Consider the following 72089-nt stretch of genomic DNA (forward strand, 5'->3'; position numbering starts at 1 on the left):
GATGTGAATAATTTTGCCAATGCCATTTCTTTTATTTTTCCTGATTTAAAAGGATATATTAAGTTCTGAATCAAAAACAAAGGTTCTGTAATATCCACTTTATGGCCACTCTGCCATAAAGCTCAGATCGATGGAGTGTTGCAGTGATGGTTGTCCTCCTGGAAGTTTCTCCCATCTCCACACAGGATCTCTGGAGCTCAGCCAGGGTGACCATCGTGGTCTTGGTCACCTCTCTTACTAAGGCCTTTCTCCCCCGATTGCTCAGTTTGGCCAGGCGGCCAGCTCTAGGAAGAGTCCTGGTTGTTCCAAACTTCTTCCATTTAAGAATTATGGAGGCCACTGTGCTCTTGGGAACCTTCAATGCAGCAGAATTTCTTTTGTAGGTTCCCCAGATCTGTGCCTCGACACAATCCTGTCTCTGAGCTCTGCATGCAGTTCCTTCGACCTCACCGCTTGGTTTTTGCTCTGATATGCATTGTCAGCTGTGAGACCTTATATAGACAGGTGTGTGCCTTTCCAAATCATGTCCAATTAATTGAATTTACCACAGGTGGACTCCAATCAAGGTGTAGAAACATCTCAAAGATGATCAAGAGAAATGGGAGGCACCTGAGCTAAATTTCAAGTGTCATAGCAAAGGGTATGAATACTTATGTAAATGTGATATTTCAGTTTTTATTTTTCATAAATTTGCAAAACTTTCTAAAATCCTGTTTTATCTTTGTCATTATGGGGTATTGAGTGTAGATTGATGAGGGAAAAAATGAATTTAAACGATTTCAGCATAAGGCTGCAACATAACAAAATGTGAAAAAAGTGAAGGGGGCTGAATACTTTCTGAATGCACTGTAGATAGATGCTGGCTGGAAAAAGGTAATGGTAAACCACTCTGTACATGCAAAGAAAACAATCATGATCAGAAAGAAATCCAAGAGACAAAGCTATGGTGCTGGATGATGAGCCCCACAGGTTTGAAAATACCCAAATGGTTACTGGGGAAGAGCGAAGTGTTTTGACGAGTGGACTGCTAATTATGATGAAAGAGGATTAAAGCCACAAGGAAATCCTCTTGCTGAGGTTGAAATACAAATATTTTTTTATCATTATATTAACCAGGAAAACAATTCTGTTTTTCATAGATAACTGAATCGCTGAATTAACGCCAGGGGGGTTGACTCAGCCTGTCATCCTTCCGAGGTCAGCTAATTGAGTACCAGTTCACTGGTAATTCCCTGTTTGTCGTTAAAGGCGGCAAAAAGGGTTGGCGTCAGGAAGGGCATTCGGCCGTAAAACATTGCTTCAAAAAGGGGACCAAAAAACAACAACAACCACGGTTCCCGAAAAAGGCCAACCCCCGCTTGCGGGGAAAAATGGCCTCTAAAGGTGGTTATGTTTTATTATAGATAACGTCACTTTCCATAGACATCAATAAACAAAGCGATAAATACTGTTAGCATTTGTCAAAGCGAAGATTGTTGATTTGTTAATGAAAGAAACTTTCCATTCTCTTGCCTGAAACTATATATACTGTGTTTAAAACTTCCCTGAAATCAAAAGTCAAAATAGCTTTTATAGCCCTCCATGATACCCTTTTGCAGCGTATCATTCTTTTCTTATTATCAGTTTTTTACAGTGCGTAAAAGTAGCTTTTTCTGCGGAACCATGTAAATCGTAATCTCTGACCACACTCATGCCAGCTGCGCTGCTTTGGATTTCTTCAGTTTCCTCTTTGGCAACATGGGCCTGTGCAAGCAGGAGGGCAACAACCAAAAAGACTTTCAAACTGAGTACGAAACGGGAGCTTCTCCCACTTCATGGAATGAAGTCAGGGTTCATCTTTCTCTATGCTGACAAATAATTGAGAAAAACAAGATAGAACCCAAGGACTAGTCATTCATAAATAATCCATTAATTAAATGTATTTTCTCAAAGAACAGCTGCTTAAAGAAAAGTTCATTGTAACTGAAAAATAATAAGTTGACAGGAAAAGTGACAACATTCAATCAAAACTACCAAAAGGTAATCCAAAATTACTGCTAATAACATTATTCACTGTTTAGTTATGGGGGAGGGAGGTAACATTTAAAAGGTGCTCTGAATGAGATCCTTTTGAGAGACCATTATATGCTGAAAAGAAAAGGCAGAACCACCAGCTTGTTAGCAGAACTCTTAGGGATGTACTAAATCCACGCTGATGAAGTGCAGTGAGCAAGAAACGTGTCTGTGGATTGATTCTCTTCCCAAGTGGTGGGCTAGCTGTCATTGTCACAAAAAAAGGCTTTGAAACCTCGTATAAGCTGACAAATACTGTTGGTACCGGTACAAAAAGTGACTGCTTTTAGGAGTGGGTGGCTTACACAGACTGCAACTACAGCTAGAAGCTCAATTTTTATGGTAATAACTCATTTACTGGCTACATTCCAAAATCCTTGTAAATTGTTTCATGGATACCAATGTAGGATAGATGCATAGCAGGCATCGCTGTTGGGTTGGGGGGGTGGGGGAGGGTGTATTAAAGTAGCATTTCTGCATCCACGTGCGGCACTGTAGGTTCATGGACACCAATTCAGTGAGGAAGTAATCTTCTACTATATAAGAGAGCTGTTGGTTTGTCTGTCTGTCTGTGTGTCGCTATTTTCTCAGAGATGGCTGAACGGATCTTCGTCAAACTTTCAGAAGTTCATCAGTGAGTGCTTGGGAGAGTTTTAAGCAAAACAATTTTTTTGAAAAAAAAAAGTAGGTTTTTTAAATTATTTTTTTTAAATCACTGGGAGGCTGGGGGAGCAGCGTACATTATATATGTAAATGTATACCGTGTAGCGCCACCTGGTGATGGTGGCAGAGGGTATTACAATTTCCTTTTTTAACCTGGGCAACACTGAGGTTAAAGCGCTCTTTGCATGGGAAAATTTTTCCTCCTTCCCTTCCTCTCCTGACCCACAAAAGATGTATATGCAGTATATCTTTGCCATCCCTCTCCCACCCCCCATGCCCACCCCCCCCCCCCCCCTCCCGGCCAAGCCGGGTACTCCTGCTAGTATTATATATAAATATATAGTTATATTACATGGATGTGTTCATTTTGGGTTCCCGATGGAGAATCGTGGCATAAGGTTATGGGAGTGGCTGTTTATGTGGAAGTGAGAGCTGGGTTGGGTGGGTGGGGGCGGGGTGGGGGGGGGGGGGTATCTTTTTGGGTATAGTCCGGTTCGCTACTTTGAAGCTTGGCTGTCGATTGATCAAAGATGGCCGCCTGGTAGACTCGCGGCTGCTTTAGTTGTAAAAAAAAACAGATATTGACCACATCCTCAACCATTTCTCAGACATGCATTTACCGATCTTGTTCAAATTTGACACACAGATAATGAATGATGGGCTACATATGCATGTAATTTTTTTTGAGATCAGATCCAAGATGGCCGACTAGTGGCCATTTTGTTACTTAAACGTGTCCCCATCCATTTCTCAGACATGCATGGACCGATTTTATTCAAACTTGGCACAAAGACAATATATGAGAGAATACATATGCAGATTTTGTTTTGTCATCTAACCAAAGAATGCCGACTGACGGCCTTTAACTCCGTACAGCAAAATTAATAAAACCACAGCGGGGGCTGACATTTTATGTATTTTTCTTCTTGTTGATTTATTGATTAATCAATCAATCGATTAATTATTTAATTTTTAGATTTATTAATTATTTTTCAAAAAGTTACAGATTCAGATGAAACGGTGGTGATTTAGGAATGCCATTAGCCAATTGATCAAAATATTAATTATTTTACGATTATTATTTAATTATTTTAATTATTGATTATTAATTTATTTTCTTTCTCGTGTGGGAAATATCTCAAGCACTTTTTGAGCTCGGAAGCTGATATTTGGAAACGACAGTGACCAAGTGATTTGGCTACAAAGGATATTTTTGATTTATTAATGAATTGATTAGTATTATTTTTTTTTCGATTAATTACCTCATTAAGCAATTTTGAAAAAGTTACAGATTCGAATGGAGCAGTGGTGGTTTGGGTATGCTACTAGCCAATTGATTAAGAAATTAATTATATTGAGATAATTATATATTTATTTAAATTATGCAATTAATCAATTATTGTACACCGCTCCCTCCCAATTCCGTCTCCATGTGCTGCACTGCCAGGTGTGAGGTGTTATATATATATATATCTGTGTAGCGTCTGTCCTGTGTTGTGTTGTGTTGTGTTGTGTTGTGTTGTCCTGTGTTGTCACTGAACCACTTTCTCAAACTTTTGTGAAATCGAACCAAACTTCTGGAATGCACATATCTCTCCCGTCGGTATGCCCTAAGGCAATTTTATTGAAACATTTCCCTATTTTTAATATTTTTTTTTGAATTCTTTTGGGGCAAAAAAAATTTTTTCAACTTCAATTGTTTATAGAATATGATATCACGTATATTACAAATACATTTGTGCAAAATAATTGTTTGAATTATGATTGGTTTAAACCACGACAAAACGGCAACTCGGGTACAGTCATTTATCTATATATCTACACATCTGGGCAGTGTCTGTGTTCTCACTTAACGACTCCCTCAAACTTTTGTTTCCGTGGTTGTGAAGTGTTTTTAATAACGTTGTGGTGGTTTTGAATCACGTGGTGGTGAGGTATTTTGAATTATGTGGTGGTGATGTGTTTTTAAATGACATGGTGGTGAGGTGTTTTTAAATCACATGGTGGTGAGGTGTTTTTAAATCACATGGTGGTGAGGGGTTTTTAATTAATTGGTGGTGAGGTATTTATAATTACATGGTGGTGAGGTGTTTTGAATTATGTGGTGGTGAGGTGTTTTGAATTACTTGGTGGTGAGATGTTTTTAAATGACGTGGTGGTGAGGTGTTTTTAATTTCCTGGCTGTGAGGTGTTTTTATTACGTGTTTTATGGCTGTGAGGTGTTTTTATTACGTGTTTTATGGCTGTGAGGTGTTTTTACTTTCGTGGTGGTGAGGTGTTTTTATTACGTGTTTTATGGCTGTGAGGTGTTTTTACTTTCGTGGCTGTGAGGTGTTTTTATTACGCGTTTTATGGCTGTGAGGTGTTTTTACTTTCGTGGTGGCGAGGTGTTTTTATTACGTGTTTTATGGCTGAGGTGTTTTTATTACGTGTTTTAAGGCTGTGAGGTGTTTTTAATTTCGTGGCGGTGAGGTGTTTTTATTACGTGTTTTATGGCTGAGGTGTTTTTATTATGTGTTTTATGGCTGTGAGGTGTTTTTACTACGTGTTTTATGGCTGTGAGGTGTTTTTATTTTTGTGGTGGTGAGGTGTTTTTATTACGTGTTTTATGGCTGTGGGGTGTTTTTAATTTTGTGGTGGTGAGGTGTTTTTATTACGTGTTTTATGGCTGTGAGGTGTTTTTACTACATGTTTTATAGCTGTGAGATAGGTCAGAATAGGTACACCGTATCCCTGCGTGTCGTAAGAGACGACTAAGAGGGTTGGCGTCAGGAAGGGCATCCGGCCATAAAAAAACATTGCCTCAAAAAGAGAACCATGACAATTACAAGTACATATGGGCAGGGTGCAGCCCGAAGTGGAGATCGGTTTCTGAGGTTTGGGACATGGAATGTAGGGACAATGACAGGGAGATCAGGAGTAGTGGTGGAAGTATTGGTCAGAAGAAGAGTGGACATATGTTGTGTGCAAGAGACGAGATGGAAGGGAAGTGGTGTGAGAATGGTGAAGGGTAGGCAGGGACAGAAATACAAGTTTGTGTGGCAAGGGTGCCTAGAGGGCATGAATGGTGTTGGTGTCCTGTTTTCTGAGGAGTTTGTAGACAGTGTGGTGAGTGTGACTAGAGTGAGTGATAGGTTGATGATGGTGAAAATGATGATTGGAAAGCTCTAGGTGAACGTCATCTCGGGATATGCTCCGCAGGTTGGTCGAAGCGATGAAGAGAAGGACAAGTTCTGGTGTGCGATAGAGAAGCTGATGGAAAACATGAAAGATGAGGAAGTTGTTGTGGTGGGAGGAGACCTGAATGGACATGTGGGAAGGAGTATGGATGGTTTTGAGGGAGTTCATGGGGGTTACGGATATGGTGTGAGAAATGGAGAAGGTGAAAGGATTTTGGAGTTTGCTGATGGAGCTGATTTGTTGATTTGTAATACTCAGTTCCAGAAAGAGGATAATAAGCTTGTTACATACACGTCAGGTGGGTCGACGACAACCGTTGACTACCTGATGGTGCGTAGGCGAGATAGGGGGCACCTCCGGGACACAAAGGTGATCCCGGGGGAGGAGGCTGTTTCACAGCACCACTTGGTTGTCTGCGACATAAGGGTGAAAGGTGCGAGGAGAGCTCAGTGGGTGAAGTACCAACCAAGAATGAAGGTGTGGAGGTTGAAAGAGGTGACAGTAAGGGAGGCATTAAAAGAGAGGCTGAGTAGGGTAGAGGATGATGTGATTGAGCTTGAAAGTGGTTGGATGTCAATGAGGCTAGTCTGTTGGGAGCCGTTGGTGAGGTATGTGGCTGGACAAAAGGACCACCGAGGCACTCGGAAACATGGTGGTGGGATGATGAAGTTGGAAAGAGGATTGACGAGAAGAGGAAGAAGTTCAAGGAGTGGCAGAAGGCGAAGGGTACGGGAGCAGAAACAGCAGAGCATGAAAGTTATAAGGCAGCCAGGAAGGCTGCAAAGAAAGAGGTAGCAAAGGCGCAGGAGGCATGTAGGTAAATGTTCGGAGAACGCTTGGATTCGGAAGAGGGTCAGAAAGCAGTATTCAGGATTGCAAAGCACATAGCGAAAGAGAGGTGTGATGTGATGGGGGTGAGTTGCTTGAAGGATGAAGTGGGACAAATCGTTGTCGACCCAGATGGAATTAAAGGAAGTTGGAAAAGATATATGGAAATGCTGTTGAATACAGAGAATGAATGGAATGGCAACATAGAGAGTAACCCAGTTTTAGGACCGGCAGATAAGATAACTGAGAAGGAAGTTGAGGAAGCGATAAAAGCAATGAAGAGTGAAAAGCGGGAGGGCCGACGGGAGTTGTGGGAGATATGTTGAAGGCAGCAGGAAGTTGGGGTGTGAAGAGAATGACAGAGATCTGTAATCTGGTGGTGAAAGAAGGCCGCATTCCAGTGGATTGGGAACTGAGTACCCTCGTCCCTCTATACAAGGGGAAAGGTGACCCTCTGGAGTGTGGCTCGTACCGAGCGATAAAGTTATTGGAGCATGGAATGAAGGTATTGGAAAGGGTGTTGGAGAGGAGGATAAGGAAGAAAGTGAAGATCGACGAAATGGTTTGGATTTATGCCAGGAAGAGGAACGACAGACGCGCTTTTCATTGTGAGGCAGTTGCAGGAGAAGTACATGGAGAAGAGGAAGACGTTGTTTTTTGGGTTTGTTGATCTGGAGAAAGCATTCGATAGGGTTCCACGCAAAGTATTGACATGGGCATTGAGGAAGTTAGGAGTGGAGGAATGGTTGATCAGAGTAGTGATGGCAATGTACAAAAGAGCGCGCACAGCTGTAAGGACGAAGGATGGGAACAGTGGTGAGTTTGAGGTGAAGGTGGGAGTGCATCAGGGGTCGGTACTAAGTCCACTACTATTTGTGGCTGTGATGGAGGTGCTGGCTCAGAACGTAAAGGAGGGTTTACCGTGGGAGTTGTTGTATGCAGATGATCTGGTGTTGATTGCGGAAAGTATGGATGGACTGAAGGAAAAGATGAACAAGTGGAAGGAATGTATGGAGACAAAAGGTCTGAAGGTGAATATCGGAAAGACGAAGGTGATGGCAAGTGGTAAAGCATGTGGTGAGGTGGAAAGAACTGGGAAGTGGCCGTGTGCTGTGTGCAGGAAGGGTGTCGGAGTGAACTCCATTCAATGTACTATGTGCGCTGAGTGGGTTCATCAAAAATGTAGTGGTCTGAGAGGGTCATTTACCAGTGTGGCAGCTACATTCAAATGTAAGGTGTGCACAGAGGGAGCTGCAGATGGAGGAAATGTTGAGTTGGATCTTGGAGACGGCGTGAAGCTGGAAGGTGTGAAAACATTTTGCGACCTCGGAGACATGCTGAATGGAGAAGGTGGATCAGACTCGGCAACGGTTGCTCGAGTGAGATGTGCATGGAAGAAGTTTCGGGAACTGAGTGGCGTGCTGATGAGGAGGAGAGTGTCGCTGAAGCTGAAGGGAAAGGTGTATGCTGCATGTGTGAGAAGTGTTATGATTTATGGGAGCGAGACATGGGTAATGAACGTAGAGCAGCAACGAAGGCTGGAAAGGGTGGAAATGCGAATGGTTCGATGGATGTGCAGAGTATCGTTGAGAGAGAGGAAGACATATGATGATTTGCGAAAGATGATGGGAATATTGCCTGTGATTGATGCTGTGAAGAGGGACAGGTTGAGATGGTTTGGTCATGTGTTGAGGAAGGATGAAAGTGACTGGTTGAGAAGAGTGATGGAAATTAATGTAGAAGGAAGTAGAGGACGGGGAAGACCGAGAAAGACTTGGCTAAAGATGGTGGAAGAAGAAATGTGGGCAAGGGGGTTAACAAGGAGAGATGCAGAAAATAGGGTAAAATGGAGAAGATTGTCATGGGGACCGCAAGGCTAACCCCCGCTCTAGCAGGGAAAATGGCCTTAAAATGCATGTTGTTTTTGTTGTTGTTGTTTTATAGCTGTGAGGTGTTTTTATTTTTGTGGTGGTGAGGTGTTTTTATTACGTGTTTTATGGCTGTGAGGTGTTTTTATTATGTGTTTTATGGCTGTGAGGTGTTTTTATTACGTGTTTTATGGCTGTGAGGTGTTTTTAATTTAGTGGTGGTGAGGTGTTTTTATTACGTGTTTTATGGCTGTGAGGTGTTTTAAATTACTTGGTGGTGAGGTGTTTTGAATTACTTGGTGGTGAGGTATTTTGAATTACGTGGTGGTGAGGTGTTTTGAATTACGTGGTGGTGAGGTGTTTTGAATTACTTGGTGGTGAGGTGTTTTGAATTACGTGGTGGTGAGGTGTAATCGTCCCAAATTTCCAGTCTGCACCTAACCCTCCCCGATGTATGTGCTGAGGGGTTCTTTCTTGAAAAAAAAAACATTCAACCTAAATCTTCAACCTAAATTGCCTATAAAAATGTAATATCACAAACACAACAAATACATTTGTGCAAAGTAATTGTTTGTATTATGATTGGTGAAAATCATGACAACACATCAACTCAGGTACAGTCATTAGCCTCAGTTAAAATAAGCCCGTGCCTCAGTATCGACGCTTGGTGAGGCGAGCGCAGCAAGCCGAGCCAAGCTAGTATATATATATATATATATACTAGCGGGGTCACCCGTGGGAATCCCACGGGCATGGATGTGTGTGACATTTCGACATATTGAGTTAGATGCTGCACCTGCACATTCAGTTATATAAAATGGTTACTGGCAATTGATCACATCCACAAATGATGTAATCCACACAATTTATGTACTTTACATAACGTTAATAGGAATACATGCCCGTGTAGATGGGAAATACAGTTTGTTTGAAATAAATCACAAATATCAGAAGAAAGTTTTTAAAATTTAGAACTATTCTCACTCAGAGTTAAACATCACCGTAATATTATGCGGTTGCTTCAACGTTTTCGGTGAATTATATGTCATTCCCATCTACACGGGCATGTATTCCTATTAACGTTATGTAAAGTACATAAATTGTGTGGATTACATCATTTGTGGATGTGATCAATTGCCAGTAACCATTTTATATAACTGAATGTGCAGGCGCAGCATCTAACTCAATATGTCGAAATGTCACACACATCCATGCCCGTGGGATTCCCACCCGTGGGCACATCGGATTCCCACCCGATGAGGAGGGAATCCCACGGGCATGGATGTGTGTGACGAATTTTAAATATATGTCGACTGTTATTTTAGGCGGTGTATTTTCGTTTATCATCATGGCGCGATTTTAAAATATATATCTCTGCATTTTCCTCTCCAATACCTCCTCACACTTTACACACATACCGGCCCATGTTTACATATGCACACACACACACACACACACACACACACACACACACACACACACACACACACACACATATATACACCCACACACACATACACACACACGTACATCGACACACATGCACACACACACACACACGTACAGACACATATACACATATGTATCCACATATACACATATATGCACATTATACACATATATACATCTCCACACACACACACACACACACACACACACACACACACACAAAAACAGACACACACACACGTACAGACACATATACACACACACACAGACATATATATACACATACAACAACAACATGCATTTTAAGGCCATTTTCCCTGCTAGAGCGGGGGTTAGCCTACATACACATACACACACATATATACACACACACACACACACACATATGCACGCGCACACACGCACACACACACACGTACACACACACACGTACACATGTCCCACATGTATATATCCCACATCCCACATGTATATACATGTTTAAAGTGTACGTGCCCTTCCCCCCTCCCCCGCCCAGCAACGCTGGGTACTTCTGCTGGTAACGAATAAAATAAAAACGAAGAAATATCTCTCGGTAATTTCATGAAACTCGGTGGAATTGGATGAAATTTGCTCGGTGAATTCACTCGGTGTATTCGGTTCGGCTCGGTTCACTCGGTTTAAAGAAAAAGCGATAATGTCGACATGTTGCTGTCTGTGTCATGTTGGGCGGTGTATGATACTTGTTGGCTGTTGGGCGGTGATATGGTGTATTTTTAAAAATATATCTCTGCATTTTCCCGCGTTGCTGACACCGAGTCGTTCTTCATCGACTGTGTCATTCATTTTGGAAATGGAAGTTTCCACGCAACACATGAATTGTCACGAGTCAAGAGGAAGTGTCTCGTCATCATCAAATGACAAATATATTACATTGTGAAAATTAAAGATTTCAAATAAACCTATTTAAAGTATATGCGCAAATAACTAATAAATAAAGAAACGAAGAAATATCTCTCGGTAATTTCCTGAACCATATTTTACTTCCGGCTAATAATGTTGAATGAAATAAAAACGAAGAAATATATGTCGTTTTGTGACTGTCATCAAAAGTAAACGGTGAATTTATTCGGTTCGGCTCGGTTCACTCGGTTTAAAGAAAAAGCGATAATGTCGACATGTTGCCGTCTGTCATGTTGGGCGGTGTATGATACATGTTGGGCGGTGTATGATACATATTGGGCGGTTGTTGGCGGTTGGGCGGTGGGCGGTGATATGGTGTATTTTTAAAAATATATCTCTGCATTTTCCCGCATTGCTGACACCGAGTCCAAAACCATCGATAAAAATGAAATCAGATGGTGAGTTAGATTGAAGATAAAGGCGTGAGAGAGACTCAATGGCCTTGAAGTTACAGGCCTTTGAGAATTCATTTCGTTCTATAAACGGCAACTTCCATCGGATTTTCTTCCCGTTATTTTTCAACCGAGTCTAAAACTATGTTAGCGACTGTGAAAAATGAAATGATATATCGAATTTGATTTGAAATAAAACTGGGAGAGAGAGCAAGACACCACGGGCCTACAAAACAGGCCTCAAAGCTATGCGAGTTAATAAAATGGTGGATATTTGTTTATATGAAGCGAAGCCACTCCCAGAATGGGTGGAGCTATGGGTGGAGCTACTCTGCAAACCGAGTAAGCCACACCCCGGACAGACGCCCAACAGACAGACAGACAGAATCATCTACGGCTATTATAATATATATATATATATATATATATATATATATATATATATATATTATATTAGGGTGGTCCAAAAATTTGAAGATTGGATTTTCATTTCTCCACAAGCCTGCCCCTATTCATATTGAAGAAAGTAGTTTGTGGTGAAAGTTTGAGCTTGATTGGACAACATTTAGAGGTTGCCCAAAATGTTGACAAATTTGAATGAATAATAAGATAAAGAATTTTTAGCATCATACATCAATTCATAGATAATTATCTATTTTCAATTACTCAAATTATTTATTATTGTTGGCTTGCACTTGTCTTCAATGGTATGACCAAGAGATTGTGCAAAAGCACTGGCCACAAACATAGCACGCCGATCTGAGAGATTTACTCTGCCCAGAGTTGCCACTATTGCTGGAGTGATCACCTTGGAGCCTTTTTCGCCTGTTTGGCAGAAGATGGACTTTGGAGTTTGAATTCATTGTCCCCTGAATCGGAGCTTTCAATCTCAGACTCATCATCATAATCAACCACAGCCCAGAGTTGCCACTATTGCTGGAGTGATCACCTTGGAGCCTTTTTGCCTGTTTGGCAGAAGATGGACTTTGGAGTTTGAATTCATTGTCCCCTGAATCGGAGCTTTCAATCTCAGACTCATCATCATAATCAACCACAACCGATGTTGATGGAACAGATTGCATTGCTGTTAGAGTCTCAGCAGCATGTTTCTTCTTTCTTTTATCTTCATTCTCAAGCCTGATACGCTTTCTGTTCTCCTTCACTGCCAGAGTGTTGTCCACAGATCCCATACGTGAACTTGAGGGATCCCGACGCTGCATGATGAGGAATTGTCTTCTTCATTCATCATTTTCTCAAGCGCATCATTTGGTGAGATATCAAAGAGGGATTGAAGATCATCTTTGAACATCTGCTCCTTCACTCTATAGTTTTCGAATGTCTTGGTTCTATTTTTCTTTACCAGTTTGTAGGCATCATACAACTTCAAAAGTTGGCGCTCACAGGAATCTACTCTCTGCACTGGAATTCGTGCTTTCTCCCAGTATGCACACACAGCTTGTACACTAAGTTTGGCACTTTCACAAACTGTATGGTGTTCTTGTATGTGATGCTACACCATTTTCTGCAATGTGTGTCCTTTGGTTTGTAGTCCCCCACATATTATTTCCTTTTCAGACTTGCCCAGCAACCAAACTGTGGAAGAGCTGCGAGTTTCTGCCATCTGAAAAAAACAGGACAAATTAAAAATGTTATTTTTTGAGCAACCTCTACATAAGTTCCAATTGACCTCATATTTGGTTCACATGATCTTTATAAACATAGGAACAAGGGCAGCCTTGTGGAGCATGGATTTTTAATACTATTAAATATTACATATATCTGTGAACCACCTGAGGCTAACCCCCGCTCCAGCAGGGAAAATGGCCTTAAAATGCATGTTGTTGTGTTGTTGTGTGGACCACCCTAAAAAAAAAAAATATATATATATATATATATATATACAAATATACATAGTCACGTGAAAAAGTAAGTACACACCATGTAAAGTTTTGACTATTTCAACATATTTCAACATACTTCTATTTGATCTTCATTTCAACAATACTGTATTGATAGATAAAGGTGATATAATATAACAAATATCATGAAACATTTACATTTTGTAGTCCATTGTATAATTTAAATAAACATAAATGCAAATTTTGCATGTGGAAAAAGTAAGTACACCCTTGGCTCTAATAGGTGGTATTGCCCCCTTTGGCAGAAACAACCTCAAGTCGGCGTTTCTTATAACTGTCTACCAGTCTCTGACATCGACTGGGAGTAATTTTTTCCCACTCCTCCATGCAGAATTCTTTCAGCTGTGTGATGTTTGAGGGGTTTCTTGCATGCACAGCTCGTTTCAAATCCCCCCACAACATCTCGATGGGATTTAGATCTGGGCTTTGACTTGGCCATTCCAGAACCCTCCATTTCTTTCTTTTCAGCCATTCCTTGGTGGATTTACTGGTATGTTCAAGGTCATTGTCATGTTGCAAGGTCCACCTTCGGTTGAGCTTCAACTTTCCGACAGATGGCCTCACATTATCCTCAAGCCACCTCTGGTACAATGAAGAATTCATCGTGGATTCTATGATGGTGAGCTGCCCAGGCCCTGATGCAGCAAAGCTGTCGCAAACCATAATATTTCCACCACCATGCTTTACAGTTGGTATCAGGTTCCTGTGGTCAAATGCTGTCTTTGGTTTTCGCCAAACATGTCTTCTGGTACTGTGGCCAAATAGCTCTACCTTTGACTCATCTGTCCAGAGCGCATTGTTCCAGAAGTGCTGGTCTTTGCCTAGGTGTTCAATGGCAAACTTTAGTCTTGCCCTGATGTTCTTTGTGGACAGCAAAGGTTTCCTCCTGGCACACCTCCCATGTAGATCAAATTTGTGCAGCCTCTTTCTAATGGTAGACTCGTGCACTTTGACATCAACAGTGGCAAGAGCTACCTGTAGGTCCCGTGATGACATTCTGGGTTTCTTAGAGACTTCTTTCAGCATCTTGCGGTCTGCTCTTGGGCTGAACTTACTGGGGTGGCCTGGCCTGAACAAGTTGGCAGTTGATTGGAATCTTCTCCACTTGTAGATGATCTTCCAGACAGTCGAATGATTGATTTCAAATTGTTTGGAGATCTTTTTAAATCCCTTCCCAGACTCGTAGGCATCTATAACGTTGTTTCTGAAGGCCTCAGAGAGCTCTTTTGATCTGGGCATGGTGACGCCACACACTTCAACAACAAAGAGCAAACCAAACTAAATGTCTGAGGTTTAAATAAGACAGGTTCCTCCAAGATCCTCTTTAACGATGTTCTAATCATTTGCACCTGAGCTGGTGCACCTGATTCTAATTTTAGGTATTTGAAGTAGTGATAAATGTCGGGGTGTACTTACTTTTTCCACATGCGAACTTTGCATTTATGTTTATTTAAATTATACAATGGACTACAAAATGTAAATGTTTCATGATATTTGTTATATTATATCACCTTTATCTATCAATATTGTTGAAATGAAGATCAAATAGCTGTATGTTGAAATATGTTGAAAAAGTCAAAACTTTATATGGGGTGTACTTACTTTTTCACGTGACTGTATATAAACACACACGTACAGTGCCTATAGATTGTCTACACCCCCTTTCAAATTTTTCACCATTTGTTGCCTTATCGTCTGGAATTAAATTGCATCAAATCAGACTTTTTCCACCTTTATTTACACCGTCAGCCACAACTTTCACGTGAAAAACACATTCGACAAATTTCAGAAAGTTAATTAAAAATACAACACTATAATATCTTGGTTGGATAAGTGTCCACACCCCTGAGTTAATACTGGGTGGAAGCACCTTTCACAGCAATTACAGCTGCGAGTCTGTTCGGATAGGTCTCTACCAACTTTGCACACCTTGATTGGGCAATATTTACCCATTCTTCTGTACAAAACTAACTGTTCAAGCTCAATCAGGTTGCGTGGGTGGCGTTGATGGACAGCAATCTTCAAGTCATGCCACAGATTTTCGATTGGATTTATGTCGGGGCTCTGACTGGACCACTCAAGGGCCACTCTTCCAGTGGCTGACTACGAAAATAAATGGGTTAATTGGAGGTTCCTTCAAGAGCCACAGAGTGAAATTGTAATTTTCCAGGATTGAAAGACATGTTCCATATGTCAGACCAGCACCTAATCAATTCCACATCAGCAGAGACTGACGCAACTTCAGACTGCCTGTCAAAGAACATCATACACTTTGCATTTATTGTTAACCCACAAGGAAGGTTTTGAGTTTTTATTACAAAATGGAGCAGGGATAAAACTATTTAATGAACATCCAAATTCACCTCCAAGTTGTCTTGTCTCCATTTATATTATTGGCGGAACATTGTACAGAAAGCCTGCAGCACAGTCAGCAATACCAATTTACAATTATTATTTCAACACAAACATGCAAAGATCATATCCAAACTAAGAGGCAAAAGAGGTGGGTGATGAATGAAGTTGCTCCTCCCTGGAAGAACAGTGCTGCTTTTTGGTGCTCTCTGAGGCAAGGCGTGCAAGCAGAGTGCCAGCAGCTACTCGTGCTCTCAGTTCCAACTCCTCAACCTCATGCGCTGCCTCAACACGGCCCCATTGAGCAATCTGCTTCCGGACATAAGACAATAATTCTACAAACACAAACCATCATCTGTCAACTGTAGAAGCCAGAATATAAATAGAGGTAGAATGAAGAGCTAGCTAGTCTTGCTGGTGAAGGCTCATGGCGATCTGCATTGGCAGACAGGAAGAACAATGGATGACATCAACAGTATGCTGCCAGTTCAGGCATTAACCCTTCATCGGAGCCTATTTACACCGAAGAAGGGTTAATGCCCGAAACGTCAGCTTCTCCTTCCTTCTTTCCCAGGGTGCTTGGCAGACCTTAATCAACGTTGTGATTCCATCCATTGTAAATATAGGTGGTTGGATCATCTGGAGCTGCATGCACGATGCTCCATACAATGTCAGTTCTGCCAAAGCAGTTCTTTAATCTCCACTTACAATCCTGGATTTGTCCCCACTAGTGCCCACTCTTGCTTAACACCAAGATGATAGTTATAGATGGGTCGAGATTTGAACCCAGGCTAGGAAGTTCAGAGGTGAGGATCAATACCTGTATGTTATGCTGCCTGCTTCGATTTGGGTCACCCAAATGCAAAAATGTTTGCAAACCATGTGCATATCATGCCAGTATCTTACTAGCAGTAGTTTGTTTAAAATATAAATAGTTTGTTTAGAAGCAGCAGTTGTTTGTTTAAAAATTGAAGTCTCATTCACATCTTTAAGGAAGCACATGCATATTGTTCAGCTGCTTGAACATCCTCCATTAGAAGAACAGCTCCCAGGCAATCACAACTTCAAAAAATATTTCCAAAACCCATAAGTAAAATTGCCATTGTAATAGCGTGAACTATAAAAAAAATAATTATATATACTCGTATAGCGTTATGGTCGCAGGTCTTCAAAGCCGAAGTATTAGGATGGCAATTTGCCATCCTAATATGCTGCCGGTGATTAAGGGTGGAAAAGGTCCTCTCATCCACTGGTTTAATTTGGCGCGAGCTGGCGTTTAAATACATATGACCGCAGCAAGTCTGCCTAACAAGATTGGCTGAGCAAGCCCACCAAGTGATTCACTTTACAAGCGCTGCAGCGCAAACTCTAAACTGCCCGTCTAATGGATTAATTAACCAATTCCTTATGTGCTTATAGAGCCCTCTCCTGATGACCACATAAGAGTTCAAGAGTTCACCAATCAGGGATTTATTCCAACAAAATGAGGATAGTGGAGGAGAAGACGAAAATGCGGCTGTGAAGTGGCGATCTCAACTGTAACAAATGACTTTATAACAAATAACCCAGCACCCCCTCGAAAGCTCAATGGACTCAAACAAATAGCTTGGCGCATTCACTCGGAGGCACACAGGACAGAGAAAGAGCTGATGAGACAGAGAGAGAAGGAAACTTGCTCCGCACATGATGCTCACACATGTGGTATGAATCCTGGTCCATCCAGGGTCCCTCCTCGCAGTGCCATGTGTGTTGCCCCAGCTGGGCACCAACACTTTTGCCACAAAGCAAATTACTGTGCACCACCAAACCATGCCAGCCCAGGCAGGAACCACGTTGCATCAGGCAGGAAACGCAAGGAAGAAGTGCATGCAACGAAGCACACAAATCAACCCGGAAGCCAGGGCAGTCAGCACCGCCAAGACGACAAGAGCCAGCTAGCAGGCAAACAGGCAGGAACCACAAATAGGAAGAGAGAGAGAGAGAGAGCCATTGCAGTGTGCGGACTTTTATTACGTCCCGCAGTATGTGCCGGACCACCCGCAGCACGGGCCAATTAGCCGACACATCCTGTCAGGCGAATATCGATGGCCTACGCTGCTTGGTGGGCAAACCAGGGAATTTTCACACTACGGTTCAAGTGGCCTTGACGTGCCAGATTTCCATATATGGCCATGTCTGTGGCCGATCTCGTGGACCGCACAATCATGCTTGGGGTCCATGCCGTTTGGCTGCAAACTTGAGAGAAAATAACATACAAGGGCAGATAATAATGGGGTAAGGTAGATAGTGGGTAGATACACTCAGGTGGCACAACTAGATCTTTCCAAACACGTGCCTTCCACTTTTTATTCATTGCAGGCATTACATTACACTTATGCTAACATGCAATGTGAAAGAACTATTCTAATCTATGTCCCATTTAGCCCCTAGGCCAGATTTATAACACTGCCCCCTCCTGTCCAGAACACTCATCTTTGAGTTTGTGGTAAGGACAACTCCAAGCTGGCCATTTAACGACCCACAACTCCCCTTGGATAGTTTCCGGTGAACCAAAGACAATCCCTAACATGTATACAGTATACAATATACAGTATTGCAGAAGTAAGAAATGAAGATAACATTAGAAACAAGTTCTCCACTATTCACCTGGAACTCTTCCTCAAGGCGAGACAAAAAAATGGCACGCTCCACGGATATTTGGAGATCCAACGTTGCTAGACACAGCAGCAAAGACTTCAGCTGTAGAGTTACATACTCTAGTCCTGCAGCAAAGAGGTATTGAAGAGCAATCAAATGGGTGGAAGAGAAATGGATGAGGTATTAACATTCCCAATATTGAAATTGTCATTTTTAGTTTTCAAAGCCATATTTAAAAAATAATAAATAAATAACTCTACACAAGCAATATTTTAGTACCAAAATATAAAATGGCTTAACGAAGAAAATGCATCTTATCACATGACGTACTGAAATGTACTGCACAGTTTCACTCTAATCTCATTGTACATCTGATAAATCACAAAGTGAAACCTCTGGTTAATATGATTGCATTTAAAACTAGAACAGCACTCGGTGGAGCACATAACACAGTCAGGCTGAACAGTTAAATGTTTCAATTTAGGTCGGATCTGCATCAAGACGTTAACCAAAATCGAATCGGCTTGTCACAAAAAATAAAATATTCTCCCATCCGGATCTGGATTCAAATCTTCTCCAAATCAAAATCGAATGCCCATGAAAAAGCCGAATGCCTCAACCCTGTTTGCTTCAAAATATTGTGTCCCAAACCCATCTCTCTCTGTTCCCACCTTACTCATTCGAACACAACTGCTCCTGGACTCTGTGTCCTTCTCTCCTGACAAGGTGGAGAAGTTTTTGTCAAACCTCGACTCTGATTCTGCAACTGGACCAGACGGCATCAGCCCATGGGTCCTAAAATCCTGCTCTGCCACTCTATCTCACCCTCTCTCTGTTCTCTTCACCCTCTCTTTTGCTGAAGGTCATCTGCCATCTGCTTGGAAATCAGCCAATATCACTGCTTTGCACAAAAAAGGTGCAAAAACAGATCCTAGCAAAGTACTACAGACCAATCAGCCTTCTCCCAATTATCAGCAAAGTCATGGAATCCATCATTGCTTCTGACATCAAATCCTTCCTCTTCTTCAATGGCTTGACCTTAGATCATCAATTTAGATTCAGACCAAGTCATTCTACCCTGGACATGCCACTTCCACATTCTCAACAATGGATGGAGGCCTCAATGCTAGACAGGAAATCAGAGCTGTCGCTCTTGACATATCTCGTGCCTTCAAATACAGTCTGGCACCCCACCGTGCCCACCAAACTCTCCTCTTATCGTATCCATGGAAATCTCCACGCATGGCTCGCAGACTTCCTCTCCTCTCGTAGTCAACGTGTGGCTCTCAATGGAATTCTCCAATCCCCTCTTCCTATTCAGGCTGGAGTTATTCAAGGCAGTGTTCTGGGCCCTGTGCTTTTTCTAATCTTCATCAATGATCTCTCAGACTCTGCAAAATCCCCTTTATCTTTTTGCTGACGACGCCACCTTCTGCCGTACCATCTCTCATCCCTCAGATTGGCAGGCAGAAGCCTCTTCACTCTCTGCAGACCTGGATAAAATCACAAACTGGCCAAATCACAAGCTGAAAACATAACCTATGTAAACTGATAATAATGGCATGGGAAAGGAATATACAGGACGTAATCACAATAATCAATAGAACAGCACATGGTAAAGTACACACCTCCTTCCAGGCTGAACAGTTTACATTTTGTATCCCACCGAGAGGCCGGATCTAGATCCGGACGTCCAAAATCTAATCAGATTGTTCTTGTCACCTATTCATCTCATCCACCTAGTTTCGTCTGAATCTGTCTACAACCTTTTGAGATATCATGCAACCCCCACAATGCCGCCAGTCTCTACCCATACGAGTCTAGCTATTCTCTGGCTACAGGGGTCTCTCTATCCAGGGCGTACACAGCAGACCAATCACCGACCTGGAATTTCAACCAATCATGGACCAGGCACCTGCTCCCACATGCTGAAATACAGCTGGGTGGGGCCATCTCCCTCTCCCCGGAGGTAGCATGGAAATGTGTTACTGCGCTCTACATTGCCCGGTATTGCCCAATTTGCCATACTGGAACAAAAGCGATGACGTTGTTACGGGTGACGGGGTTCAAACCAGAGTCCCGAACATCACTCCCAACTACAAGGTTTACACAGGTGGTGACATCAGCGACCTTAGGTCCTACTCCCAACCCACCGGGCTGAGGCCTGCAATCTAGTCGAACAGCTTTTGGAGGCTTGAACTTGAGGTTGAGCGCAAGGAGTACAGTTCTAGACTGCCATGCTTGCAACTCAGTGGGCTTGCAACTTGAACACTATTGTCTCTAAAACACGTGTGCTATTCTAAATGTAGTTTTTACAACACAGCCCCATGGGACAAAGTCACAAAGTCAAACACAATGAAATGAAATCAACTTACTTACTACATCAAAGGACAGGATACATTGAAGGTGAAACGATACAATAAGCATGTCATATAGGTAAGTAATGAAGGACTTAATTAGGTACAACACAGGCCACACAGGCGATAAGAAAGGCCAACAGAGCATCTCAAACATACATGGACCTAACCCAAGGTAAGGAAAGGGAAGCAGAGCAAGAAAGCAACATTTGCAGGGAATTCAAATAAAATGGGAGATAAGGAAAGGAATAGGGTTCCGGCCTGTTTGAAGGGGGAAGCCGGCGGTTTCATCCATGCTTGTGTGAGCAGCACTTGGTAGGAAAAACGCGAAAGGGCCCAATCATCTCGTTCTGCATCATCCGGACAGCTTGTCTTGAGTGCTCTCCTAAGCTCTTCCCTTCATATGAAGCAAGCCGCCACTCACTGAGCAACACAGCTCCGGTCACTGCCCTCACTCCATCTTCAGAATACCACAGCTCGCTTCTTCTTCCTCTCACCCTTTGCCTTGATTTGGCTTTATGGTTTGGTCGGGTCTTTCATACAACATAGCATTTTCTTCATAGAGTTCATAGAGCTCGAGTCCTTCATACAACAGCATGCTGAGGCCGTTCACACCATGAAGCATGGGTAGTTTCCACAGTGAAAAAGAATGGCTGCCTTCTTCTTCCTCTCTTCCCTCTCTCTTTCCTTCAGCCAGAAAGAAAAGGGTTGAATCCTTTCCACAGCTGTGGTTATGCACACCAGTATCAGTGAAAATTCCACGAGGAGTCAAGGGAATAAATACGGGGGAAACTTTAAGCAAAAGGAAATAAAAAGAAAAATAAATACAAAAAAATGTCCTATTTCTCATCCCACAGCTGACGCAGCAGTTCTTACATAATACACCTTAAATGTCACGAATCGTCATCCATGTTTTGTAAACTATGGACACCTCCTCACATTCCCACAAACATAACCTTACCTCTAATCATCAAATTGGACAACACCGTCCCCTTGCAGCAGTTCGTAGACGCCATATCCTAAGCACATGGACCTAATATAGTTCAGAACGATATAAGAATGTGCGCAAACACAAACGGTGTCTGGGGCCTTAAAATGACTACAGCCCCTTCCCCACAAAGTAACAGTCCTTCACATCTCCAACATAGAAACCCTAATGATCTTTCAACTTTAAAATGTAGACTATAACATTATAACAAACACCCAACTTTTGCAGCAAAACATCTGCAGAAAACCTAGAACAACCAATAAAAAATAATTCCTGCATCCGATATTAATCATATAAAACAGGTGACTGTCTGAACTGGTGAAAGCATAAAACAGGTTTCTACTGTACCAATGCTATCAAAAATAATATTTCCAATTTATTGTTTTGCAATTCGTCAAGAACCAACCTGTGAGAGCCCAGGAGTTGTAGGATGCTAGGTGCTGAGACAAGATGCGTCGTGTGTCCTGTGCCACTGGCGGTGCAGACAGGTTGCGTGTGATAGCGACCGACATTTCAAAACTGGGGTCCGAGCAAGACATGCAAATTGTGTTATGGACAATCCACCCAATGCCACATTAGTCGGACAGAGGTAATACACAAAATGAACAACAAAATCCATGTGGTGCACACTACATTTGAGCTCATGATTTTCGCAGCATAATCTTATTCAAACAAAATCCACACTGAACATCATAGTATCTGTTGTGAAGAACCACTTAATGCTCGTCGAGTCACACACTCTTAAAGGGTGCCTCTGTTTAAATGTCAATGCAATCTGGTGTTTTCAATAAAAGTAACTTCAGATGATCAAACAAAATGAATAGCTTTAAAATAAAATAGAGAATTGATAGAAACTAACAGATTTAAAATAAAATGAGGAGAAAAAGACAAAAATGTCATAGCCCCCGTGGTTTTAGTAATTTTGCTGTATTGAGTTAAAGGCAGCCAGTCGGCCATCTTTGACTGAATTCGAAAACAAAATCTTCTGCATATGCATCCTCTCATGTATTGTCTTTGTGCCACGTTTGAACAAAATTGGTCCATGCATGTCCGAGAAAAGGTTGGGGGCATGTTTAAGTAACAAAATGGCCACCAATCGGTCATCTTGGATCTGATCTTGAAACAAAATGACATGCATATGAAAGCCACCATTTATTATCTGTTTGCCAAGGTTGAACAAGATCGGTAAATGCGTGTCCGAGAAATGGTTGAGGATGTGTTCAACATCGGGTTTTTTTACAACTAAAATAGCCGCCAGCCTAAAAGTCAGCCATCTTTGATCAGAACGCAAAATAAAGTGAGGTGCAGGTGTATGCCATCACATACTGTGTGTGCTGTGCCAAGTTTGAACAAAATCGGACCATGGATGTCCGAGAAATGGTTGGAGACTCGTTTAACTAACGAAATGGCTGCCAGTCAGCCATATTTGATATCATCTTGGAAAAAAAAATGATGTGCATATGCAAGTCAACATTCATTATATGTGTGCTAAGTTTGAACAAGATCAGTAAATGCATGACCGAGATATGGTTGCGGACGCACGCACGCACTGACAGACGGATGAGACCCAATCCACAAGCCCTCGCTTCAGACGAAATCCAATGGGAGCGAATAAAATTAAAACACTTGTACCAGGAATTTTGGTCTGTACGTTTGTACCAAGAAATAGCGTTACTTCGTGGTGACTACTGGGAAAAATCTTATTCTTTAACGGTGCCAATTATTCCCACTTTCTGGTAAAGTAGGCAGGGGAAGGTTTTGTTTCTTTTTAACCCAAATTATTCACAATCTGGCTGGACAGAGGGTGCTAGACCAGAAAGGAGGTGGTAGAAGACAGAGAGACCACCGACCTATCTCAGATGGTGAAGTGATAGGCACACAGACTTCGCTTCATCGCGGGAGATTCCAATGATCTTGGTTTCCACAGTGTCAAGCTGAGCATGATGGGAGGCAGGGGAGCCAGACCAGAGGGGAGAGCAGTACTCCCTCAAGCTGTGGATGAATGCCTTGTAGGTGGCTAAGAGTTCAGGTGTGCCAAGGAAGGACTTTGTATGGAGGAGGATGCCCAGTCAGCGGCTGGCTTTGGAGGCCAACTTTGAAATGTGGTTTGCCCAAGAAAGATCATGGCTGATAGTGCAATCCAGGAGTTTGAATGACTGAACTTCCTCAAGAGGATTGTTTAGTAGATGGGAGGGTTTTCTAGATGGTTCATTCGGAGAGATGGAGTGAGTGTGAGATTTGTCAGTATTGAAAGACATATTCCAAGTGTTTGAAGTGCTTGTGATTTTTTTCAAGGTCTGAAGAGAAGGAAGAGGCTGCAGCCTGCCTGTCTCAAGGATGAGGGATGTCATGACATAGAGTGGAGTCATCAACAAATCGATGATTTTCCAGCTCTAAAGAAGATTTTCCAGTTTGTTTGATATATGTAGCTTTTTGATGCCTAAGGTCTGTAATAAACATTTGGATTGGCGTCAAAGCCAGTGACCAATTGCAAATTAATAGTACGATTAACGTGCCTGCAAAACACCATGATTACAGTGGATAACTGGCCCAAAATACAAAACCAGGCTTGACAGCTCATTGGCGAGTTTGTATACCTCTGGGCTACCTTGCCAGCCCTTGTCAATCTGAAATACAAGAATATATGTTAGCTTGTCTGGACACAGCAGAGTCCTTCAAAATTGACTGGAATAATACTGTAACGAATGTGGAAACGTTACAATGTGAACGTTACAAAAGTACGGTAACACCCTGTTAATGTAAATAATGGTCGCAGTCGGCCTCCTAGTTAATTCCATGAAACTTACACGCAGGTCACGATATATCTTTTAAATAGTGTATTTCCTTATTCCATGTAGGCTAAATATGTGTTTCCCACTAGATTGACTTTGCATTGTATCAAACAAAATAAGCGTAGGCCCTTCCAATTTCCCCAAAACCTCCTTTCCAATTGCCTTCCGCATTTTGGGCGGTTTTCTTCAACCGCCATTGCCCATGTGCTTTGAGTCGGAGAAGAAAGGCGTGTCTCCACCTCGTCATAAGAGGGAAGGAGTGAACCGGCCCTAACAGCCAATCAGCACCGCGGTGAGCGACCCGGTAGGCGTGCCCTCGGAGCCGGCGGCTTAATTCCGCCCGAGGTGATAAAAGCGACTGTAAGGGACTGCTTTATGAGAGGCCTTGGGAGATGACCCTGGGAGATGAGCAAAGAGGCTGCACCAAGAGGAGCGGTGAGATGCGAAACGCTCCAAGCCAAAGAGGAGAGGTACTCGGCAAGGAAACCAGCTTTGGAGAGACGCGCTGAAAGGAGGGAGACGGCTCCACCCCAAGAAGAGGAGCAGGTGTGCCGAACCAGCGCGTGACGTCTACCGCAGCGGATACACGACGGAGGGTTTCCCGCCAAAACCGCGAGGAATTGCGGGCTGCGGCCTCCCGACTTTGCCTCCCTCTCAAGCAATCCACCTCAAGCCCTACCTGCCTGCAATATCCCCTGTGTAAGTGTGAACGTCCTGTCCTGCTCATTGTCTTGGGGTTAAGTAAAAAATGAATAGTGTAAGTTAACGATTCGCTGTGTTACTGCTTCTTCCATCCATTGCTGTGTGTGTATAATAAATCTGTTCTTCCTCCGTATTCTTCTTCTTCTTCTTTTTCATTCTCTTTCGGTCGCTTTAGAGGTTTCCCGATTGAATATCTGTGGGGCGATCGGGTCAACGTCGGGTGGAATCGGGTTCTAATCGGGGAGTAACTGTTCGGACGCGGTTAAATACACCACCGCTCGGTCAATATAACATCTAAAGCCGCGTCTGTAACATTTGGTGTCGAGGAGTTGGATTCGGACCTGGGACTAAATTTGTTAGGCCCAAATTTTGGAACACCAATTGTACTATTAGAGTAACAATTGGTGTCGAGGAGGGAGATCGGACCCGAAATCGGACCCGAAGCGCGCTTAACGCGCTCAAAATTACAAGCTGCCGAAATTTATTTTGTTTTATAAAGCAAAACCCGAATTTTGAGATCGCGCCATGGACAATCAAGGCGATCGGATGTCGGTGGGAGAAATAGACGGGTTAGGGGTAACCCAGGACTTCGGGGAAGAAAGGGAGGAGGAGAAAAATGGCAATGTGGTTGCGGAGGTTTCAGACGCACAAAATGGCGCTCTTGCGCACGAGGTTGGGGCAGCTGCGGCCGCACCCTTGGTACTACCAACGGTGGCCCAAATGCAAGCCTTCATGGACCAATTGATGGCAAAAATGGATGCTCATAGTGAGCAAATGAGGGACGAAAGGAGGGCTAACTGTGAGCGATTGTTAAACCAAATGGAAGCAATAACGAACAGAATGGGTGACCACATGCAAAAATGTGGGGAGACCATGGATCGCATGGTGGGCGAAAGGGTCCCAGGGGTGCACGACGAGGTAACGCGGGTCGAAAAGCGCTGGTTGAGCGAAGCGGAGGAAAGCACGGGTACAATGACGGGGGTAGAAATCGCGACACGGGGTTTGGAAAAGCCGGCGACCGCTGAGGTAGAGGAGGGTGTTTTATTAAAGCCAGCGGTTGCCGAGGTTAATAAAGAAAAAGCAGTGCTGGGAATTAAAATTGAAGAGATGACGGAGGTAGCCCGGGAATTGCAGGGAGAAATGGATTATGCACAAAGTCCCTGCTCACATCACGATGCTGTGCTTAACCCGAATGGAAGTTTGCAGGTTCGCGTGGAGAAAAGGATCCCCCAGGTGAGTCGTGCTGTTGTGTATTGTGCGGGGAGATTTTGTAAGAGGATGTTTGGCGACAAAAGAATTGTCGCGCGATTGGGATCGATATGGCACCCGGGCGTTGGTGAAGGGTCCCGTGTGAGTGGAAATGGCACGCGTGGGAGAAAAAAGTGTGCGTCGGCGAGTGGGTGTGCTATAAAGTGTGGGAGTGAAACCGAGTGCGAGCGAGAATGCACGTCGGGGTGTACGGAGTGTGACACGAATAGTGAGTTGGTGATGGCGCAGGTGCGAGAGGGCACATCGGAGCGCGAGTGTGAAACCGAGTGCGAGCGAGAATGCACGTCGGGGTGTACGGAGTGTGACACGAATAGTGAGTTGGTGATGGCGCAGGTGCGAGAGGGCACATCGGAGCGCGAGTGTGAAACCGAGTGCGAGCGAGAATGCACATCGGGGTGTACGGAGTGTGACACGAATAGTGAGTTGGTGATGGCGCAGGTGCGAGAGGGCACATCGGAGCGCGAGTGTGAAACCGAGTGCGAGCGAGAATGCACGTCGGGGTGTACGGAGTGTGACACGAATAGTGAGTTGGTGATGGCGCAAGTGCGAGAGGGCACATCGGAGCGCGAGTGTGAAACCGAGTGCGAGCGAGAATGCACATCGGGGTGTACGGAGTGTGACACGAATAGTGAGTTGGTGATGGCGCAGGTGCGAGAGGGCACATCGGAGCGCGAGTGTGAAACCGAGTGCGAGCGAGAATGCACGTCGGGGTGTACGGAGTGTGACACGAATAGTGAGTTGGTGATGGCGCAGGTGCGAGAGGGCACATCGGAGCGCGAGTGTGAAACCGAGTGCGAGCGAGAATGCACGTCGGGGTGTACGGAGTGTGACACGAATAGTGAGTTGGTGATGGCGCAGGTGCGAGAGGGCACATCGGAGCGCGAGTGTGAAACCGAGTGCGAGCGAGAATGCACGTCGGGGTGTACGAAGTGTGACACGGAGAGTAAGGTGGTGGTGGAACGTGTGCGAGAAAGCACACCTGGATTGGTCATGGCGCGGGTGTGGGAGAGCCCATGTGAGCGCGTTAGTGGGTGGATGCAAGAGTGCACGCCCATGGTGAGTGTTACGGAGGACGTAACGGAGGAGAGGTGTGGACCAAAGTGTGCGCGAGAGGTGTGGTGTGTAACAGGGAGAGCGTTGGTGGAATGTACGGACGGCGTTGGAACGCCAGGTTTTGTGAGGGTGAAAGGGGTAGCGTATGCTTGTAAGCATGCAAGTAAAGCATCGATGGTAACCGGGTTAGTGGTTAGAGCGACGGATAGCCGATGCGAGCACTCGGTGCGAGGGGTGCTTTGTTGGGTGCGAGGCCCGGCGCGGGTCGATGCTGCGTCGCTTCTCTTCGAAGCGTCGTTGCCGATTCGGGCTTGGCCCCGCCCCGCACGGTCGAGTCCGGGCTTTGTCGGGCGAGGCGACCGGTCCGGTTCAAGGGCGAGTGGGAGGAGGCGGAACGGTGCCCCCTTGTGGGGACGGGGTTCCGACCGGGGGAGATTGAGCCATCGGGCCCGGGACCGCAAGGTGCCGCGCCGAGATGGTGCGTGGAGCCTCGGTCCAACCAAACCACCTCCCTTGAACCGAAAGCCGGACGGATTCAACCTGCAGGCAACCAAACCACCCGAATTCATTGCTCGGCTTTACGAAGCCGAGTTTAATGATGTCATGACGCACCGAGGCTAGGATATAGCGGACTGTGATGATGGTGATGGTGATAGTGATAGTGATTTAAAACGAAATTTAGAAAAGTGAGTAGAATTGGCAGTAAATGGAAAATTTTTGAATTGGTTGGAATCTGGACGAACAAAATTGATAGTGAGAGACCCCCGATGTGGTGGGATGGCAAATCCACCATCCCTCACAGACGTGGGGCAAATGCGCAATAGTTTATGGGGTGGCTATGACAACCGAGCCAGGGAGGGCTTGGATAATTGTAGGGATCTAGCGAAGATGACATTAGGTAACGTTAAAATTAGTTAGTGACTGATACCTGTAGTGGGGACGCAGGTAGATTAGTGTGGATGATAATGACGTGGGAGCGCAATAGTTTAAAGGGACGACTGGGAAGCGCAAGTTTCAGAAGGGAGTAGTTAGCTGAGATGATGCCGTGTGTGTGAAGATTGAACAGGTGAGAATGGAACAGGTGTGATTGCACAGGTGTGCAACTGAACAGGTGTGTGGAGCAGTGTATGAGGGAGTAGTGGTGATTGCGTGTTGTGTTGACCAAATGGTCCAGGAAGAAAGGAGGGTGCAGGTGGCACCAGGTGTGAGGGCACAGGTGTGCAACAACAGGTGTATGTGGCTGTGTGGAATAAATGGTAGTGTGGAATATCTGGAGTAGTGGAATGGATGGTCGTGGAGTGAGAATGGTGGAAATTGTGGAGTGGAGTGGATGGTGCGAAGGTGTGAATGGGGGAAGAGTGGACCCCCATCACGGATACCCGGGGCGGGTAGTGTAAGTGTTAGGTAGAGGGTACAGGTAAATTGTGGTTGGATATTGGCATCTGTGGTGCGGGTGGCAGAATGGTATGTGGATGGGTGCATTAGTGTTGTGGAAATGGCTGGGCGTGTAGCCTGTTAGTGTGTGTAGTTGTTTGGGCGCTCCACCACTGTAAGGATGTCGGCCAGGTGAGGCCGCAGGTGGGCTCTGGGAGCCGGTAGTAGTTGTTGTGGATGGGGCCCGAGGATCCGGAGGACGGACCCGGGTAGCCCAGTGCCAGAGGGCACCGAGTGGGGTGCCAAAGCCAGGAGGGGCCTGCCCCAGTTAGATAGGTTAGGGTGAGGAGCTAGGTAAGCTCGGGTGGCAACTACAGTGGTGGAGGTGTGCAGGTGGGTAGACCTGTTGGGAGAGCTAGACGTCGCAGCCCAGAAATTGTGCGAGAGCACCGGGAGATGAATCGGGGGAGTGAGACCCCAAATTGAGAGGCACCACAGTTTGGTCAATGGGAATTGGTTTTTAGAACCCATAGTGTAAGTTGGCCAATGGATTGGCAGGGAAAGACCCCGGGGTAGTGTAAAGTGTGTTAAAGTCATTTAGAAAATAGTTAGGATGAAGGATCTCCTCGCACCATCTGCATCCACTCACCTGAGGTGACAGGTACTCCACACCATGCCATGTTTTGATTATTTTTTATGATGCAAATGTTTGGATTGTGAGACGCATCATGACGTGGGTGTGACATTGTGCGTAATTCCATCTCTCCCTCCTTATGAGGATTGATGATGAATTGGTGATGGCAAATTTTGAAGTAGAGGGATTGTGGTGACGAATTTGGTATAGGGGAAATATGGGGAAGACGTGACAGTAGTGACGAATTGGTAATGTGTAGATTTTGTACATATGGGGTAAGGGCAAGGGCAAGGGTAGGGTAGGTGACCGGGGGGTGACGTACGGTAGGGACGAGCTTTCTCACTTCGCCCTCCGTACGCATTTCACCTTGCATTGCCTTATTGACGTGTACCCTTGTGACCTTACCCCTCGCTCAATTGTCTTTCTTTTGTCTCCCACATGACCTGTGCGCCATTGGGTGCCGAGGGGAGCGTGCGTGAGGTGGCCATTGTGCGCCCGAGATTCCCAGAACCAGCATGCATTGCGTTGATGTACCACTTTATGGACCGCTGTTCTGCGGCCAAGTACCACTTGATGGACCCCAGGTTCTGGGGCAGGGCACCTCTGTTGGAGACCGGCCATAGTGGCCAGGGAATCTTGCTTGCGGACCTCGGCAAGGTGGCACCTATGCCAAACAGGTGGACCACCCTTAGTTGGCCCCTGAGGCCCTAAATGAAAATGGACACAAGTTGTGCTTTTTATTATTTCCAACTAGGCCGCATGAAGCCAGAAGACGTCGGGAAGAACATCGGCCCAGCAGAGAAAGAGAAGACCACCACCAGTTGTTTTGTTGTGTTTATTATGAACCATGGTGACTGCGCACCGAGTGGTGCTTTTGGTGCTTTGTGGTGCTTTTGGTGCTTTTGGGTGCTTTGGTGGTATTGGTACTGGTGCATCGATGCAATGCGTGCTGTCTCCTCCCTCCCAACAGGAATTTCTTTCTCTTGTTCCCTAAAAAGAAAAAGAAAAAAAAAACACAGGTCCTGGGTTGCGTTGTAAATAAGAAATCACGTCATTGTAAATAATGCTCCCCACCGTAAATGTATAGTTTGAGAATAATTCCGTAATTCGGTTAGCTGTGGGCTTGAGTCTGTTAGACAGGGTGCAATGCAATAGGGGGACATACTTATTTGTGTTTTAAAATTGTCACACTCAGGGTCAGGTTAATTGTAGAGGGAATTACACCTACGTGTCACACTAAGTTAAAGTTTAGTAGGCCCGAGTACGGGCCTGAAGAAAGGAGGGTGCAGTGTAACGAATGTGGAAACGTTACAATGTGAACGTTACAAAAGTACGGTAACACCCTGTTAATGTAAATAATGGTCGCAGTCGGCCTCCTAGTTAATTCCATGAAACTTACACGCAGGTCACGATATATCTTTTAAATCGTGTATTTCCTTATTCCATGTAGGCTAAATATGTGTTTCCCACTAGACTGACTTTGCATTGTATCAAATAAAATAAGCGTAGGCCCTTCCAATTTCCCCAAAACCTCCTTTCCAATTGCCTTCCGCATTTTGGGCGGTTTTCTTCAACCGCCATTGCCCATGTGCTTTGAGTCGGAGAAGAAAGGCGTGTCTCCACCTCGTCATAAGAGGGAAGGAGTGAACCGGCCCTAACAGCCAATCAACACCACGGTGAGCGACCCGGTAGGCGTGCCCTCGGAGCCGGCGGCTTAATTCCGCCCGAGGTGATAAAAGCGACTGTAAGGGACTGCTTTATGAGAGGCCTTGGGAGATGACCCTGGGAGATGAGCAAAGAGGCTGCACCAAGAGGAGCGGTGAGATGCGAAACGCTCCAAGCCAAAGAGGAGAGGTACTCGGCAAGGAAACCAGCTTTGGAGAGACGCGCTGAAAGGAGGGAGACGGCTCCACCCCAAGAAGAGGAGCAGGTGTGCCGAACCAGCGCGTGACGTCTACCGCAGCGGATACACGACGGAGGGTTTCCCGCCAAAACCGCGAGGAATTGCGAGCTGCGGCCTCCCGACTTTGCCTCCCTCTCAAGCAATCCACCTCAAGCCCTACCTGCCTGCAATATCCCCTGTGTAAGTGTGAACGTCCTGTCCTGCTCATTGTCTTGGGGTTAAGTAAAAATGAATAGTGTAAGTTAACGATTCGCTGTGTTACTGCTTCTTCCATCCATTGCTTGTGTGTGTATAATAAATCTGTTCTTCCTCCGTACTCTTCTTCTTCTTCTTTTTCATTCTCTTTCGGTCGCTTTAGAGGTTTCCCGATTGAATATCTGTGGGGCGATCTGGTCAACGTCGGGTGGAATCGGGCTCTAATCGGGGAGTAACTGTTCGGACGCGGTTAAATACACCACCGCTCGGTCAATATAACATCTAAAGCCGCGTCTGTAACAATACAGTGGAATATTGTCGCATCGTCCGGAGATAAAGATCACCAGGGACGGACAGCCGAACCAGCCTTAATCTCCGAGGCAACTCCCAAAAATGGCAGTTATTTTTAGCGCACGCCGGACGGGAGAGATGAGAGGCGTTTAACTGAACGGACACACGTGTGTATTCCCTAAACCACGAACAAATAAACACGACAAATAAAATGCAGACAAATGCTTTAATGAAACTCGACCACGGAATGAAAAGGAATACTGTGGTAAAAACTAATTATATATCCCACTATGAGGCACATCCACCCACGCAGTTGCAAATACATACACAAAGGGAAAGGTAAATGAAAATAAAATCCCCCCTTTTTGCCGGCACTTAGCTGCGGCCTCAAAATGGAACCTTTTAGGTTGGTGGCTGTTGAAGCTTGATGCCACCGTGTGGGAAGCGCACAAGATGGCGGCCATAGTACCGTGCGTCGAGGGCACACAGGCCCTTGAGGCGAGTGGTGAGGATGGCCCTCTTAAGCTCCAATTCTTCGTCATTGTGACGAACAGCACGGTATTCAGCCCACCAAGAGCCCAGCAGTTACAACCCTCTTTCAAAGTGTCTCCAAGGCAGCCCAGAGCTCCTCTTTCTCCAAAAGCACGCACAGAAACTGCCATCGCACAAAATGGCCAACCTTCTTCTTCAAGCCATGTCAAAAAGCGCACTCTCCTCCTCTCCTCTTCTTCACTCCTGAGCCAATCGCTGCACATCCCTCCCAGTTCGTCCCGCCCACGTCCTACGGGCCAATCCATAGAGTTATATTATAGACTAGAGGGCGTACATACCACGTGACCCCGTGCCGACAAGGACATCCGGCAGCCATGTTTTTGGGGGGCAGCATTTCTTGACAACGTACATGTACATGTACATGACCTAGTTGTGTCGTGAATATTTTCTAGTGGAAAGATGCCGAAAAGTTGTGCCTGCTACGGGTGAACAAATCGTAGCAACCAGAAGAAGGATGTTAGTTTTCACAGGTGAGTACTCTGTCTATGTCTTTCTTTTTAAAAGTAGAAATTTTGGTCGGAATTTGGTCAGATTCATTGAGAGAGGCGGACAGGCATACAACAAGAAGCAGGGCTGTATGGCTCTCTTTTTTTTGTCATGGGTCTTATTGTTGTCGCCATTACAATAAGACCCATAGTAAAAGAGAGCCATACAGCCCTGCTTGTAGGGCTAGACAGGCACAGGCATGACAGGTGGAGTTGATGGCTCTTTGCAACTCTTTCAATCTTTGGAACAAAGGCCTTTCATTCATGCCATTGTGGCCAAGCATTACACTCGGCCTTACACTAAAAATGAACTTCAAACCTGCGAGAGTTTATTTTTGTCTGTCATCTGGTCGTCATCATGACAAAAAGCGACAAAAAGCCCTCGCGACAAAAAGGGTTGGCGGCAGGAAGGGCATCCGGCCGTAAAACATTGCTTCAAAAAAGGGGACCAAAAAACAACAACAACCACGGTGCCCGAAAAAGCCAACCCCCGCTTTGCGGGGAAAAATGGCCTCTAAAGGTGGTTATCTGGTCATCATCATGATCATGACTGATGGACTGATAACACCTACAATACTAGTCTACAGAAATGTTTCGAGGCAAGTCGGACCCGAACCATCTCGGACCCAGACCATGTGGAATGGATGTGGTGTTTGTTTGTTTATTTGTTGGGGTGTTTGTGTTTGTTTGTGTGTGTGTGGTTGGTTGGTTGGGGTGGGTGATTTTGTATATATATATATTTTTTTTTTTTTTAAATTAAGGTTTGAATTATAAATGAAGTTGCAATGAATTAAATTAAATATGAAAGTGATCTTTCTTGTCACTGTGCCTCAGTTTTTTATGTTGCAGTTTTACACTACCAGCATATGTGTGATTGTGCCCCCCTTCCCGTTACAGTGAGCAGAGTGAATGTCCAGATGACCGAGTGTAACTTCGTTTTATCATGGGTGTTTTATAATCAACTGTTTTACACTCCATTAATAACCAGGAAAATAGAACTTTTTTTTTAAGGTAAATAAATGTATCGTTCGTTCGTTCTGTTGCCAACTTCAATCAAGATTGGTGCTTTAATGTATGATAAATAGTGGCAATGACTATATTGTTCGTTAAGATTAAAGAAAAAAGAAACAAATAATAAAAATCAACTTTAAACGGCCACTCGTTCTAAGACACCATAGCGTTAGTGTGCGCATCCGTGTACTTGTTGCCCCCCAAAAACATGGTGGCCGGGTCTCCATGGTGGCACGGCCGGGTTCTGTATGCGGCATAGCGAGTATGCCCTCTAGTCTATAATATAACTCTATGGGCCAATCGCATACCTCAGGGCTTGGCTTGCCGAAATTTTCTCTCGACCCCCCGATTCTCCGCCTCTCATGGGCGGGGCTTTATCCTTAGGTCCATTGGGCGGGGCTTAGCCCGACCGGCTTGATCTTGGCTTTTGTCGGCGGTTGTTGTTGTTTAAAGGTTGTGCAAAAAACACAAGGGAAAATTTACAGAGGGAAGTTTGGAGCTGCACAGAGGGAAGTCTCAACTAAATAAGCACTGGGGGAAACTAGTCTTAAAGGTCCACAGACACGGAATCTCATTCAAAATGCATTTGATATCATCCAAATGAGTCTTTTTATGGTGAATTCAAATATGGCATTGATTTTTTTGTTATATTCACTCTGAAACATTAAGAATGAAAGAAAACCAAACCACTTGGGAACGCCCCTATAAATTCTGCCCCATACCTCAAAGCCGATGATGTAATCCATGTGACGTCACCTCCAGAACGCAGCTCGCTCGCAAGCATGCTCCACATGCATTTGCTTGATACAAATCAAACACTTATTTTAACTCCAATTTACATTCTGTTACCACTTTTAGTGAGAAGTAGGGGTCTGTGAAACCATTCATAAACTTTATTTGGTGCAAATCGGATAATTTTTAGCCGAGTTACCTCAGACCGTGAGTTGTTAATTATTTAATTCACCCATAGTTGAATATGTGCAGGCTACTCCACGGAGCGACCTTGCAGGCTTGTTTTAACTCCAATTTACATTCTGTTTCCACTTTTAGTGAGAAGTAGGGGTCTGTGAAACCATTCATAAACTTTATTTGGTGCAAATCGGATAATTTTTAGCCGAGTTACCTCAGACCGTGAGTTGTTAATTATTTAATTCACCCATAGTTGAATATGTGCAGGCCGCTCCACGGAGCGACCTTGCGGGCTTATCAACGAGGCGAGGCGTGACACACATGTGTCTCAGCATACCTCAGATCAAGATCAAGCAAATCAAAAGTAGAGTACATACAAATTACACGGAACGGATCGCGGGCCGAAGCATAGCGAATCGAGATGGCATGGACTTCGTTCTGGAGATGACGTCACCGGTCACGTGACCTGCGGTTCGCTGAACTCCACTTTTTTGAGGGGCGGGGCATAGCAAGTTGTGAAAAACACTACAAATGTTCAAAATATTGGTCTAATTATCCCATTGTTGATTTTAAAAAAGAAACATGGGTGATTTCTTCACTAGGAAGGTCAAGTTAATATATAAATAACCAGAAACTTTTGAATTACATGGGACCTTTAAACCATAAAGATAATTAGCATGGCACCACCCTCCGCATGATGCACATTCAAAAACCTTAAGCTACGTTTCCCCTACTTATTACATCGACATTCTCCTACACGTTACACGGTCCATGCTATTTCCTATACAATTCTACCTCTCCTACGGTATTCTTTTATCTACCCCCCATAAACGTAACAATATATTTAACCAAATAATTTAAGTAAGAAGATTGTTGTTATCAATTACTCCAATTCCTTCAAATACATATATACCTGAAAGAACGGAATCGGACGAACAAAAAAAAAAAAATTTAATTCAGCCCTAAACCTGTAATTATCAGATTATAGCCTAAACTCAATCCGTGCTCTACCCTAACAATTCCTTGTACAGTAATACCCCCGATTTACTTCTCCTCCTTTTACGTCGTTTTGCACATGTCGTCACTTTATAAATATCACTACTTGATTTGCGTCGCCTCAACGCACACTTACATCACTGATAGGATCCGTCCTCTCATATCCATCCCCTCAGCCTTCACCTTCACCTACTCTGTAAACAAACTACTTTGCATCAAGCAAAAATTAATGTACTGTACTGTGGAGTACAATACATTATTTATGTACAGTATTTCAGTGATTTTTTCGAGAGTGTACTGTATCATTATTGCACCCTGTATAATTTGTGTTAAAGTTTAATGCTGTACACTAGTGCTGAGTTCAGTTTGTTTAGTAATTTAATGCAACATTGTGGGTACGTCGAGGTTGACTATGTGAACATTAACAAACAGCTTCACCATAGTCCATATCCTCTATTGTCGTTGTTTAGCTCTTGTGACGTGTAGACTATGTTTGTTGATATCCTCACGGTTTGTGAAGTTCATCATGAAATATCTGTGGTCCTTAAGCATCATGCCTCCTAAGTGCATTTTAAGTGACGAGGTTGTATCTGTGGCTAAGAGGCAGCGTAAAAATGACACCTTAGAAGTGAAAGCCGATCTTATTCATCGAATGGATGCTGGTGAACGTGTGGTTGATGTTTCCGGGTTAGGTTTTCTTCCGACTATGTTGCATACCGATTTATAAAAATGGTATTCCTGTATATGTAGTAGTGGGGCACATACAGCTGGGGATGTGCTGCAGAATTATGAGAGGCAGTGGATTCAATCATCGGTAAGTTTTTGTCCGTGAAAAATTACGTTTTCGACCATAAAGCTGGAAAGGAACATGCTGCTGCCACCAAACACCAAGACTCAATGGGCACCAAACAAAACGATAATCTCCAAGACTTATTTCAAACACTTAATCAACTTCTGTTGCATCAAAATGATCCCTGCTCATGTCCCTGTCACAAACGTCAACTGATCAATATAAACATCAATGGGTCCAAAGAAATAACTGATAAACTGCAATTTCAAGTTGAAAATATAGCTTACTGTGGATGGGAAAGAAACTTACAAGCACATATTACAATTTGTAACCCTTATGATGGACATTTTTGGCATTCTCCCACCTTTGCTGTGCCCAGTGTACCACTGGGTCCCACTCTTCTTTCTGGAGAGTCACCAGGGCTTCAGGTTCTTCAGCACGAAAGCTTCAAAACAGGTGCAAAACAACAACCCAGGTGAACATAGGATACAAATAGATAAAAGAAAAGCAAAACATCTCAACTAAATAAACAGAGTAGAGACACTCTGGGATTTGTGCTTATGTTACGCACTGGATCTAAAGTAGAGCTGCCAGGTTTTTAATCAAACTTTGGGAAAACCTGCAAAGATCTTGCAAAGATCAAGAAAGGTTCGGCTTCAAAAGTTTCTGAACACAATACAACCATGTCTACCATGTATCATAACAATGCAATGATTCTCTGTTGTACTTTGGTGTTTTTTTATATATATAGACGAGGCTCGTGGAAGAGCTACAGTCACGTGAAAAAGTAAATACACCCCATGTAAAGTTTTGACTTTTTAAACATATTTCAACATACAGCTATTTGATCTTCATTTCAACAATATTGATAGATAAAGGTGATATAATATAACAAATATCATGAAACATTTACATTTTGTAGTCCATTGTATAATTTAAATAAACATAAATGCAAATTTCGTATGTGGAAAAAGTAAGTACACCCTTGGCTCTAATAGGTGGTTTTGCCCCCTTTGGAAGAAACAACCTCAAGTAGGCGTTTCTTATAACTGTCTACCAGTCTCTGACATCGACTGGGAGAAATTTTTGCCCACTCCTCCATTCAGAATTCTTTCAGCTGTGTGATGTTTGAGGGGTTTCTTGCATGCACAGCTCGTTTCAAATCCCCCCACAACATCTCGATGGGATTTAGATCCGGGCTTTGACTTGGCCATTCCAGAACCCTCCATTTCTTTCTTTTCAGCCATTCCTTGGTGGATTTACTGGTATGTTTAGGGTCATTGTCATGTTACAAGGTCCACCTTCGGTTGAGCTTCAACTCTCCGACAGATGGCCTCACATTATCCTCAAGCACCCTCTGGTACAATGAAGAATTCATCGTGGATTCTGTGATGGTGAGCTGCCCAGGCCCTGATGCAGCAAAGCTGCCCAAAACCATAATATTTCCACCACCATGCTTTGCAGTTGGTATCAGGTTCTTGTGGTCAAATGCTGTCTTTGGTTTTCGCCAAACATGTCTTCTGGTACTGTGGCCAAATAGCTCTACCTTTGACTCATCTGTTCAGAGCACATTGTTCCAGAAGTGCTTGGCTTTGCCTGGGTGTTCATTGGCAAACTTTAGTCTTGCCCTGATGTTCTTTCTGGACAGCAAAGGTTTCCTCCTGGCACACCTCCCATGCAGATCAAATTTGTGCAGCCTCTTTCTAATGGTAGACTCGTGCACTTTGACATCAACAGTGGCAAGAGCTACCTGTAGGTCCCGTAATGACATTCTGGGGTTCTTAGAGACTTCTTTCAGCATCTTGCGGTCTGCTCTCGGGCTGAACTTGCTGGGGCGGCCTGGCCTGAACAAATTGGCAGTTGTTTGGAATCTTCACCACTTGAAGATGATCTTCCGGACAGTCGAATGATTGATTTCAAATTGTTTGGAGTTCTTTTTCAATCCCTTCCCAGACTCGTAGGCATCTATAACCTTCTTTCTGAAGGCCTCAGAGAGCTCTTTTGATCTAGGCATGGTGACGCCGCACACTTCAACAACAAAGAGCAAACCAAACTAAATGTCTGAGGTTTAAATAAGACAGGTTCCTCCAAGATCCTCTCTAATGATGTTCTAATAATTTGCAACTGAGCTGGTGCACCTGATTCTAATTTTAGGTATTTGAAGTCGTGATAAATGTAGGGGTGTACTTACTTTTTCCACATGCGAAATTTGCATTTATGTTTATTTAAATTATACAATGGACTACAAAATGTAAATGTTTCATGATATTTGTTATATTATAACACCTATATCTATCAATATTGTTGAAATGAAGATCAAATAGCTGTATGTTTAAATATGTTGAAAAAGTCAAAACTTTACATGGGGTGTACTTACTTTTTCACGTGACTGTAGTACTAGTTAGTACATTGAACGGATCAGGATGCAACTGGACAAAGGGAACAGTTAAGAGAGGGGGGAAACACCAACAGCAGAATTGAAGGCCAAGATAGAGAGAAACTTGGACAAGCAATGGGTGTGGAGAAGAATGGGGTGGGAGGGGCAGGAGAGGATGCATGAGGTGGACAAGATGGACATAGAAGGAAACTCAGGAAGAAAAAGTGGAAATTTGGAAGGAGGAATGATTTGGGTGGGGTAGTGGGCGGTTAAAGAGGGTGGAAAAGATGGGGTTTTGGATGGGGTCGATCTGAGATGGTGGTGAACAGCTGTCTTAAAGACCTGGAGAAGAGGATATTGAAGATCTTGCTTCTAAGAGAGGAAAGCAAATGATCTAGACTTTCTTCCTGAGAACTGTTTGATCTCATATCTGTAGTTCTGTCTATTACCCAAATCCCACCCACCCTTAATCCCCCTTACCTCCAACCACCCTGCGTTCCATCACACATTAACCAGCCAGGTCTTTGTATTCATTCAAAAATCCCAATACATCGTTGTATATCATGTTGTTAGCCCACAGTATTCTGTTCTTATTAATCACCATCTTCACTCTGGGCTGCCCACCTACATTTTTCCAATACCTTGTTTTCCCACCACATCGAAAACTGTCTCTCATACTTGTTGACTGACCTACGATAATCAACTAACTAACCAAATACAGCACTGGAGTATCACTCTCACCGGCTGACCAAATAACACTCTCACCGACTCTGCATCAATGCTACCAGCTCGGTTTTTATATGCTCATGTTGTTTGACGATTTGCTCCTTGTAGGCAAGTATCCCACTAGAGTAAAAGCACTGTTATCCGGCACGCAAGGGACTTCCCCCCTGCTGGTTAATCAAACACACCATTTAGCTACATGTTACATCTATCTATGATTCCAGTAATCTCTGTATGTCTGTATGTCTGTGACCGCTGTTTCTCGACAACCACGGGTCCGATATACTTTAAACTTGCCAGGTATATTGCTGGGGACCTGAGGATGTGCCTTTTCAAGGTTTCATATTAATCGGAGAAGTAGTTACCGAGCTATGTCCAAAAAACGATTCAACCAATCAGAGAGCAGCGAGCTATCACGTGTGCCGAACGTGGCGAACAGACTCTGCCTCGGACGGCACATTTGAGAGCGTATTCATTTATTTCACGTTGGCAAACTATGTTGGCGTTAAACTATGTTTTAAAACTAATTAAAACTAATTTGCGATTCATCGTAACTGCGATATGCGACCTTCCGGACAGTCAAATGAGGACGTCACTTCCGGACTTACGGACTCGCAAGCCGTTCGCTTTCCGTTCACGCAAGCCGTTCGCTGGACCAAACCATTTCATGTAAATAGAGGGGGGGGGGATATAATTTTAGATATATATATAGTACGGGCATGCCCTAGTATAATCAAACAAAAGAGCAACTTATCAGCTGTGTGGTCGTGTGTAAACAATTTTTTGTTTTTTAAATTCTGGTTTTATGGGGTAATAATCGATGTCAGTTGTGTGGTCGTGTGTGAACAACGTAATTGAGATCCCTCACGTGCCGATTGGTAAAGTGCAGGATAACAGAGCTTTTACTGTAACATTTTGTCAATATGTCTCTCAGCCATCATATGTTGGCCAACTCTTTTGATGAGCCTTGACCTTCATTCATAAAGTACGCACCATATCGTGTCCGTTTCAAAGAACCTGAGAGCAGCAGCGATAACCTGCTCAGACTTCCTCTGGGATGGGTTATCTTGCACAGTGTTGCACAGGGCACTCTGTAAATAAATAAATAAATTTAAAAAATAATAAAAAGTGTCAGCAAAGCTTTGAATGCGGCACATGGTGTCAGTTTCTTTGAAATTTTAAGATAGTGGGTGTGCATATCTTTACCAGGTGCATGGTGTCCAGACGAATGACATCTTTTTGCAGGTCCCACTCTGTGGCTACAGCAATAGCCAAAGGCTCACTGGGAAGGCAAAGCACTTGGCCCTGGGGAGTTCGCAATTTCAATCGATCCACATTAACCTCATAGCCCTTTCCTGCGAACATCAGAGGAGGCCAAAACTCACAAACAGCCATACTATGAATGATTTTCCCAACCGTGAATGCAATGGACATTAAAGATATGGTCCATGTGATGTTGATATTGAGCTGGAGGTGTGGTTGATTACAGGTCTTTGATCAGATTGTTGGGCTTTTAAACTGGAACACCTTTCACATTCTGTGTCTATGGGTACCTACTGATGCAATATTTGGTAATAAGTCTTTGGGCATCTGAGTAATGTGGTTTCATGTACACACGACTTAACAAGGCTCTAGAATTGGCCAAGCAATGGTAAATGTAGAGGGGTCTATTCATGCAGAATCATCAACTGAAATTAAATAGCAATTGTAATAATCAACTCTGTCTGCCAAAAAACTCAAATCCTGTAAATATAAATTCTACAATCATTCCCCTCCGAAACCCAGCCGTCCGCACCACCCACACCTCAAGAAAGCAATTTTGTACGCAGTGCATGTAACCTGTATATAATAGAGCAAGTGTATGTCCAGCCACTAACCAACGTGACGATACAGTCATGGCCAAAAATAATGGCACAATTGCACTTTTTTCAAATAACACAATTTTTTCGAAAAAAAAGTTGAAATTGAGAAAAGAATTTGGTCTCCACAATTCGTTATTGCACTGTAAATATTACAGAACCTTTGTTTTTTTTATTGAGAACGTAATATATCCTTTTAACTCAGAAAATAAAAAGAAATCGCATTGACAAAATTATTAACACCCGAGACTTAATATTTGGTAGCACAGCCTTTGGCCAAAATAACTGCAGTCAAGCGCTTCCTATAGCCACGAATGAGCTTCCTACACCCTCTAGTGGCAGTTTGGCCCACTCTTCTTGTGCAAACTGCTCCAGTTCTCCCAGATTTGAAGAGTGCCTTCTCCCAAATGCTGTTTTCAGATCTCCCCACAGGTGTTCAATGGGATTTAGATCTGGACTCATTGCTGGCCACTTCAGAACAGTCCAGGATTTTGTCTTCAACCATTCCTGGGTTCTTTTTGAAGTGTTTTTGGGATCATTGTCCTGCTACAAGACCCATGACCTTCGACGGAGACCCAGCTTTCTGACACTGGGTTGAACATTGCACTCCAAAATGCCTTGGTAATCTCCTGATTTCATGATGCCATGCACACATTCAGGGCACCCAGCACCAGAGGCAGCACAGCAACCCCAAAACATCACTGAACCTCCTAGAGATGATGTGCTTCACCAAAAAGTTATAATTTGGTCTCATCTGTCCACAGGACATTCTCCCAGAAGGATTTTGGCTTGTTCGGGTGTGTTTTGGAAAACTTCAGTTAGGCTCTCAGAAGTGGGGTCCTCCTGGGTCGCCTCCCATATAACCCCCTTTCATCGAGTTGGTGATGGATGGTGCAAGTTGAAACTGTCATACCTTGTGCCTGAAGGTCAGCTTGAATCTGTTTGGCAGTTGATTGAGGTGCTTTCTCCACCATTCTAACATTCCTTCGCTGCAATCTTCGATCAAGTCTTCTCTTGCGGCCACGTCCAGGGAGGTTGGCTACAGTGTCATGGGCCTTAAACTTCCTGATACCATTGCGTACGGTGGACACAGGAACGTCAAGGTCTCTGGAGATGGACTTGTAGCCTTGAGATTGTCCATGCTTGGCGACAATCCTCTGTCTGACCTCCTGAGACAATTCTCTGGTTTTCTTTCTTTTCTCCATGCTCATTGCGGTACACACAGTGACACAAAACAGCAGAATGACTTCTTTTCTTGATTCAAACTGGTTGAATGAGTGATTTTTATGTACATCAAAATCCAAGATGGCCACCGCGATGTATGTCTGATCCTTGTGAGCGGAATATCTTGAAAAATAAGCGAAATACCAACTTCTAATCTGGTGTGTGGGTGTATCTAGGCATAAGGAAGAACGCTATTGAAAATTGGGTCGCCACGTCAAAATCCAAGATGGCCACCACCATATATATATGTCTGAACCTTGTGAGCGAAATATCTTGAAAAATAAGCGAAGTACCAACTTCTAATCTGGTGTGTGGGTGTATCTAGGCATAAGGAAGAATCCTACTGAAAATTGGGTCGCCACGTCAAAATCCAAGATGGCCGCCGCCATGTATGTCTGAACCTTGTGAGCGGAATATCTTGAAAAATAAGCGAAGTACCAACTTCTAATCAGGTGTGTGGGTGTATCTAGGCATACGGAAGAACCCTATTGAAAATTGGGTCGCCACGTCAAAATCCAAGATGGCCGCCACCATATATATATATATATATGTCTGAACCTTGTGAGCGAAATATCTTGAAAAATAAGCGAGGTACCAACTTCTAATCTGGTGTGTGGGTGTATCTAAGCATAAGAAAGAACGCTATTGAAAATTGGGTCGCCACGTCAAAATCCAAGATGGCCACCACCATATATATGTCTGAACCTTGTGAGCGAAATATCTTGAAAAATAAACGAACTACTAACTTCTAATCTGGTGTGTGGGTGTATCTACGCATAAGGAAGAACGCTATTGAAAATTGGGTCGCCACGTCAAAATCCAAGATGGCCGCCTCCATGTATGTCTGAACCTTGTGAGCGAAATATAATATCATAGCATGTTTTCTGCGTCTTCCACTTTGTCAACTCACATCACTTCCCCGACGGGGGACCTAGGCGTAACGCTTGTTTTTATATTGCAGGCACCTGCAACTCACCACAGGTGACTTCAATTCCAAAGTAAAGGAGAATCACCTGCTTGAAATATAATTATTTCTAACAACTTCTAAAAGCTGCCAATAATATTGTCTGGGCCATTTTAGGATTTTTGTGTGGAATAAGCTAAGATTTAGTAATTTTTTCAGCTTTTTTTGTTTTGTTCCACTGTAAACCAAAGAAATACAAATGTGGATACCAAAATATTTTTAATTTCAACAATTTTCTGGAAGATATGGTGCATTATTTTTAAAAAGTGCAAGGGTGCCAATATTTTTGGCCATGACTGTTCGTCTCTTAATCATACTGTTTGAACATCAGTTGCACCGTGACTACGTCTATTAATTATGTATTATTGGAACGTACTTTTTAAACATTTGGACTGCCGATACCGCTTACCCTTAGACCTTTGAAGACCATTTAGGTATTTTAGACCCGTTAGACATTTACATTATTTTGACCACTAAGCAGGGAGGGGGGTGGGGATCTATCGTTATAAATTCCCCTTCATCCACCCATGTTCCACCTAGTTCTGATGACTTTTGGAACACCATATTAAGGACGTGTTGGGGTTTAAGTTGTCCATGGTACGACCCGCAAGTTAAACAGGCCTTGTTTATTGACAGGTGAAGGACATCCTGCCACGCATTCTCTCATGACAAACTGGGTGAGTGGACGAGATGGCACTTTTACTTCGCACAAACAAAAGGAGACGGCCCTTCCTCCGAGCTGTACAACATGTGGGATGTGGGCTGTGGAATGTTCACGGTCTGTCGTTGGCAGGACACTGGGTCTGTGATTGCTCTACTGTGCCAGGAGCGGAGAGAGACACCCCATCCTCTCCCCCTTAATAAATGATTGTGGGAACCATCAGGGCAGAGAGAGGCACCTATGACTGGTGATTGATTGGCCTGGGTATAGTAGAGAGGGAGGGAGGGGGGGGGGGGAAGAGGGGAAGGTGGTGCAGACATAATTCGACATCTCATATCTTCCCCCATCCAAAACCATAATATTTTCTACCCCCTTTAATCCACCCCAAATTATACTTCAAATTCCGTTTTCTTTCCTGAAAGTCCCTATAACGTCCATCTTGTTTATCCCATGTACCCTGCCCCAGCCCTCTCTCTTCCACAGATCTCCTGATGTCCTTGTTCTCAACTGTTGTTGTGCTTCCCTATCTCATCCCCTCTTGTCTCCCACTCCCTTTTATTATATGTTTCTACATGTTAGATTTTACACGAGCCGAGACTTGGTATACAAAAAAAAAATACATAATTCTACGTTGTGACGTCCTACCTATATGCCGAACCCATATTAAGCCTTTGCTTACTCTAACTTTGACCTAAAACCTCAAGACCATTTGACTTCAATATCTAATCTGTATGTATGTATCATAGTACATGTACTTAGTTTAGTTCAAATCCCACAGCCAATGGGTATCACATTAATAGGAGTTTTAATGTGACCTCTGACCCTTGACCATTTAGTACCAAATCATCTATCATGGATGGAGGCATTGACTGAGGTTTGTACATACTTGTACCAAGTTTGGTTTAAATCCCTTCAGCTGTTCTCAAGTATCACATTTTTACTTGACACGACCTGACCTTTGACCTCGATGCCAAAATAGAATCAGTTAATCTTTGCATCATAATATATACTTGTACCAAGTTTAGTCAAAATCCCATCACAAGTTCACAAGTTAGCGCAGTAACAGAATTTTTACCTAATGAGACCTCTGACCTTTGATCTCTTGAATCCAGAATCTAAATCAGTTCATTGTTACATTAAGTTTGACTTGGACCCCTCCAGCCTTATTCAGTTATCGCGATACCGAAAGCCTATCACGGATGGATGGATGGACAACCCGAAAACGTAATGCCTCCGTCGACTTCGCCAAGGAGGTATACAGTCACGTGAAAAAGTAAGTACAGTGTACACCCCATGTAAAGTTTTGACTTTTTCAACATATTTCAACATACAGCTATTTGATCTTCATTTCAACAATATTGATAGATAAAGGTGATATAATACAACAAATATCATGAAACATTCACATGTTGTCGTCCATTGTGTAATTTAAATAAACAAAAATGCAAATTTCACATGTGGAAAAAGTAAGTACACCCTTGGCTCTAATAGGTGGTATTGCCCCCTTTGGCAGAAACAACCTCAAGTAGGCGTTTCTTATACCTGTCTAGCAGTCTCTGACATCGACTGGGAGAAATTTTTTCCCACTCCTCCATGCAGAATTCTTTCAGCTGTGCGATGTTTGAGGGGTTTCTTGCATGCACAGCTCGTTTCAAATCCCCCCACAACATCCCGATGGGATTTAGATCTGGGCTTTGACTTGGCCATTCCAGAACCCTCCATTTCTTTCTTTTCAGCCATTCCTTGGTGGATTTACTGGTATGTTTAGGGTCATTGTCATGTTGCAAGGTCCACCTTCGGTTGAGCTTCAACTTTCCGACAGATGGCCTTACATTTTCATCAAGCACCCTCTGGTACAATGAAGAATTCATAGTGGATTCGATGATCGTGAGCTGCCCAGGCCCTGATGCAGCAAAGCTGCCCCAAACCATAATATTTCCACCACCATGCTTTACAGTTGGTATCAGGTTCTTGTGGTCAAATGCTGTCTTTGGTTTTCGCCAAACATGTCTTCTGGTACTGTGGCCAAATAGCTCTACCTTTGACTGATCTGTCCAGAACACATTGTTCCAGAAGTGCTGGTCTTTCCCAAGGTGTTCATTGGCAAACTTTAGTCTTGCCCTGATGTTCTTTCTGGGCAGCAAAGGTTTCCTCCTGGCACACCTCCCATGTAGATCAAATTTGTGCAGCCTCTTTCTAATGGTAGACTCGTGCACTTTGACATCAACAGTGGCAAGAGCTACCTGTAGGTCGCGTGATGACATTCTGGGGTTCTTAGAGACTTCTTTCAGCATCTTGCGGTCTGCTCTCGGGCTGACCTTGCTGGGGTGGCCTGGCCTGAACAAGTTGGCAGTTGTTTGGAATCTTTACCACTTGTAGATGATCTTCCGGACAGTCGAATGATTGATTTCAAATTGTTTGGAGATCTTTTTAAATCCCTTCCCAGACTCGTAGGCATCTATAACCTTATTTCTGAAGGCCTCAGAGAGCTCTTTTGATCTAGGCATGGTGACGTCACACACTTCAACAACAAAGAGCAAACCAAACTAAATGTCTGAGGTTTAAATAAGACAGGTTCCTCCAAGATCCTCTCTAACGATGTTCTAATCATTTGCACCTGAGCTGGTGCACCTGATTCTAATATTAGGTATTTGAAGTGGTGATAAATGTAGGGGTGTACTTACTTTTTCCACATGCGAAATTTGTATTTATGTTTATTTAAATTATACAATGGACTACAAAATGTAAACGTTTCATGATATTTGTTATACAGACTTGGCATTTAATATGGAATATTTTTTTTTTCTTGACTTGGGTTTACTTTCTTAACTCAGTATATCAATCTGTTGAGTTTCTTTTACACTTTGGTGATTTATTTGTTAAAAGAACCATGTCACTGATTGTCTGTCGCAGCAAGAAGTCAACAACATGATTATATCACAGGTGGCGTGGCAAAATGTACGGACAGGTGCATTTGATAATTGGCTTCACAGTCGGGTATACAAGGGTTGTTGCATTCTGTATTAGTGGAAAACAACTGCTGCACGTCTCCAAAAGTTATTGCCGCTTCCTCTGGAGATGGTCCGTCAACTCGACAATGCTGTTTGTCATGGAGTGGTGGCTTTACAAAATTACGGCATGAAACAGCGTGCTATTGCTCGGCAGTATGGCATCACTCAAGGTCAGGTGTCAAAGATCCTGAAACGAAATGCTCAGAGGGGTGTCCCTACTCCAATACCGAGGCCAGGACGTCCCCGCCGAACCACAAGGAGGGATGATCGCCAGCTGCACCGGTTAGTCTGCAATGGCCGTACCAAGTCAACTAATCGGCTTCGGGTTGAGTGGCAGGAACTAACAAATGTGCCTGTATCCAGAAGGCTAGTCAACCAACGACTGGTTCAAGCAGGCTATCGTGCCAGACGTCCCCTGAGAAAGCCACGCCTGACCAGACAACACCGCCAGCGCCAATTGCAGTGGGCCAGAGAGCACCGTCAATGGCAGCCAGGACACTGGAATCACGTGATCTTCAGTGACGAGTCTAGATTTCTGGTCTATCGTCAAGATGGCCGCGTCCGAGTGCGCAGACAAGTGCATGAAGCCTACAACAAAGATTGTATAGTGCCAAGAGTCCAGGCTGGACGTGGTGGGGTGACCGTTTGGGCTGCTTTTCATGCAGGGGGCAAAACTGACCTGGTTGTTCTGAATGGAAACCTGAACCAGTTCAAGTACAGGGCCATTCTGGAAGAAACATTGCTTTCATTTGCTCGTGCAGCCTTTCGAGGAAACTTTGTCTTCCAAGATGACAATGCACGGCCTCATCACGCTCACATGATCCAACACTTTCTTGCTGACCGTGGTGTAGAGCATATGGAGTGGCCTGCCATGTCCCCGGATATGAATCCGATAGAGAACTTGTGGGCAGAATTAACGCGTCAAATTGACCACTGGGACCAGCAGCCGACCTCTGTGCGTGAATTGCAGCAGACTATTGTCAGTGCATGGCAAGCGATTCCTGTCCAAACCTTGGCAAATCTCGTGAACAGCATGCCTCAACGTGTACGTGCTCTCCTGAATGCCCGTGGGGGTTACACGAAGTACTGAACTGTAATTTTACTGTCCGTAATCCCAGTCGTAATTTAACTTTTGTTTTTGTTAAAAAAAAATTGGCTAACGTGCAAAATAAAGAGATACTTCTGGAAAACGTACAGAAGTTTAACACAGTACTGTCCATGAATTGAGTTCGATATCAGTTTACATCACTTTCAAGGATCAATTTATTTGTTTCGAAATGTCAAATGTGGTTTTTGTTTCTTTTAAAGGTCACATTAACAAAATCTAGAATACTTTCAACGTAATTCCAATGAACTTTTGGTTCAAAGACATCTTGAAAAGTAAGTTCACCCCCACAAAAAAAATATTCCATATTAAATGCCAAGTCTGTATTATATCACCTTTATCTCTCAATATTGTTGAAATGAAGATCAAATAGGTGTATGTTGAAATATGTTGAAAAAGTCAAAACTTTACATGGGGTGTACTTACTTTTTCACGTGACTGTAGAACGTGCCAGGATCAGCTCAGCTCTGAGCTCTCTCGTCTTTCCTGCAGCTCCCTTTGCCTGCATGGGGTGTCATATGCTACATTCCAGCTTACCTGGGTACTGTGTGCTACATTTCCGCCTGCTTGGATGTCATGTGCTACATGTTTTCATCTCACTTGCCAAGTTCCAAGCTCATGATTGTTGTGTGTGTGGTGCCATAGCTTGTGTTTGTGTTAGGGTAATTGTGTTTACTAATTGCTAATTGCGTCTATTGTGTTTGGGATTTCCATCCGTGTCCTCATGTCCTGTATAAGTATATTAATTATTTTGTTAGGGCGGCGTACGCATTCATGATTCCCGCCACTTTGCCACGTCAACGCTTGGGTTTCATTAGGATGCTTGGAGGGATAAATTGAGGATAGTCCTGAGTTTGATAACCGATGTGTTAGAACACACATAGAAAATGAACAACGTCAACTGCTGAGGCGTCCGTTTGTGCAATTGACAGTGTCTGATCATCTGCGAAGTTACTACATCACAGCATGTCGGGTTCCCACCTGAATAGTGAATAAGCACTTTTGGGTGGGGGCTGTCCATGCGACAATACACGAACCTTCTGAATGAGTGATTGACACATTCTTGTAAAAACGCTTCCTTCCTGGAGAAATAGAACAACATGACATCCATCAACCTTGGACAGTAAATTCACACTTGATCTCAATCTAACAGTAATATAATAAAAGCAGCCTTTATAATAAACATCATAAAGCAAACTATGTAAATTCATCATAAAGCAAACCAAGTTCTTTACAATGAGCCATGTCCCAATTTTTTCTATGCAGCGCTTTCGGAGATATGGAGGTGCAATGTTTTTCGTTTTTTCCACGATGGCGCCCGCACGACGTGACCTATGACGTCATAATTAACATTTAAAAAAAATTCTGCAGGAGGAGGTGCACGTATGGTGAAAAATTCCTGTCAATCGGACCAACGGTTGCAGAGAAAATCATATTCATTCTGTGCGAACAAACAGCCAAACAAACAGCCAAACAGACAGCCAAACAGACAGCCAAACAGACAACAAAACAGACAGACAAACGGACTCAAATGCAATACCTCTCTCCTCTGGCGAGGGTAACAAGTCACATGTGATATTTAATTTTGTGAAATTATAAAATCTGAAATGACCTAATTGTCTCCATCCTTTTTGAAGAAAAAACAAACAAACCAGGGGGATATTGTAATCCGCTCCATCTGTCTGTCTGTCTATCCGTCCGTCACATTATCTCCTCATAAATAGTTGTACAGAAATTCACCAAACTTGGTAGTTATGACCACCACATGACACTTCTTGCACAAAGGTGCAAGAGCAGTGTAATTTTTTGGCCATGCCCCCTGGGGCAGGGTCAAAAGGTCAAATCCACAAAAAAAATGTAATGACAAGCACACTTTAAACACATTGGGGGATGCATGAAATATGGAAAGTTTTTTTTTTTGTATCTGAACTTGTATTTGATTTGTTCATGCCCTTGGACTGAGTGTGGAGACTTTGGGTCACAGGGGTCAAAACAGGAAAATGAATTTTAACTCAACATTTTATAATGGGTCATTCCTGTTGGAACCTTTTGCCATCTTTCAACGTTGCTTTAGGTGGGAAGCATAGGGAATCCCTTCAGTCTTCAGCTGTTCCCAAGTTATCACATTTTACATGAAATGACCTCTGACATTTGGCCTTTGACACCAGGACCCCAAAATCTAATCAGTTCATCTTTACACCATTATACATACCTGTACGAAGTTTGAATTAGATAACATTAGCCATTCTGAAGTTATAGACATATTAAAGACTGACTTTTGGCCTCTTGAACCCAAAATCTAATCAGTTCATCTTCACATCATTATACATACCTGTACCAAGTTTGAATTAGATCACTTCAGCCGTTCTAAAGTTATTACACTATTATTACATTACATATTACATTACACTATTATAGACTATTGACAACCTTTAGAGGCCATTTTTCCCCACAGAGCAGGGGTTGGCCTTTTTCGGGCACCATGGTCCCCTTTTTTTTTGAAGCAATTTTTATGACCGGATGCCCTTCCTGCCGCCAACCCTGTTGGTCTTCCGACACACAGGGAATTACCAGCAAGCTGGTACTCAATTTGCCGACCTCTGAAGGATGACAGGCTGAGTCAACCCCCCTGGCGTTAATTCAGCGATCGACCGGGATTCGAACCCAGGATCCTAGGATCCCAAGCCGGCACCGTAACCGCTAAGCCAGCACCGTAACCGCTAAGCCAGCACCGTAACCGCTAAGCCAGCACCGTAACCGCTAAGCCAGCACCCTAACTGCTAAGCCAGCACCCTAACCGCTAAGTATTACATTACACTATTATAGACTATTATAGACCATATTACATTACACTATTATAGACCATATTACATAACACTATTATAGACTTTGACCTTTGACCTCTTGACCCCAAAATCTAATCATTTCATCTTTACATAATTGTACCAAATTTGGTCAGGTTCCCATCACTGGTTCACAAGTTATTGCGGTAACAGGATTTTTACCTAACCTGAACTCTGACCTTTGGCATTCGACCTCGTGACTCCAAAATCTAATCAGTTCATCTATACCTCATTATACATACCTGCACCAAGTTTGACTAAGATCCCTTCAGCCGTTCAAGTTATCACGGTAAAGAAAAACTATCATGGACGGACAGACGGTCAGACAGAGAGCCGGACGGACAACCTGACAACATAATGGCTCCATCGACTTAGTCGGCGGAGGCATAAAAATTAGTGAAATACCCAGAAACTAAAACATATTGTGTCACTTATAAAGACAGGTACCAAGTTTCAGCTGAATATGTTAAACTTAAAGGGTATGGGAAAAGGTCTGGAAAACTACAGGTGGCATGGCCAGCCGGATAGAGCAAGCAAACATTTAGCCTCCTCCGGTAAAACCGGTAGGGGAGTAATAAAAAGGCTTTGTTGCATACAAACATAATAATTTCAACCAGCAGGGACACACGAAACATCCGCACAATGTAAAATGGAGCTGGATTCTGGATGGTTTCCAAACTGTGATATTATCCCTGACGGTGTCAAGCGTACGAGTAGCACGGTTACAGAGTACATACACCAGTACACTAAATTAACCATTTCATTATTTTTATTATTCCATTTATCGGAAGAAACCGATACTTTGAATTGAAACTCAAAAATATTTCAAATATTTAATCAGGGAAAAGTTTCGCAGTTGAGGGTCTTTCAGTGATACTACATAGTCATAGGCTTTATATTATAGTTGACTTTTCTCGAGATAATGTCTTTATACAAACATTTCACCAGTTTAACGGAAACACCTATGGCTACGCGTACCTGGCTTGTAAAACCTGCAACAGCAACGATTAAATGAAGGAATCCCGAGTCTCAGCACAAAGTTTCTCAGCATCGTTTTAACTTTTAGTGAAGGATCTCAGGACGAACGAAACCGCGAGCTGGAAAGTGCAGCACGCAAGGTCAATACAGTGTATGATGCACAACATTCCAGTCACTACAAGTACAAGTACAAGGAATGAATCGAGGAATCCTAATAACCATGCACATTCAATAGGTGTACAATTTTTTTTTACTTTACAGACACAGAACATATTCACGAGGACACCAGTAATCCTTGAAATACAAGAAAAAAAATCAAAGCGAAATAAGGAAGTAACATTGCTGAACTGAACCCTACACATACACCGCCTACTTTACACAAGTCTTCATACAGAGAAAAAAAAATACATATCGGTTAATATTGTATTTAATAAAACTGCGAAGAACAACCCCTACAATAATATTGAACAACGTAGGAAGGCTTGCGGCGGTTGGGCTTCGTACAGGGGAATCAATAAAACCATTCGAATGGCCCGGAAGGGAGCACATTGATCGTGACCGGGAAAATGCGCTTCACACAAAGAACCCACGCACGCAGCACTCACACAGAGCCCAAGCACGCAGCACGACACACATACAACACTCACAAATGCAGACAGTCCGAGAAGTTCAGTATTTCCATTTATTCCCCCGACTGCTTAATAACAACAATGATGCTTCGTGGGTGTGATTGGTGGACATAACACAATGTGTCCATGTGGCAGATGGCACTTCTTGGCCCCAAATACAATCTGGCCTCACCAATCACAATCGGTAGGGCATCATTAGACATTATATAAAAGCCAAAAAGGCTTCAAGTCACCAAGTGGATGAAACAGCGATATGTTGCCCTGACAAGCCCCAACAAGGGCGAAACCAGGTCGGAAGCTTCACTTTTCATCTGCTTGCTGACAGCTTTTGACTTTGCAATCGTGAACTGCTCGATGAGGTCCGTTAATCTAAGTTCGGAGCACTTCAGTATTTTATATTTATACTAGCAACGATACCCGCCCTAAGGGCGGGGATTTAGATTGGGAGGCCCAAATTAAAAGGCAAAATATCAGATATTGAAGGCTTTTTTATTTTAAACGATTTGTATAAACATCCGTTAAATCATATCACACGGAAATCATCAAAATCTAAACAGTATTTGTAGAATTTCAATAAAAGCCACATCACTGTTCATATCGGTAAATATTATTCCATCGCGTTTGGAAAAATTGGAAAATTGGAAAAATTGGCAAAAAAATGAAAAAACAATATAGCCTATTTTACTCCAGGGGGTCCCAGGATTACCCACCCAAAATTTCGTTGCGATCGCTACAGCCGTTTTTGCGGTACCTGGGAACAGATGGACAGACAGACAGACGGACAGACATTTGGTGAATTATAGTAAGATATATATTTGTATATACTTTTTTTTTTTTTAAAGAAAGAAAGACGTGTAAACTTTTTGCTGGACTGTTGATGTATTCTGCCATATAAACTAGATATACTCTGCAAATTTGAGCAAATAAGCAAGAGCAGACCCAGTCTCATGTGACATTTCACCCGCTTCACAGTATCTACGAAATGAAAGGTTGTTGATTACAAATGAAAGGTTAAATGGTCTAGTTGTAAAGGTCAAATGGTCTGAAGGTTGAAAGGTCTAAACGGGTTAAACAAACACAACAACAGGCATTTTAAGGCCATTTTACCTGCAAGAGCGGGGGTTAGCCTTGCGGTCCCCATGACAATCTTCACCATTTTGCCCTATTTTCTGCATCTCTCCTTGTTAACCCCCTTGCTCACATTTCTTCTTCGACCATCTTTAGCCAAGTCTTTCTCGGTCTTCCCCGTCCTCTACTTCCTTCTACATTCATTTCCATCACTCTTCTCAACCAGTCACTTTCATCCTTCCTCAACACATGACGAAACCATCTCAAACTGTTTCTCTTCAAAGCATCCATCACAGGCTCTATTCCCATCATCTTTCGCAATTCATCATTTGTCTTCCTCTCTCTCAACGATACTCCACACATCCATCGAACCATTCGCATTTCCACCCTTTCCAGCCTTCGTTGCTGCTCTACATTCATTACCCATGTCTCGCTCCCATAAATCATAACACTTCTCACACATGCAGCATACACCTTTCCCTTCAGCTTCAGCGACATTCCCCTCCTCGTCAGCACGCCACTCAGTTCCCGAAACTTCTTCCATGCACATCTCACTCGAGCAACCGTTGCCGAGTCTGATCCACCTTCTCCATTCAGCATGTCTCCGAGGTAACAAAATGTTTTCACACCTTCCAGCTTCACGCCGTCTCCAAGATCCAACTCAACATTTCCTCCATCTGCAGCTCCCCCTGTGCACACCTTACACTTGAATGTAGCTGCCACACTGGTAAATGACCCTCTCAAACCACTACATTTTTGATGAACCCACTCAGCGCACATTGTACATTGAATGGAATTCACTCCGAAACCCTTCCTGCACACAGCACACGGCCACTTCCCAGTTCTTTCCACCTCACCACATGCTTTACCACTTGCCATCACCTTCGTTTTTCCGATTGTCACCTTCAGACCTTTTGTCTCCATACATTCCTTCCACTTGTTCATCTTCTCCTTCAGTCCATCCATACTTTCTGCAATCAACACCAGATCATCTGCATACAACAACTCCCATGGTAAACCTTCCTTTACGTTCTGAGCCAGCACCTCCATCACAGCTACAAATAGTGGACTTAGTACCGACCCCTGACGCATTCCCACCTTCACCTCAAACTCACCACTGTTCCCTTCCTTCGTCCTTACAGCTGTGCGCGTGCTTTTGTACATTGCCATCACTACTCTGATCAACCATTCCTCCACTCCTAACTTCCTCAATGCCCATGTCACTACTTCACGTGGAACCCTATTGAATGCTTTCTCCAGATCAACAAACCCAAGAAACAACTTCTTCCTCTTCTCCATGTACTTCTCCTGCAACTGCCTTACAATAAAAAGCACGTCTGTCGTTCCTCTTCCTGGCATAAATCCAACCTGCATTTCGTCGATCTTCACCTTCTTCATTTTCCTCCTCTCCAACACCCTTTCCAATACCTTCATTCCATGCTCCAATAACTTCATCACTCGATACGAGCCACAGTCCAGAAGGTCACCTTTCCCCATGTATAGAGGGACGAGGGTACTCAGTTCCCAATCCACTGGAATGCGGCCTTCTTTCACCACCAGATTGCAGATCTCTGCAATTCTCTTCACACCCCAATATCCCGCTGCCTTCAACATATCTCCCACAACTCCCGTCGGCCCTCCTGCTTTTCTACTCTTCATTGCTTTTATCGCTTCCTCAACTTCCTTCTCGGTTATCTTCTCTGCCGGTCCTAAAACTGGGTTACTCTCTATGTTGCCGTCCCATTCATTCTCTGCATTCAACAGTATTTCCATTTATCTTATTAAAAGGGTCTTAAAGGGTTAAATTATTATTAAAAGGGTTAAAAGGGTCTTAAAAGGACAAAGGGGTCTAAAGGGAGCAATGCTAGGTCTAAAGGGTCAGAATTGTCTGAAGAGGTCTAAATAGGCAGTGAGCTCGTAGCTTGAAATGTGGTCAGAAATGGATTTCCGTTAGAACTTCCGAGACATTATTGGAATTGGGAGATTCTTAATGTTTCACATCTGCTGAATTCAATGGTGCAGCTCCACACACAATATTCCATTGTGAAAGGGGTCAAAAGGGCAAATTTCCAATCAGGCCCTTCTTTGAACCTCAAAGATGAGGGTTTCCACACGGGACGAAATTTCCCATGTTTTACCCACCAAGGCAGTTTTTCCTCTGATGTATTAGATCTGCTGAATACAATGATGCAGTTCCAAACGGGATATTTAATGTCAAAAGAGGTCAAAAGGGTCAACTCCCGATCAGGCCCTTCATTCGAACTTCAATGGTCAAGGGTTTTCACGCTGGACGAAATTTAACATGTTTACCCACCAAAGCAGTTGTTCCCTGATGTTTGAGACTACTGAATGCAATATTGCGGCCCCCATCTTAATATAAGGTTCTACGGGGCACGCCATATGATATGCACTCGATCCAATGTCTAGTTTTGAAGTGTTCCCACATGTGAGTTTATCCAAGGGCTAAACAAAGTGAGTTTCGACCATGTGTTACTCGTATATTGTAACAACAACAACAACAACATGCATTTTAAGGCCATTTTCCCTGCCAGAGCGGGGGTTAGCCTTGCGGTCCCCATGACAATCTTCCCCATTTTGCCCTATTTTCTGCATCTCTCCTTGTTAAACCCCTTGCCCGCATTTCATCTTCCACCATCTTTAGCCAAGTCTTTCTCAGTCTTCCCCGTCCTCTACTTCCTTCCACATTCATTTCCATCGCTCTTCTCAACTAGTCACTTTGATCCTTCCTCAACACATGACCAAACCATCTCAACCTGTTCCTCTTCACAGCATCAATCACAGGCTCTATTCCCATCATCGTTCGCAATTCATCATTTGTCTTCCTCTCTCTCAACGATACTCCGCACATCCACCGAACCATTCGCATTTCCACCGTTTCCAGCCTTCATTGCTGCTCTACGTTCATTACCCATGTCTCGCTCCCATAAATCATAACACTTCTCACACATGCAGCATACACCTTTCCCTTCAGCTTCAACGACACTCCCCTCCTCATCAGCATGCCACTCAGTTCCCGAAACTTCTTCCATGCACATCTCACTCTTGCAACCGTTGCCGAGTCTGATCCACCTGCTCCATTCAGCATGTCTCCGAGGTAGCAAAATGTTTTCACACCTTCCAGCTTCACGCCGTCTCCAAGATCCAACTCAACATTTCCTCCATCTGCAGCTCCCTCTGTGCACACCTTACATTTGAATGTAGCTGCCACACTGGTTACTGACCCTCTCAGACCACTACATTTTTGATGAACCCACTCAACGCACATTGTACATTGAATGGAGTTCACTCCGACACCCTTCCTGCACACAGCACATGGCCACTTCCCAGTTCTTTCCACCTCACCACATGCTTTACCACTTGCCATCACCTTAGTCTTTCCTATATTCACCTTCAGACCTTTTGTCTCCATACATTCCTTCCACCTATTCATCTTTTCCTTCTGTCCATCCATACTTTCTGCAATCAACACCAGATCATCTGCATACAACAACTCCCACAGTAAACCCTCCTTTACATTCTGAGCCAGCACCTCCATCACAGCTTCAAATAATAGTGGACTTAGTACCGACCCCTGATGCACTCCCACCTTCACCTCAAACTCACCACTGTTCCCGTCCTTCGTCCTTACAGCTGTGCGCGCTCTTTATTACATTGCCATCACTACTCTGATCAACCATTCCTCCACTCCTAACTTCCTCAATGCCCATGTCAATACTTTGCGTGGAACCCTATCGAATGCTTTCTCCAGATCAACAAACCCAAGAAACAACTTCTTCCTCTTCTCCATGTACTTCCCCTGCAACTGCCTCACAATAAAGAGCGCGTCTGTCGTTCCTCTTCCTGGCATAAATCCAAACTGCATTTCGTCGATCTTCACCTTCTTCCTTATCCTCCTCTCCAACACCCTTTCCAATACCTTCATTCCATGCTCCAATAACTTTATCACTCGATACGAACCACAGTCCAGAGGGTCACCTTTCCCCATGTATAGAGGGCCTAGGGTACTCAGTTCCCAATCCACTGGAATGCGGCCTTCTTTCTGCACCAGATTACAGATCTCTGTCATTCTCTTCACACCCCAACTTCCTGCTGCCTTCAACATATCTCCCACAACTCCCGTCGGCCCTCCCGCTTTTCTACTCTTCATTGCTTTTATCGCTTCCTCAACTTCCTTCTCAGTTATCTTCTCTGCCAGTCCTAAAACTGGGTTACTCTCGATGTTGCCATCCCATTCATTCTCTGTATTCAACAGCATTTCCATATATCTTGTCCATCTTCCTTTAATTCCATCTGGATGCACAACGATTTGTCCCACTTCATACTTCAAGCAACTCACCCCCATCACATCACACCTCTCTTTCGCTATCTGCTTTGCAATCCTGAATAGCGCTCTCTGACCCTCTTCCGAATCCAAGCTTTCTCCGAACATTTTCCTTCATGCCTCCTGCGCCTTTGCTACCTCTTTCTTTGCAGCCTTCTTGGCTGCCTTATAACTTTCATGCTCTGCTTTTTCTGCTCCCGTACCCTTCGCCTTCTGCCACTCCTTGAACTTCTTCCTCTTCTCGTCAATCCTCTTTCCTACTTCCTCATCCCACCACCATGTTTCTGAGTGCCTCGGTGGTCCTTTTGTCCATCCACATACCTCACCAACGGCTCCCAACAGACTATCTTTCATTGACATCCAACCACGTTCAAGCTCAACCACATCATCCTCTACCCTACTCAGCCTCTCTTTTAATGCCTCCCTTGCTGTCACCTCTTTCAACCTCCACACCTTCATTTTCGGTTGGTACTTCACCCGCCGAGCTCTCCTCGCACCTTTCACCCTTATGTCGCAGACAACCAAGTGGTGCTGTGAAACAGCCTCCTGCCCCAGGATCACCTTTGTGTCTCGGAGGTGCACCCTATCTCACCTACGCACCATCAGGTAGTCAACGGTTGTCGTCGACCCACCTGATGTGTATGTAACAAGCTTATTATCCTCTTTCTGGAACTGAGTATTACAAATCAACAAATCAGCTCCATCAGCAAACTCCAAAATCCTTTCGCCTTCTCCATTTCTCACACCATATCCGTAACCCCCATGAACTCCCTCAAAACCGTCCATACTCCTTCCCACATGTCCATTTAGGTCTCCTCCCACCACAACAACTTCCTCATCTTTCACGTTTTCCATCAGCTTCTCTATCGCACACCAGAACTTGTCCTTCTCTTCATCGCTCTGACCAACCTGCGGAGCATATCCCGAGATGACGTTCACCAAGAGCTTTCAAATCATCATTTTCACCATCATCAACCTATCACTCACTCTAGTCACACTCACCACACTGTCTACAAACTCCTCAGAAAACAGGACACCAACACCATTCACGCCCTCCGGGCACCCTTGCCACACAAACTTGTATTTCTGTCCCTGCCTACCCTTCACCATTCTCACACCACTTCCCTTCCATCTCGTCTCTTGCACACAACATATGTCCACTCTTCTTCTGATCAATACTTCCACCACTTCTCCTGATCTCCCTGTCATTGTCCCTACATTCCATGTCCCAAACCTCAGAAACCGATCTCCACTTCGGGCTGTACCCTGCCCATATGGAGCTGTAATTGTCATGGTTCTCTTTTTGAGGCAATGTTTTTATGGCCGGATGCCCTTCCTGACACCAACCCTCTTAGTCGCCTCTTACGACACGCAGGGATACGGTGTACCTATTCTAACCAGGGTACACACCGTATATTACTCGTATATTGTAAGTGAAAACAAATATATAATGAAATATTAACAAAACCACGTGCTACAGCAACAGTCACTTTTTGATCGCTGTTACGAGAAGAGGAGCAAAAAATGCGATTTTGTACGCACAGGTAAGAAAGTCAGATTTCAAATATACAGTAATTACCCTGCGCTCGCGAAGCGAAAAGCAGGGTTAAGCATTCAGGTGCGTATGTGTGCCGTACGTGTCTGCATTAAAAAAATTAATTTTCTCGGCAACCGTTGGTCCGATTGACACGAAATATATTTTAATGATAATCATGACGTCATAGGTCATGTGCCACAGGAATCTTGGAAAACATCATCATTGGAAAACACATCTTGGAAAAACCGAAAAATGTTGCACCTCTATATCTCCAAAACCGCTGCTTGGAAAAAAAATTTCAACATAGCTCATTGTAAAGAACTCCATATGGGGAATAGGCACTGTTAACGATGACGTCATTGGTGCCATAATTATGACGTCATAATTCGACAGGGACAATGCTTAGTCCGATCAGTTTGAAATGTATTGAGCGTAATCTATGCAGCAATTACATTAGAGAATATAAATTTATGATGTCATCGCTCACGTGGTCTGGCAGCCATATTGGATCAAAGAATAACAATGTTCAAAAACAGAAGAGTTGGCTCACGACAAGTTGACTGCGCAGGGTAAGTATTCTATGAATACCATCTAGTTCACAATGATATACCCAGTTAATGAAAAATGAACGAAAAGATTCATTTCTAAGCAATATTCAAATATATTATATAATGACAGTGTGTGCAAGATTTCTCTTAAGATTTTGAGTAACTTAAGATCCGGTTGTAATTCACAAGTTAGGTACAGAAATCACAAATATTCAGTACAGCACCATATCAATGATTCTTCAATTTTTCAAATTATTTTGGTGGTTTACTCTTCCTTTTACATCCTACATAATAAGCAATTTAACGTGTCATATACCGACAAATTAACACATATAAATGTGGAAAAAACAAGACCGAAAGTCTAACAGCGGTGTAGTACTGTCGTGTGGTTGTTTGTTTAATACTGTCATGTGGTTAGCTCAGTTAACACCGAGCATCACCACGGATGGAATCGAGCTTAACGAGGCGTTTCAATTCAATCGCGGATCGATACACGAGCCGGGGGATTGGAGGAAATGCCGCGGCTTACCTTTCCGGCCCCGACGATGTCTTCTCCCTGTGGAAATTAACTCAAACCGAAAACGAATGTGAAATGTACAACAATAAATATTTATTAACGGAACCGAGAACAAGGAAACGCAACGGAAGAAATTAAATCCTAAATTGGGACGTCCCCACATCAGACTTCAGACACGAGACAAATGGAAGGAATGAATCAAATAAAACGTTGTGTTCGCATTTGAGCTGGCTTATCTTTGTGCATCAGGAATCGTCCGGTCCCAGCATGTCATCCGAACACAGCTCCGGTTGGCGCAAACTGCTCGGTCGTTGGCATGAACCAGGCCCCGACGCGCCCTTGCTCGTTCGGCCCCGATGAAGGCCTCCCGCGCGAGGCGAATGAGTGCGCAGCCCGCTCCCCAACCGTGCCCTTCCTCATGAACGCGGCACCGAAACCACGGCTCTTCGTTCTTAGGGCTCTGCCACAAATCATTCCACAGAAGGTTATTATATTTCCTTTTGGTAAAATATGCAACTTTAATGGTTACCAAACGCATCCCCCTATCATGTGACCAGATCCTCACCTCTGATTGGTGTACATTTTTGGGGACATACGAACAAACAAACGCTGTTCTAGACGGCATTACCTTATGGGCTACGCTGTTAAAATCACTCGGCCTTGCAATCATTGGCTCCGTCTTTGATTTGAATGCACAATGAAGAATTGATATTGGAGCAATGGGAACAACCACACAGATCAGTACATACGACACTGTTCGTGCTGCAAGAACAGCGCTTCAAGTCAAATGCCTGCGAGAACATTTTAAATGGACAAAAGTGAGCAGTTCCTCAGGTGGGGGACCCTTGGTCATCCACATGATGTTCAGATTATCTCCTTCAACACTCCAACCATAATTTGCTGGACTGCTGACATATGCAGCAAATAAATCCTTCCACCAAGCTCGGAACAAGTGTGTGTCTACCCTCAGGAGTGCCAGGAAGCACTATCTCTCCACACTCAAGAATGAACTCTCAAACCTGTCTCCTTCCTCTAAATCCTGGTGGCGTCTGGTCAAATCCGTTTCTGGTGTTTGTTCCCCCTCAATTCCCTCCCTTACCTCAAATGGCTACACAGTTGACATCGCACGTGACAAAGCCGAATGCCTCAACTCTGTGTTTGCCTCAAAATCTTTAGTCGCAAACCCATCTCTCTCTGTTCCCACCTTTCCCAGTCGAACCCAACTGCTCCTGGACTCTGTGTCCTTCTCTCCTGACAATGTGGAGGAGTTTTTCTCTAACCTCGACTCTGATTCTGCAACTGGACCAGACGGCATCAGCCCACGGGTCCTAAAATCCTGCTCTGCCACTCTATCTCACCCTCTCTCTGTTCTTTTCACCCTCTCTTTTGCTCAAGGTCATCTGCCAGCATCCTGGAAATCAGCAAACATTACCGCTTTACACAAAAAGGTGCAAAAACAGATCCTTGCAACTACAGACCAATCAGCCTGCTCCCAATTATCAGCAAAGTCATGGAATCCATCATTGCTTCGGATATGAAATCTTTCGTCTTCTCCAATGGCTTGATCTCTGATCATCAATTTGGTTTCAGACCAGGTCACTCTATTCTGGACATGCTGCTTCTGCTGTCTCAACAATGGATGGAGGTCCTCAATGCCAAACAGGAAATAAGAGCTGTCTCCCTTGACATATCACGTGCCTTCGATACGGTCTGGCACCCAGATCTGCTCACCAAACTCTCCTCCTATGGTATCCATGGAAATCTCCATGCATGGCTTGCGGACTTCCTCTCTGGTCGTAGTGAACGTGTGGCCCTGAATGGATTTCTCTCATCTCCCCTTCCTGTTCAGGCTGGAGTTACCAAGGCAGTGTTCTGGGCCCTGTGCTTTTTCTGGTCTTTATCAATGATCTCTCCGACTCTCTGGAAAATCCTCTCTATCTCTTTGCTGATGACTCCACTCTCTGCCGCTCCATTCCTCTTCCCTCAGATCGGCAGTCTGCAGCCTCCTCACTCTCTGAAGACCTGGACAAAATCACAGACTGGTCAAACAAGTGGAACATGTCTTTCAATCCTGACAAATCTCACACTCTTACTATGTCTCTCCGAAAAGATCGACTGGACAACCCTCCCATCTACTTTCTGAACAATCCTCTCCAAGAAGGTCTGTCGCTCAAGCTTTTGGGTCTCACTATCTGCCATGATCTTTCTTGGGAAAACCACATTTCCAAGCTGGCCTCCAAAGCCAGTCGCCGACTGGGCATCCTCCGTCGTGTGAAGTCCTTCCTAGGCACACCTGAGCTCCTCACCACATACAAGGCTTTCATCCGCAGCTCAATGGAATACTGTTCTCCCCTATGGGCCGATGCCCCTGCCTCACACCTAGCTCGGCTTCACGCTGTTGAAACCAAAGCTTTCAGAATCATTGGAATCTCCCGCAATGAAGCTATCTCTGAGGGCCTTTCACTCACTCACCGCAGGCAGGTAGGTGGTCTTTCTGTCTTCTACCGACTCCTCTCCGGCCTTGCTCCCCCAGCTCTCTCTGTGCTCTGTACCCTAAATATTCCTACAGGTCGCACAAGATCTGCCAGCAACCCTCTGATGGTTAAACTGCCGAAATCTCGGCTCTCTGCTCACCTTCACTCTTTCATTCCTCTTTTCTCCCGCCTCTGGAACAAACTCACACACTCCCTTCAATCCCACTCCTCCCTCCAGGTCTTTAAAACAGCTGTTCACCACCATCTCTTATCTTCCCCCATCCAAAACCTTGATCTTTTCTACCTCCGCTAATTCACCTCAGATCCACCTTGTTTGAAATTCCAACTTCTTTCCTGGAAGTCCTGGCAGTGTCCATATGTTTTATACCTCTCCCACCCCCCCCCCCTTCCCATGCCCCCTCCCCAAAGCCCTCTCCCTCCCACAGATCTCTCGATGTCTCGATGTCTCTCGGTCCCTGCTCTCAAATGTTGTGTTTGTGTCCTTCCCCCTCTCTCCCCATCTTGTCTACCGCTCCCGATGTTATATGTTTTATGTGTCGGTTTGTCTTTCTGTGTGATTAATGTTCGCTCTTTCACGAGCCTCGATCTTGTATACAAAAAACAAACAAAAAAAATGCCCTCTCATTCTTGTGGGTAGGAGAATCAAACCTCAGTCTTGGATAATGCAACTGTAGTCTCTGCCTCAAGTTGGTGATCCTGCAAAAGTGAGATACGCATCAATAAATACCGTTACGTTTGTGGGGGTAGAGGATGAAATACCACAGAGGAGATAGTACTGTTTAGGGTAGCATGGACCGCGTGCAAGTAGGAAGCCAATCTCGATGTATTTAAGTGGAAAAACTCTGAGCTTAAGATCGTTTACGTGAGTTCACACAGGGGGGTGGAGCTTGTGTTAACGAGATAGGGGTTAAGATTAGTTCCCGGTATGTGATTACCTCCTGTTGTTTTTCCCTTCGTTTTTATAACAAGGCCGGCCATTAAAAAAAAACCCCCGTTATGCGAACAACAACAATAACCGACATGCATGCTGACAGTACATGGGCCGATCAGCGGGTAGGCCCGGTGGCCCGCCCACATGAACACAATAGGAAAAAGGCCCTGCCCAGTAAAGGTGGAGAATCGGTGGGCAGTCAAGAGGGCCGTGAAGCTCTGCCCCGAAGTGCATGATTGGACAGTGTGACGTGAGAGCGAGAAGGTTTGAGAGCTAGGAGGAAGAAGAATCACGCAGGCTCTCTCTCGTTCTGGGTTTGACCCGAGGCGGTCACTCTTTGTCTTTTGTCTCGGGTGTGCTCGTGAAGAGAACTTTTTGGAGCCTTGGAACTTTTGAAACGTTGGGGAGGGGGGGGGGGGTGTTGTTTGACTCGGTGCTTTTCGGGGGAGGAGAGAGCCGCGTCTCGCTTGGCGGTGGAAGCGAGGAAGGGCCGGTTGGCTGCTTGATCATGCCTGGGCATTTTCGGTGCCATATGTTTGAGCGTTTGAGCGGCCATTCGCCTCGGCAATTAAGGACCGTCTGGCTATCCGTCCAAGGCTGGTGTTCATCGGCCATGGACTTGAAAAGTCCGGCTATCCGTCCAAGGCTGGTGTTCATCGGCCACGGACTTGACAATACCTTCCTTTCGAAAATGCAATTATTTTGTCATCGATTAACATCACATGGAACCAAGATAAAAACGGGGTTTAACTGTAGACACAAACCTGTATCCAAATGCATCCACGCTGTTGTCTCTGGCAGTTTTTATGAAGCTCTCCAGCAAATGAGAAAGGCACATTATCCTCTCTTGCTCAGTGAGACTGACGTCGATGGCAGTTCAGCAAAACAAGTCGAAGGAATAGTCGAGAGGGTTTTTACCCAGAGCAGACCTGAAAAAGTATGGCGTTTCTGGGAATTATCAATAATCAAAATTTTTATTCGAAAATTCGGTACAAAACAAACACCACAGACTGGACTGCATACAGTTCAGACAGCCATGCCACAAAAGGAGTGGATGTAATTCATCCATTACATGCAGCCACTTTCCAAGTTCACTTCTTTAAAGTAAAGATGACATGAATAGCAAATTTACCTTCCTCCTACCCTGGAGACAAATCGCACATAATTACGGTAGCAGGAAGGATGAAAAACTGCATACTCCTTCCTAGAGAGCTGCACAAGCAAATATACAAGTTTTGCTGGAGTGGGATTTTTTTTTTTTTTTTAAATACAAGATCGAGGCTCGTGTAAGAGCTAACATTGACCACAAAAAGACAAACTGACACATAAAACATATTGTTGCGGATCTCTACGTCGGCCTTTTTCCCCTTAATAAGGGGGGATTAATTCCCTTTTGTTTTTGACTGACCGACGTGAGTCCTGAAGTTGCACAAGCTCCCTCCGGAGAGGCAGGTGCGCTACCTCATTCGCGACCACGGACAGATGTTAATTGCCGAGCGGTTTAGCAACCGCGGCACGAACCATTAACAAGAACTAGACCTGATTCTGAACGTTGGCCAAAATCGCGCCACAGGTTTTCAATTGGGAAATCACAAAGACGACCGGACGAGCATGAAGAAGAAGAAGAAGAAGGCAAAAGTAGGAAGAACAAATATGATTTATTACTACTATTTACAAGTCAAAAGAAACCAAGGAGAAGGAAGGATAATAAAATAAAGACAGAAAGAATGGAAGGACCAGAAGACACAGTGCAATTACTAGCTTACCTATTCAGTCTTACTTAACCCCAGGACAAGACAAAAGACAGACGACGAGCAGACTTACACGGGGGGATGAAGGCAGGAACGACTGGCTGGAAGGAGAGGAAGGTTCAACTGGAACCGGAGCATGGTTGGGCCGGGAGTGAGCAGCCGCCGCCCCTTCTCGATCGGTTTCGCCGGCGGCGTTCCTTCGAGGCCACGGTCGAAACTGCCGTCAAAGCTCAAAGCTGTGGTGGTTAAAGCTGCGGTGGTTCAAAGCTCATGCGTGCTTCAAAGCTCATGGGACATCCCTCTCTCATCTCCTGGATCACGCAGCTCTCTCAGGTGCGTCGCGTGCTCTTCAAGGGCTCATCTCATCTCTCGTGGGGGCGTCCCGCCGCGGGTTATATAGGCCACACCCTCGAACCTTCGCGAACCTCCCCGATCGTTCTCTCTCCGCCCTCTCAAGCCAAACCCCGGAGCCTTGGTTGGTCGCTCGGGGCTCCACCCTTCATGATGAGGTGGGGGCCACGCCTTTCTTCTCCGAGATTACCTTGTGGCTAATGGAGGGCGAATGCAGTTGGCAATCGAGGCTTTGGGAATGGGGGGCTTTGGGAATGAAAGGGAATCTACCTTATTTGAATTCGGTGCAATGCAGTGTCAATTAATGGAAGACACAGCCTTAAACTAATACACATAATAATAATAATAATAATGCATTTATTTTATATAGCGCTTTTCAGGAAGCCCAAAGATGCTTTGACAGAGTGCAAAACATAATGCATAGCAAAACATAAAAACAATTGCAAAAAAAGAAGAATCAATAGGGAAATATTCAAAGCACAAAGGAGGGAGAAGGAGAGGAGATAGTCAGGGGTTAGATGCTGTGGGTTAAATGTTGAATGCAGTGTTGAACAGGTGGGTCTTGAGTGATGTTTTGAATGTGGTGAGTGAGGAGGAGTCTCTGATGGTGTGAGGTAGCGAGTTCCAGAGGGTGGGAGCAGCGATGGAGAAGGCCCTGTCCCCCCAGGATCTAAATTTGGTCCGGATGGGGGGGGGGGGTCAGGAGGCTGGTACCAGCAGAGCGGAGGTTGCGGGTGGGAGTGTGTCTGGAGAGGAGGTCAGCCAGGTAGGATGGGGCCAGGTTATGGAGGGCTTTGTAGGTCAAGAGGAGGATTTTGTACTGGATTCTCTGGGAGATGGGGAGCCAGTGAACCATGTAAAGGACGGGGGTGATGTGGTCACGGGTCCGGGAATGGGTGAGTAGACGGGCAGCGGAGTTCTGAATGTATTGGAGTTTATTGGTGATTGTTGAGGGTGAACCATAAAGGAGGCTATTGCAGTAGTCCAGACGGGAAGTGATGAAGGCGTGGATGAGGGTTTCTGCAGCCACGGAGGAGAGGGATGGACGGAGACGGGCGATGTTTTTCAGGTGAAAGAAGGCTGTCTTTGTGATCTGTTTAGTGTATTTGTCGAAGGAGAGGGTTTGGTCAAAGATGATGCCAAGATTCCGGATGTGAGGGGAGGTGGATACTGGGAAACCGTCGATGTTGAGGGCAAAGTTATGGGTGGACTTGGTGAGCGTTTTTGGGCCAATGATGATTATTTCAGATTTATCACAGTTAAGTTTGAGGAAGTTGATTTGAAGCCAGGATTTTATTTCAGTGATGCAGTTTGTCAGGATAGAGTGGGTGGCGGTGGAGATGGACTTGGTGGAGATGAAAAGCTGGATGTCATCGGCGAAGCAGTGGAATTGGAGACCATGACGGCGGATTAAGTGACCGAGGGGGGACTGGTAAAGGATGAAGAGGAGGGGGCCAAGAACTGAACCTTGGGGGACACCTTGGGGGAGGGGAGCAGTAGGGGATTTGCAGTTATTGATGGAGATGAACTGACGTCTGTCAGAGAGGTATGATTTAATCCAAGAGAGGGCAGTGCCGGTAATGTTAAAGGTGGTTTCAAGTCGGGTGAGGAGGATGGTGTGATCGATGGTGTCAAAGGCGGCGCTGAGGTCGAGGAGGATGAGAATGTTGAGGTTGCCAGCGTCAGAGGAGAGGAGAAGGTCGTTGGTGATTTTGAGGAGAGCAGTTTCAGTACTGTGGTTGGAGCGGAATCCGGATTGGAATGTTTCATACATAATAAGGAGATAACTACTTAAGAGGGTATATGATTGGCTACGTGTATGTATATGGAGTAACTAGGAGGACGACCTATTACCTTTACACATGGAGGGTGATATTTACAACAAGATTCATGACACTTACAACAATAAAAAAAAACACAGGATTCTCAAATCCGCAACAATATGATAAAGGGAGCAGGAGACAAGATGGAGAGCAAGGACATCGGGAGATCTGTGGGAGGGAGAGGGCTTGGGGGAGGAGGCATGGGAAAGGGGGGGGGGGGGACACAGCTCGGACTTCCAGGAAAAAAGTCAGTATTTCAAAAAAGTGGATCTGGGGTGAATTAACAGGGATAGAAAAGATCAAGGTTTTGAATGGGGGAAATATGGTGTCCAAATATGGTGAAAATTGCTCTCACAAAACTGAAAACATTAACAAGTTCTACAAAAAAACACAAGAAAATTTTGATTGGGATGAGCAAGGTGCACAGGAAGATCCAGAGATGTGGAAGGAATTAATTGTCGATGAAGACAAAGAAGAAAGTGAAGAACAAATGAGTCATACTACTGCTGTGTTACACTCAGAAAGCATGAATCTTGCTGATCCAACATCACCAATGTCATGTTCTACAACTGAAAACCATCAGCATGATGCACACCAGGTTAAAATGTTGGAAAGAGAAAATGAAGCAGAAACCGATCCGAGAGATCATCTACGACTCTACGTGGTGTTAGATTTGATATTTGTTAGATTTGAGGAGGTGATCGACTCGACGAGTTGTGAGGAGGTGATCGATTCGACGAGTTGTGAGGAGGTGATCGACTCGACGAGTTGTGAGGAGGTGATCGACTCGACGAGTTGTGAGGAGGTGATCGACTCGACGAGTTGTGAGGAGGTGATCGACTCGACGAGTTGTGAGGAGGTGATCGACTCGACGAGTTGTGAGGAGGTGATCGACGACGAGTTGTGAGGAGGTGATTGACTCGACGAGTTGTGAGGAGGTGATCGACTCGACGAGTTGTGACGAGGTGATTGACTCGACGAGTTGTGAGGAGGTGATCGACTCGACGAGTTGTGAGGAGGTGATCGACTCGACGAGTTGTGAGGAGGTGATCGATTCGACGAGTTGTTAGGAGGTGATCGACTCGACGAGTTGTGAGGAGGTGATCGACTCGACGAGTTGTGAGGAGGTGATCGACTCGACGAGTTGTGAGGAGGTGATCGACTCGACGAGTTGTGAGGGACTACATTAACTCTTGTACATCCTGTTTTCATCACCATTTTGCCACATTTTTATGTACTTTGTGATTTTAAACGTTCAATGATTGTTATTATTGGTTTAAGACTTCAAGACCATAATATTTTTTTAAATTGGTATCGTTTGTATTTTGATGCAATGATGATGTAAGGATTAGTTATGTTGTAATTTACAATGTAAATCAGGCAGATTTAATAAACCTTACAATGTAAACCATACAAATTTCTCTCTTTGGACTGCCTTGTTTGGTGTTTTTACATGAATAAACCAAGATATTATTATTATTATTATTATTATTATTATTACTATTAGCTTATTCAGCACTGCAGATTTTCATTCTGAATCGCCGATTTCTTCTGACTGCAAAAGGAAGACTTTCATATCATTTAAATGAAAAATTCTCACATTTCCCTGCCCTGCGTTGCAGAATGGTGTATTTGACAAAATGGAGCTGATTTATGTCCTCAGCTCATTGTTTGACACCTGAGATGAAAACGGAAAGTTCAGAATCGCTACAGAAATTCAGCGATATTGATGTACACACTTCGCTTACATCAAATCCAAGAACGAAGTAGATGATTTGATTGACTACAGCCTCCAAAAAGGCTCAATCCTGAAAGTGCACGATGCTGAGAAAATCCATCAGTTTAGCATGGATATTTCTGCGGCATGTGACATTTTTTTTTTTTTTTTTTTCTATACTGAATCGAGGCTCGTGAAAGAGCTGACAACCGAGTTTCATTGCAAACTATCTAGCTGATCTCGCTGAGGAGGAACTATGTTGCAACCTCAATCAATCAACACGTCCATCCAGGGTTCCACATGAAACGTCAAAATGCTCTCAAAGATTTTTTTCAGTTTATCGATGCACTCAGGTGAGATTAAACTCGAGCATCTGTACTCATCAGTTTTTCTCTGTGGATCAAATTTAGCAAGTTACATAACGGATTAGATGCTTCATCCCACAGGCTCACCTGACTGACTGTTTTGAAGGAAATAATATTTGAGCATTAACTGATAGAGGATATGTTCTTCACATGTGTGCAGCAAAAGAGCCAGAAAGTATGAAAAATGTGCAGTATGAAGAAATGAACCAGCAGGGCCCCAAATAATTCCTGCAGTTTCTTCTCCACCGGTTGAATGAAGTTTGTGAGCTTTGTCAAGCAGTTGTTCCAAACTCAGGAGTCATGAAACAGCAGTTGCTCCATCAGGAGCGACATGATTCTGGAACAACAAGTGGAGTTAAATTGATATTTCGGCACCTTAAACATTAATGAATCAACGGATATATCACAGTAAGAAACAAGAAAGAGCAATCAGAGATTGCAAACCCTCGCCAGGATGTGTTTTCAGTGGTTTTTAAGGCTTTTCTGTGAAAACAAATATAGCGGCCGAACCACGTGACCGATGACGTCATTCATCATTTTCTTTTTCTCAACCAATTTATCCCTAGATTATGCTCAACAAATTTCATCTTGATCGGATGAAGTTTTGTACTTGTCGAATTATGACGTCATAATGGAGGCACCTATGACATCATTAACAGATGTTATTCCACATGGAGAGTTGTTTACAATGAGCCATGTTTCAATTTTTTCTATGCAGCGCTTTCGGAGATATGGAGGTGCAAAGTTTTTTCGGTTTTTCCAAAATGGCAGCCGAACCACGTGAGCGTGAACGAGCTGAGTCAATTGACTTCAAAGCTGTGATAGACGAGTTTGCCTCACTGAAGGCCAGGAAGAGGTGAACCACACAATCACACCAACTGCACGCTTAGTAAGCAAATGACCATTTATAAAGGCAGAAAACAAAACTTTAACTCTTTACTTGCCAATGTACTTGTATGTACCTAATTTAATTTGTAATAAAGTTATTTCATTGGGCTTTGCGTTTAATTCAGCATGTGAGTTATGAAGGGGCAGCAATTTGACATCTCACCCGGAGATGTGCCACGATTCCTCGATAGGCCACTGCCTATGATGTCACCAATTTAATTCTGTCGACTAAATTATCCAAAGATGACCCTCAAATTTTTTCATACTGACTCCCAGATGAAGCGTTGTACTTGTCAAATTATGACGTCATAATGAAGGCACAGACAGATGAAGCCACAGACAGATGAAGCGTTGTACTTGTCAAATTATGACGTCATAATGAAGGCACGGATAACATCACCATTAACATATCTTATTCCCCACGGGGAATACTTGACAATGAGCCATGTTTCAATTTTTTCCCTGGAGTGGTTTCCGATATGGAGGTGCAAAGTTTTTCCAATATGGCGGCCGCACCACGTGACCTATGACGTCATAATTATGAATAGAAAAATTCCTGCTGGCAGATGCGCTACTTTGGTAAAATTTCGTGTCAATCGGACCAACGGTTGCCGAGAAAATGAATTTTAAAAATGCAGATACGCACGCACATACGCATTCAAACGATCGCTTATAGTAAGGGCATTTTATGAGATATTTCACAAATCTGTTAACTAAATTGTTACCAAAAAATTTCTTCACCAATATGTTTGTAAAGGTGTGTAATAACATGTGTTAAAATGTTGAAGTTCAACTCCTG

General features: G+C 44.0%; 1 protein-coding gene across 7 annotated transcripts; it reads right to left on the reverse strand.

The window, feature by feature from the left end:
- Positions 1-15012: 15012 nt before the first annotated feature.
- ATPAF2 (ATP synthase mitochondrial F1 complex assembly factor 2) lies at positions 15013-52692 on the reverse strand. Of its 7 annotated transcripts, none has more exons than XM_078785931.1 (9): positions 52677-52692; positions 52329-52447; positions 49545-49589; positions 40890-41038; positions 40677-40774; positions 36948-37028; positions 22034-22146; positions 18292-18407; positions 15013-15954 (listed from the first exon to the last, which is right to left on the reverse strand). In XM_078785931.1, the coding sequence occupies exons 2-9, from the start codon at positions 52399-52401 to the stop codon at positions 15781-15783; spliced, it is 849 nt and encodes a 282-aa protein (XP_078642057.1). In that variant the 5' UTR covers positions 52402-52447; positions 52677-52692; the 3' UTR covers positions 15013-15780. The 7 variants fall into 7 exon arrangements, with proteins under 7 accessions (XP_078642057.1, XP_078642055.1, XP_078642056.1 ...); XM_078785929.1 differs by having other exon boundaries at positions 52583-52692; XM_078785930.1 differs by lacking the exon at positions 52677-52692 and adding an exon at positions 52592-52609.
- Positions 52693-72089: the final 19397 nt, after the last annotated feature.

Source organism: Myxine glutinosa, chromosome 10 (genome assembly GCF_964187855.1).
Source record: "Myxine glutinosa chromosome 10, kmMyxGlut1.1, whole genome shotgun sequence".
NCBI lineage: Eukaryota > Metazoa > Chordata > Myxini > Myxiniformes > Myxinidae > Myxine > Myxine glutinosa.

Coding starts and splice junctions, on each gene's coding strand:
- ATPAF2 (XM_068126407.2), bottom strand. CDS start 52,401: ATGCTGAGAAACTTTGTGCTGAGACTCGGGATTCCTTCATTTAATCGT. Junction 49,590..52,328: donor TTGCAGGTTTTACAAGCCAG/GTACGCGTAGCC, acceptor CTATTTCTCCAG/GAAGGAAGCGTTTTTACAAG. Junction 41,039..49,544: donor GTCAATCACTCATTCAGAAG/GTTCGTGTATTG, acceptor TGATGTTCGCAG/GAAAGGGCTATGAGGTTAAT.